This window comes from Magnolia sinica, chromosome 7 (genome assembly GCF_029962835.1).
Source record: "Magnolia sinica isolate HGM2019 chromosome 7, MsV1, whole genome shotgun sequence".
NCBI lineage: Eukaryota > Viridiplantae > Streptophyta > Magnoliopsida > Magnoliales > Magnoliaceae > Magnolia > Magnolia sinica.
The window spans coordinates 4,052,197-4,118,586 of NC_080579.1; the positions used below are offsets into that span (position 1 = coordinate 4,052,197).

At 40.6% G+C, this 66,390-nt stretch overlaps 2 protein-coding genes and 2 long non-coding RNA genes across 4 annotated transcripts; all 4 read right to left on the reverse strand.

Moving 5' to 3' along the window:
* Positions 1 to 868: 868 nt before the first annotated feature.
* LOC131251909 (uncharacterized) lies at positions 869 to 2,070 on the reverse strand. Its single transcript, XR_009174046.1, has 2 exons — positions 1,720 to 2,070; positions 869 to 1,652 (listed from the first exon to the last, which is right to left on the reverse strand). It is a non-coding gene; the product is annotated as an uncharacterized LOC131251909 (long non-coding RNA).
* A 1,282-nt stretch (positions 2,071 to 3,352) lies between these two features.
* Positions 3,353 to 7,368, reverse strand: LOC131251897 (putative disease resistance protein RGA3). Its single transcript, XM_058252892.1, has 3 exons — positions 7,218 to 7,368; positions 4,211 to 6,813; positions 3,353 to 3,394 (listed from the first exon to the last, which is right to left on the reverse strand). The coding sequence occupies exons 1-3, from the start codon at positions 7,366 to 7,368 to the stop codon at positions 3,353 to 3,355; spliced, it is 2,796 nt and encodes a 931-aa protein (XP_058108875.1).
* Positions 7,369 to 13,011: 5,643 nt separating this feature from the next.
* Positions 13,012 to 54,547, reverse strand: LOC131251898 (uncharacterized). Its single transcript, XM_058252893.1, has 13 exons — positions 51,304 to 54,547; positions 43,983 to 44,215; positions 41,053 to 41,115; positions 40,562 to 40,695; positions 36,477 to 36,525; positions 36,068 to 36,145; positions 34,265 to 34,350; positions 34,074 to 34,147; positions 33,614 to 33,985; positions 33,352 to 33,468; positions 23,863 to 23,951; positions 21,849 to 21,904; positions 13,012 to 16,745 (listed from the first exon to the last, which is right to left on the reverse strand). Exons 1-13 carry the CDS (start codon positions 54,386 to 54,388, stop codon positions 13,307 to 13,309), a joined length of 7,875 nt encoding a protein of 2,624 aa, XP_058108876.1. The 5' UTR covers positions 54,389 to 54,547; the 3' UTR covers positions 13,012 to 13,306.
* On the reverse strand, positions 37,765 to 39,232 carry LOC131250882 (uncharacterized). The gene is made up of 3 exons (XR_009173480.1): positions 38,921 to 39,232; positions 38,722 to 38,794; positions 37,765 to 38,494 (listed from the first exon to the last, which is right to left on the reverse strand). It is a non-coding gene; the product is annotated as an uncharacterized LOC131250882 (long non-coding RNA).
* Positions 54,548 to 66,390: the final 11,843 nt, after the last annotated feature.

Below are 66,390 nucleotides of genomic sequence, written 5' to 3' on the forward strand. Positions count from 1 at the left end.
ATTCAGTACCATGATATGGAGGAAGTTTGTTTATCCGCCTTCTTTTGCACTCTAATCATCTAAATCTCTCTTCCATTATTATCCAATACTCATTACCAGCCCAAGAAATGGATAATAGGGACTTGAAATTTGTTTAGTATAATTTAAAACAAATCAACCACAAAAACTAAAAATAAAAGGTTGAAAACTCAGGATAAAAGAAACGAGGCACTCCACCCCACAATTGGTATCAAGAAGAACTAAAAGAAAGATAAAGAACTAGGCTGAAATAGTTTCTAGCATGATAAGATCTGAAAATTCGACAACTCACAGAGCATACATCTATAGAAAGCGTAAAACAACAAATAGGGGATATATATGAAATCCCCTCAAATCCTCCCAAATCCATGGTACCAAACAACCCCTAAGGCTCTAAATCATGTCCATGGTTTATCTGTTGAGTGAATAAGCCTGATTTTATTTTCAATTATTATAAACGAATAGAAGCAAAAGATCAAAATATTGAAAGGTTCTAATCTAAGATATTTTATAAATGGGAGCCACATCAAACAAATGGCTCAGATTATTGAAAGATAACTCTAAATCCATTAAAAGAAAAGTTTGGATGTATACTATTACAAAAAAGAACAATCAAGTGGGACCTATATGCAATTTAAATGCCTCGGAAAATCAACCTTGAAGAATATAAGAAAATCAACAGATATACATCGAAGTAAATGAACGGATAAGATAAACTGACCATCCAATATACGTGTGGCCCATCTCATGCTCTTATATAACTGATTTTTTAGAAAAGGCAACTATACAGTCTTCGTCACATTATCTTTGTTCTTGTTTGTGTTTTTCTTTTGTTTTGTGTGTGTGTGTGAAGGTGGACAGTACCAATGCAAGCTTTATTAATAAAAGGAAAAGTTACATAAGTTGGAGGGGGGCAAAATACCTGACCTCCAAAACAACAAACAACAATATGTGGAATAAGTAAACAGGCAGTCATATGGATTAATTTACATGTATTAAAAGTAAATCCATTAAAAAAAGGAAAATAAAAATAAATAAATATAAAGTACACAATTCCTTGAAACAAACACAAATGAAAAGCTGTTGTTGATTTCCTCTCCTCGTATTGGAGTGGATCATTCAATGCTGATATGCTTGATGTGGGCAATCTTGTGATGATCTTCTCCTCCATCTTGGTAGCGCTCTTTTAAGAGTGGACAAATATGGATGATCAATTGTTGAAGCATGGTGAGGTGTTGCAACTCTTCCGGCAGAGACTTCAACTGTGGACAAATGGAGATTTCCAGAGTTTGGAGGGCTTTGAGTTGTCCCAACTCCTTTGGTAGAGACTCCCAACTGTGGACATCCATAGATCTCCAGAGTTTGGAGGGCTTTGAGTTGTCCCAACTCCTCTGGTAGAGACTTCAACTGTGGACAATTCCATTATCTGCAGAGTTTGGAGAGCTTTGAGTTGTCCCAACTCCTCTGGTAGAGACTTCAACTGTGGACATTCAACGATCCGCAGAGTTTAGAGGACTTCGAGTTGTCCCAACTCCTCTGGTAGAGACTTCAACTGTGGACATTCAACGATCCCCAGAGTTTGGAGGGCTTTGAGTTGTCCCAACTCCCCTGGTAGAGACTCCAACTGTGGACAACTCTGGATATGAGTTTGGAGAGCTTTGAGTTGTCCCAACTCCTCTGGTAGAGGCTCCAACCGTGGACAATGAGATCTCTAGAGTTTGGAGGGCTCTTAGTTGTCCCAACCAATCACCAGGTAGTGACGTCAGCTCATGAATTCCATCAATCGTCAAATTATTAAGGGTGGGGAGCACAGGTAAGTGCAACGCCTTCAGCTTTGGGCAGTCATCTATTGTTAATTCAAGGAGTGATGGCATAACCTCTCCATCTCCACCTCTCAATTCCCACTCCTCCCAATTTGGCATTTCCTGAACAAGAGGGCCTCCAGCTTGGGGAATGAGACACCACCACCACCACTTCCATCATTTTGATCATCCCCACTAAACTCACCACCCACTTTTTTCACCTCTACCATTCCCTTAATAAAAAGGAATTTAAGGGCCTATTTGGATGCCTGTAAGTTGGGTAAGTGGGAAGTGACTTACAGGGAAGTCACTTACAGGTGGTGTTTGGGGGAGAAAAATCACCTGTAAGTAACTTACAACCTGTAAGTCACTTACAGGTAAATCTACCAAAAAATTGCAGGGGGATGGGGGTGGGAAGTCACTTCCCTGTAAGTCACTTACAGGCTCAACGGTCAGATTTTTAAAAAGAGGGGAAGAGGGAGAAACACACCAACCCACCAACCACCATTATAGCCATGAAGCTCCAGCCATTGAAAATGGCAATCTCTCTCCGTCTTTGCAATCTCTCCCCCTCCCTCTCTGCAATCTCTCTCCGTCTCTGCAATCTCTCGCTACAGTTACCGACTTCCGTCTCTTCTCCTCCTAAAACGGTAGGTTTCATCGACCCTTTTTTTCTCCTTTGAAAACGGAAGGGATCGCATGCTGAGTAATCCGTAAAATTTGTGGGGTCCATCATGATATATGTATTTGATCCACACTGTCCATCCAATTTAATACTTAATTTTAAGTCATGATCCTAAAAATTAGCTATATCCAAAGATCAAGTGGACCACAACATAAGAAATAGTGTGAATTGAGTGTGTACCGTTGAAAATTTTTGAGGGGCCACAGAAGTTATGCATCAAGATGATTTTTATTTTTATTTTTCCCTTCATCTAGGCGTTTGTGACTTATGAACATGCTGGATGACAAATAAAGATCTCTATGGGAACTAGAAAGGTTTCAACGATCCAATCAGTATTTCCACTTCCTGTAGTATGGCCCACTTGAGCTTTGGATATTCTTAAATTTATGGCTCAATGTCTACATCTAGATGAAAAAATGGATGGACGGATTGGATAAACCGTATACATTTACAATGGGCCCAACTGAATTTACTTAGTATACTTAGTATAAACAAAAGTATAGCAGCAACTAAGTACGCAGTCTGATTGCGTTACTGGTAACACGGTAGTGGGTGTTACCCCTGTCGTGGGCCCACCTTGATGATGTGTTATATATCCACTCCGCCAAACTGTTTCTCCATCCGGGATTTTAGGCCCACCTTGCTTGTGTTGCCAGGTTTTTCACGGAGGAAGAAATGACATGTTAAAATATGCTGCAGTTTCTCCATCAGGGATATTAGGCCCACCTTGCTTGACATTTTTAGATGGTTTAGATTTTCTAGTTTGCATGGACTGCGGGGCATTTCCATTCATAGTAGAAGCCCATTGAGATTTGATTGGTGGGACGTATGCTTACAGTGTAAGTTTTCATTGGCCAACAACCACAGTTCCCTTATATGGACCAGTGGCCTGGATCAGAAAACCATGAATCCATCATGTATCTGGTACATAAATCCTATTTATTCTTATGGCCCTTGCAACCAAGGCCATTGTTCAAATGGACCCACTATGGATGGACCATGTCCCAATTCTTCACTTGATCATTAATAACTGTTCAACTGCAAATATCCACGGTACATTTGATTCTTGATTTCTATAACTGGAGTCATGGTTCAACAATCTAGATGAATAGGCTGCAGTAGGGCTGACCATGGATAGCATTTCTTCAGTTTAACGCGGGCCATTGATGTACACTTTGGAATAAGTCCTATTCAAAGGAATGAATGGTTGGAGAGAATGATTCCCAAGTGAAAAGTTTTAAATGTAATTTCTATAGTTGAAGAAGACATTGATAATGTAATTTAATTAGTAGATTTTCTATTAATGTTTTTAAGTTTATTCTCAATGCTTAAATTGAGTTATTACTCCACATTATAGATATTTTGAATTCGTGGGCCCACTTTTATAGCACACTTAATGATTAGTTTAGCTTAATAATTATCTCAAATATTCATCTTGATGGGCTTAACAAAATAACATATTTGATCCCACGTTTTTTTTATATGATTATAACATTTTAGAATGATTCCCCAATCTAAGGTTTGTTCGATTTGAATATTCAACTTTCTACCTAACTTACAGGTCATCCAAACAGAAAAACTAACTGACCTGTAAGTGACTTACAACTTACATCCAAACAGGTTACCTGGAAGTAACTTTCACCTGTAAGTGACTTACAGGTAAGTCACTTACAACTTAAAAGGACTTACAGGCATCCAAACAGGCCCTAAGGGACGGTAGTTTCCTAAGACCTGGAAGTTGTTTACACTTGAGACAATGCAAGAGTTTCACCTCAACTAGATTGGAGAACATTGGATTCCCTATCCACTTGGGAAGCTTGGAACCTTGGTAACACAGTATGTTAGACTCTTTCAAGTTTGTGTGAGGCTGGAGGCTTTCGAGCACATCCTCCATCCTCTTCACCTTATCATCCAACGGTTCAATGTAGGAGTACAAAAAGAGAAGAGCAAGAAGGTACTGCTTCTTATGCAGTTCTGCATCGCTAGCTTCGTCGCAGCTCCTGACATTTTCCAATCCGGTAATTGGCAGAAAACCTTGAAGATGATTGAGGTGTTTCAGTTCTCCACATTTACATCCTTGGTCGTCACCCCCCACAATGAACTCTGTTAGCGTCCGAAGCTCTGTTAGTCTCCCTATACCCTCTGGTAAGTACCTCAGATCATTTGAACCTTCAAATTCAAGATGTCTCAGGCTAATCATTTTCCTCATCCCTTTAGGCAGTTTTCTTAGCTCCCCACAGCCATTGAGTCTCAGGGTCTGTAAATTGATGCAATTACTCAATTCCTCTGGCAACTGCTCTATGTCTGTGCCAGATAAATCAAGATATCTCAAGTGTTTCAACTGTCCCACCGTCTGAGGCAATTTCTTGATATCAGTCCTACTGAAGTCCAATGCTCTTAGGCATCTCAAATGATGAAATAACTTGTCTGGCACCTTGGAGATTCTTGAGGCATGTCGTAGAAACGTCATTTCTGAGTATTGTAGTAGCAACGTCCGCAACTTGTGGGCCTTACGCAAGGTGGCCGAAATGGAAGCCAATTTGTGAGCTTCATCACCAGCTTCGTCATTGTCAACTATAAAAGAATGCCGGACATTATTTAGGTTTAACGAGGCTTCCTTGCTAATCTCCACCGCTGAACAATCACTTCCTGCAACGTATTGCGCTAGATCATGAACTAAATCATGCATCTTGCAATATTCTATGCTGCCATCACTATTGTTTTCTGCATCTTGGAGCAGTGGGCGCCTTAGCAAATCATCAAAATACAGTTCGCCAATTTCCTCCATGTCTCCACTTCCATTAATGGAGCAGATGAAACCTTGTGCCACCCATAACTTGACTATCTTATCCTTCCTTATCTGCCAATCTTTCGGAAAGACGGAGCAATATGCGAAGCACTGCTTCAGAGCTGGAGGCAAATCATAGCAGCTTAGTAACAAAGCTGGTAAAATGCCTTCAAAGACATCACCTGAGTTCCACATCTCGCTTCGCAAGACAAGCTCCCACTGGCTTCTAGTCCTTCTCGACTGCATGACACTCCCTATTGTCTTTGCAGCGAGAGGCACCCCTCCACATTTCTTTACGATTTGCCTTCCAATCTCTTCCAGCTCAGAACTCTCTTCTTCACTCCGATGCTCCAGCGCTTTACTTCTGAACAATAACCAGCAATCCTCATCGGATAAGACCGCCAGTTTGTGCATGTGATCAGTGCTTCCCATCATGCGTGCAACATCTTCAATACGAGTGGTTACAATGATTTGACTCCCGGGTGCACCAGCTTGGAAGGGAAGTCTCAGCTTCTCCCATTTCTCGCTGTCTTTGCTCCAAACGTCATCAAGCACCAGCAAGAATCGCTTTGCTTGCAACATACCACGGAGGAGATGTTGCAAAGGGTCCAGGTCTAGATGATCACAATTAGACCCATCTGCAGATTTTATGATTGATTTCGTAATCTGTCGCACATCAAAATCTTCAGAAACACACACCCACATTCTCATGTCAAAATGCCCCTTCACTTTCTCATCGTTGTAGATGAGCTGAGCAAGAGTGGTCTTGCCCAAACCCCCCATTCCAACGATAGAAATGACAAAGGGCACCTCAGTTACCTCCTGCAGCAGCAAGCCTATGACTTTAGTTTTATCACCTTCTCTGCCTATTACTGACGGTGGGTTGATTAAGGAGCTTGTCTCTCGCTTTCTGTTCTCACCCCGCCTGATCAATTCACTAACCACTCTCTCACCCTCCCCACTATCTGCTCTAAGACCCAATTGATTCTTCTCTTCGGCGATATCATGTAATCTACCCCTCACCTCCTTTATCCTACTCCCAATTTTGTGGCGTAACACGGCATGTTTGAAGCAAGTAATAGGCGAGAGGAAGCTTCTTACCTTCAGCTTGCTGAAACAGGACCCATCACCTCCATTGGGCGCTTGTGATCGGAGAGCTTCTGTCATCCATTCATCTAATATGTCATCCACATCATAGGCCACATCTTTGAGATTCTGCAACCAGATCTTCACTGCTTCATCCTTCCCTCGCCGAGTTTCAGCATCTTTAAGCACAGCTTTGATCAAGGTGAACGTACGGGAAAGCTTTTTGATCTCTTCGGTGACACCCACCAACAAGACCGCCTCATCTTCCAGAACTTTGTGCAATTTCTCTATTGCGAGCGAGACCAACGGATCAACAAGTAAATCAGCCAGGTTTTCTGTTTTGGTATTGATAGGAAGAAGGCAGGAATTTGATTCAAAGAAGTGTAGAAATAGGAAATGGGAAGGAGTATGTAGAGAGAGATGTTGTTTTGTAGCTGTTTGGTATAACTGATTGCAGAATTTATAGAAAGTGTTTGATCAAATGCTTGTTGTTTCGTCTACTCTTTATTCAAAGATTGATGCAAAACCTTCCCTCCACTTCAAGTTTAATTAGTGATTTCAAATAGAGGAATGGAATAATATGATCTCGACAGACTGTTGATTAGACGGGTTCCATGCCCCCTCAAAAAAATCCACGATCAGATTTTCCACAGTTGAAGCTAATTAACGGATGGATGGTTAAGAAAAGAACAATGGAAATGGTCTCCATCCAACTCAAGTATTTCTAATAATTAGATGGTTTGGATTTTCTAATTTGGGTAAGTGCATGGCCAATCTGCAATAAGACCTGTTTGATCAATGGCTGGGATAATGATCCATGGGCCCCACTTGAACTAACTGCTGCTTTGCAATGTGGTTTTCCTGGTTTCCGTTGGTTGAGGTTCCTCTTCCAGGTGGAGCACGTCACCAGGAATAACATATGTAATGTAGGTACGAGAGAAGATGCCGTAAGGAAGGAATTCCTCCAAACAATATCTCCAAAGATCCATTCCTCCAACAACAAGAAAATGTTCATGCTTGAGTGAGAATCCCAACACATTTCAAAATGGATATTTGAAATTTTAAATCTTAGAATGTTACTGGACTCCCACCAACCATCCATTTTGCCTCTACAAAGCTTAAATGCTTACCCAAGTAGTCCTTATAAGTAAAAGAAGATGCCCAAGCATGAATTTCCATTAATAATTAAGGCTCAGTGGATCAAATATCCAAGCTATATGTAAAATCCATTCCGTTCATCAGGTTCTATCCTTAATTCTTTGCTAGAAATTTCATCCGGATCCATAAGTGGGCCATGACACAGGGAACAATTGAAATAGGATGCTAACCATAGGATAGTGACTGGGGCTGGCATGGTTTGTTATCTTTCATCAAACCAGGTCATCACGTGTAAATCACTGGGATGAAGTGACTAGACATAATCAGCCGGACCCAAAACTTTGGCGGGCCACAATGTATGATTTATGAGGTTTTAGGTGTAATTTTACAATTTTCCAATTGGTGTGACTCATATGAGTTATTTTATCATGCTGATCTTTTTTATGTACGATGAAAATAAGAGTTATCACTTGATGAACGAAGTGGATTTCTCTTATACTGTATGGTGTGCCCACAGATATGGTTGGGAATCCTAACACATATTTCAAAAATAGATTTTTAAAACTTGTTAAATTTCAAAGTAGAGCTGGACGATGGATTGCAGGGGTTAAAGTATCGGCCTAAACGAGTATGTGAGTTTCGGCCCTAAATAACACAGCACAGCACACCTATATCCAACGGTAGGGATCTGCCCCCTGTACGTTTTTCACTGGGCCAATACATGGGCCCTGCTCCAGCCCGTTTATCAAGGGACCCACAAAAGCCAGGCAAGGGTCGGCCTAAATACCTTCGTGGTGTCATAAAAGCTTAATGGAATTATCTTTTAAAGGCATGTGCACTGATAAGGGCTATTGTTTCGGTGGACCACCACCTGGATCGGTGGAAGGGTAATATTCCATTCAAAAAACAAGTGCAGGGTTACCGGGTATTGTATCAACGGTCTACATTCAATCAGCAAAAGTTACAACTGGATGATCAGATTTCTTCAATCAGTAAGATTTTTTCACATAAAATTCGAATTGTTCTTATTTGAACTTCGTTGCGAAATTAGGAGTACTTTACTTGATTCATCTCTATGTATTTTTGAGGTTCCCAACCAGTGGTATTGAACTATGTTGAAAATTTATTGATTTCTTTCTAAACTTTTTTTGGTCCATTTATGATAAGCATGTGCTTGCTCCACATCTTACATTGGACACTCCGCCTCACAATTAGTATTAAAAAAAATAATAATAAGTTGTCTCGACTTTCTAATATGATAAGATCCAAAATTTGGATAGCTCATATAACATATATACATCTAGAAAAAGCCTTCAAAAAAAAAAAAAAAAAAGGAAATTGGAGAGGATGTAATGATACATTTGGTGAAATTCAAATGCAAAGAATGACTAACCTAGATCTTAGGCTCACAACTTTACCTAGAATGGATGGGAGTGCACTTAGGGGTTAATGACCATAAGCTTGATAATCCTATGCTCGAAGGAAAGATGGAGTGGGCTAAGTGGCCTACCTGATGGTTGTCGTATTAGTATGAATTTTTTCAGGAACCGAACTTGGGGAAACCATGATGGATAGGCTGGATGCCATAAATACACTAAAGAGAACCCCACACAACATAAGTTTATAGGATGTAAAATAATAGAAAAGAATCCTCTTCCAAGTGTAGAGTCCTTTATAATTCAACCATTCTACTTTCATAGACGTTCATGATATAGGTTTGATAGGCTTTGTATATAAAAGTCAGTGTAAAAGCCGGTCCTTTTATTATGTAGGCCACAGTTTATAAAGCAAATCAAAGCTTGGGGTGTCAATGGGTTGGGTTAGGACTAAGTCAACCTCTGTTAAGCCAGCCTGATTTTTTAATCTAATTCCAAATCCAGCTCGGGCCCATGATGGACCAAGATGTTTAGCTTGAGCCCAGCCCGGAGTTTTTATACAGGGCCCAACCCTTAGGATGCCAAGAAATTTTGAAATTTTTAAAAATAAGAGGCACGTCAACCTTAATCTTTTAAGGGGCACCCCATGATGTGTATGTAAGACTTACTCGGACCATTAGATGTGTAATCCCATATTAGCCGAAGGCGAAAAAATTAGGCGTAGTTCTCATTCAGGTGGTCCACACCAGAAGAAACGGTTGTGAGAGACGCAGCCCTTAATTATTATAGGCAGGGTATACTGTGATGATTATATAAAATCAACTCCAACCATTAGATGGAACACTGATATGGGTATTGGGCCCAAAAATGATGCATATATTTGATTGATCATGTGGGCCACACCAAAGAAATAATTTGGAGGGTGAGCCTTGTCCTATATATTATTTCCAATCGTGTGGTCCACTTGAACTATGAATGGGGCTGATATTTAGGGCATGGACCTAACTTAGTGTAACACACTTAATGGATGATGTGATTTTATGGCAACACCAACATGGAGCCCACCCAAGCATCTACCCCTTTTTCAAAAAAGTATGAAATAACTCCTCCCACAAGATGAACGGCTATAAAATAACTCTCCTTGGATGCCCATCCTTTATTTTTAAAAGGCCTACCTTAATGTTCATATAAGATCCACTCTGACCAAACCATTAGATATGTAATTATACATTTGGCCCATGGCCAGAAAACTGGGCTGACTGGATGGGCACACCTCGGGAAATAGTTGAGAGAGAGACCTCCACCCTTGATATTTTTGGGCCCAACTATGATAATTATGTAAAATCCATTCTAATCATTAGATACTACACCAAGACTTAGGCCTGAGATCCAAACATCAGCACCATCCATTATTCATATGAAGGGAAACAGTTTGGAGGGTAAACATCGCCCTAGAGACTTTTTTCAATAATGGAGTGACAAACTTGGTGGTTGGGTGGATTTTATATAAACACCATGGTAAGACCCACCCTACCCTGCAACCTATCCTCTCTTTCCCATTTACTAACATAAATTAGCCGCGGAAGTTCAATTAATTGGAACCAAGGGGATGCTTGGATGATAATGGTTCCTAAGCATGGCTCCAAGGCACGCACTGTGATGTATAGGTTTTATCCGCTTCGTCCATTTTCCAAATCATTTTAGGGTAGAAATGGGGGCAGATTTGATACAACTCCCAAGAAGACCTAGCGTAGGTCCTCTTGGGAGTAGGGGTGTACACCAACCGAGCTAGCTCGGTTAGCTCGCTCGTCTCGACTTGAAAAGGTTCAATTTGACTCGTTCGAAGCTGAGTTCGAGCCCCTTTTTGAGTTCGAGCTGGCCCAGCTCGACTCGACTCGGATCAAACCAGTTTGGTGACTTAGTTACTTTGATATTGATGCTACTCACCAAGTGTTTCGATGAAATGACTCAACGAAGTCTGGCCGGTGGCAAGGAAGGTATGTACATGAAATAAATACCCTTTTTTATTGGTTTTTATGTTGCTTAGAAGGTATTTGATAAAATATATTGAAAAACCATGCTGCTATTTCCCATACAGTGGGATTTTGAAGGTGCAGTCCAGGTGTTTATGGAAATGCTACATAGGCAAACTCAGCTCGATCTTGGCTCGAACTGGTCCGAACTGCTGACCAAACCGAGCTGAGCTGGCCAGTCAGTCTCAAGGACCGAGCTAAGGCTAGCTCGACTCGGTTCGACTCAATGTACACCCCTAGACCTAACTAGATATGGATGGTCCTATCAGGGGATCTAGGGTGTCCACTGTGATGTATATATTTTATCCAAGCTATCTATCTATTTTGAAAGATCATTTTAGGATATGAGCTAAAAAAGGTGGCAGATTAAAAGCTTGAGTGGATCACACCACAGGAAGGAATGGTGACAATGGCCCCCATCGTTGAAACCTTCGTAGGGCCCACCCACTATGATGTTTATTTGCATCCAACCTGATCATAAGGTCATATGTAGATGAAGGGAAAAATTAAATATCAGCTTAATCCAAAATTTATGTGGCCCTTAAGAGGTTTTCAGTGTGTGGTTGGCTTGAGCATTCAATGTGCCTCATTTTTGGACTCATTATCTAAAAAGTTTTTTCAAAATGGTTGGAGGGTGTGGATAAAAGACATACATTATGGTGGGCAGGACCATCCGTCCCTAGCTAGGTCCTGGTGAGGGTAGTACCCAATCCCGACTTATTGGATTCACGAACACATGTCTATTCATTTATAAATGCACACATTACAAGTGCATCTACGCATATTGAACAGGGGATGTTTGGAAGTTAAAACAAACAAAACGAAACTACCATATAAATCATGGGCCCATGGTAAAATCTTAATATTCAAAAAATAATACTTTCATGCACACAGGCATGTTATAGTGAACACATAAGACTCTAAATCCTGCTATAGTGAACACCTAAAGCCTTGTATGGCACCGTGGATTTGAAATCTTCTTGTTGCATTTCGCACCCTGGATTCAAAATCCCTCATAATCCAAAAGTAGTTATGCATAGTATATTTATATATAGGGGTTTGAATTTAATTACTGATATTTTTATATCCCTAATTAGTGTTTGTATGTAATGTTTGACACGGTGCTTGTAATAAGCCTGTTGAAATAGATAATTTGGCCGAAAATGATGAAATTCCAAGTCTCGGATGGGTCACAAGCATAACTTGACATCCGAGCGACTAACCAACGAATTTTAACCATTAATTTACATGGACAATGTTTGGACTGCGCAGATCATTCTATTAAAGTAATTTTAGTGATGTACTTGATAATATGACTTTTTAAGTTATCATAAGTGGTGCGCGTGCCAAAAAGATTAGTAGTCTAGTGACACACATGTTACACATGTGACTCATGGGAGGATTTCAGATGTAATCCTAGCTTCAACCTTGGATTTCAAACCCTCTCTTTGAGGGGATTTAAAATCCCCAATTACTTTATGGTGTCAAACAAATAGGGGATATGAAATCCCCTCAAATCCTCCCAAATCCATGGTGCCAAACGACCCCTAAGGCTCTAAATCATGTGCATGGTTTATCTGTTGAGTGAATAAGCCTGATTTTATTTTCGATTATTATAAACGAATAGAAGCAAAAGATCAAAAGATTGAAAGGTTCTAATGTAAGATAGTTTTTGCCCTTTTAAGGGAGGCACATCATGCAAATGGCTCAGATTATTAAAAGATAACTCTTAAATCCATTAAAATAAAAGTTTGGATGTATACTAGTATAAAAAGAACAATCAAGTGGGACCTATATACAATTTAAATGCCTCAGAAAATCAACATTGAAGAATATAAGAAAATCAACAGCTATATATGATCTTTAAATTCAAAAATCTTTTACTAAATTTAAGTATTCAATGTGATGGTGAATGCTGAGTGCGTTCAAGCTTAGGCACATTTTTTGGCACCAGCTTTGACACATCGAAGTAAATGAACGGGTAAGATAAACTAACCATCCAATATACATGTGGTCCATCTCATGCTCTTATATAACTGATTTTTTTAGAAAAGGCAACTATACAGTCTTCGTCACATTATCTTTATTATTATTATTATTATTTTTTGTTTTGTTTTTAGTGTGCGTGTGAAGGTGGACAGTACCACTGCAAGCTTTATTAATAAAAGGAAAAGTTACATAAGTTGGAGGGGGGCAAAGAACCTGACCTCCAAAACAACAAACAACAACACCTGGCATAAGTTAAAAGGCTGCCATATAGATTAATTGACATGTATTAAAAGTAAATCCATTAAAAAAAAAAAAGGAAAATGAAAATAAATAAATAAAAAGTACACAATTCCTTGAAACAAACTCAAATGAAAAGCTGTTGTTGATTTCCTCTCCACCTCCTCTCCTCGTATTGGAGTGGATCATTCTAATCAAATAATTCTGATATGGTTGATGTGGGCAATCTTGTGATGATCTTCTCCTCCATCTTGGTAGCGCTCTTTTAAGAGTGGACAATAATAGATCAGAAGAATTTGGAGGGCTTTGAGTTGTCCCAATTCCTTGGGTAGATACTCCAACTGTGGACAATTACTGATCTGCAGATTTTTGAGGGCTTTGAGTTGTCCCAACTCCTCTGGTAGAGACTCCAACTGTGAACAATAGGAGATCTGCAGAGTTTGGAGGGCTTTGAGTTGTCCCAACTCCTCTGGTAGAGACTTCAACTGTGGACAATCATAGATCTTCAGAGTTTGGAGGGCTTTGAGTTGTCCCAACTCCTCTGGTAGAGACTCCAACCGTGGCCAATTGGAGATCTCCAGAGTTTGGAGGGCTCTTAGTTGTCCCAACCAATCACCAGGTAGTGACGTCAGCTCATGAATTCCATCAATCCTCAAATCGTTAAGGTTGGGGAGCACAGGTAAGGGCCCTCCTGATAACATCTTAATACTTTTAAAAATCAACCTCCGGAGGAGAGGTAGAAGGTTGCAGTGCAACGCCTTCAGCTTTCGGCAGTCATATATCCTTAATTCAAGGAGTGATGGCATAACCTCTCCATTTCCACCTCTCAATTCCCACTCCTCCCAATTTGGCATTTTATTGAAACAGAGGGTCTCCAGCTTGGGGAATGAGACACCACCACCACTTCCATCATTTTGATCATCCCCACTAAACTCACCACCCACTTTTTTCACCTCTACCATTCCCTTAATAAAAAGGAATTTAAGGGACGGTAGTTTCCCAAGACCTGGAAGTTGTTTACACTTGAGACAATCCCGGAGTTCAATCTTGACTAGATTGGAGAAAATCGGATCCCCCATCCACTTGGGAAGCTTGGAACCTTTGTAATACTGTATGTTCAACTCTTTCAAGTTTGTGTGAGGCTGGAGGCTTTCGAGAACATCCTCCATCCTCTTTACCTTATCATCCAACGGCTCATCATCTATGTAGGAGTACAAAAAGATAAGAGCATGAAGGTACTGCTTCTTATGCAGTTCTGCCTTGATCGCTTCGTCCCTGCTCCTGACATTTTGCAAGCCGGCAATTGGAAGACTTCCTTGAAGATGATTGAGGTGTTTCAGTTCTTCACATTTACATCCTTGGTTGTCAACCCCCACAATGAATTTTGTTAATGTGCGAAGGTCAGTTAGTCTCCCTATACCCTCTGGTAAGTACCTCGGATAATCTGAACCTTTAAATTCTAGATGTCTCAGGCTAATCATTTTCCTCATCCCTCTAGGCAGTTTGCTTAGCTTATGACAATAATTGAGTATCAAGGTCTGTAAATTGATGCAATTACTCAATTCCTCTGGCAACTCCTCTATGCCTGTGTGAGATAAATCAAGATATCTCAAGTGTTTCAACTGTCCTACTGTCTCAGGCAATTTCTTGATGTCAGTGCGACTCAAGTCCAATGCTCTAAGGCGTCTCAAATGATGAAATAACTTACCTGGCACCTTGGAGATTCTTGAGTGTTGTAGTAGCAACGTCCGCAACTTTTGGGCCTCATGCAAGGTGGCTGAAATGGAAGCCAATTTATGAGCTTCATCACCAGCTTCGTCATTGCCAACTATAAAAGAATGCCGGACATTATTTAGGTTTAACAAGGCTTCCTTGCTAATCTCCACCACTGAACAATCACTTCCTGCAACATATTGTGCTAGATCATGAACTAAATCATGCATCTTGCAATATTCTATGCTGCCATCACTATTGATTTTTGCATCTTGGAGCAGCGAGCGCCTTAGCAAATCATCAAAATACAATTCGCCAATTTCCTCCATGTCTCCACTTCCATTAATAATGGAGCAGACGAAACCTTGTGCCACCCATAACTTGACTATCATATCCTTCCATATCCTCCAATCTTTAGGAAAGATAGAGAAATATGCAAAGCACTGCTTCAAAGCTGGAGGCAAATCATAGTAGCTTAGTAACAAAGCTGGTAAAATGCCTTCGAAGACATCACCTGAGTTCCACATCTCGCTTCGCAAGACAAGCTCCCACTGGCTTCTAGTCCTTCTCGAGTGCATGACACTCCCTATTGTCTTTGCAGCAAGGGGCACCCCTCCGCATTTCTTTATGATTTGCCTTCCAATCTCTTCAAGCTTAGAACACTCTTTTGCACTCCGATGCTCCAGCGCTTTACTTCTGAACAATAACCAGCAATCGTTGTCGGATAAAAGTGCCAGTTTGTGCATGTGATCAGTGCTTCCCATGATGCCTGCAACATCTTCAATACGAGTGGTTACAATGATTCGACTCCCGGGTGCACCAGCTTGGAAGGGAAGTCTCAGCTTCTCCCATTTCTCGCTGTCTTTGTTCCAAACGTCATCAAGCACCAGCAAGAATCGCTTTGCTTGCAACATACCACTGAGGAGATGTTGCAAAGGGTCCAGGTCTAGATGATCACAATTAGACCCATCTGCAGATTTTATGATTGATTTCGTAATTTGTTTCACATTAAAATCTTCAGAAACACAAACCCACATTTTCATGTCAAAATGCCCCTTCACTTTCTCATCGTTGTAGATGAGCTGAGCAAGAGTGGTCTTGCCCAAACCCCCCATTCCAACGATAGAAATAACAAAGGGCACCTCAGTTACCTCCTGCAGCAGCAAGCTTAGGACTTTATTTTTTTCATCTTCTCTGCCTATCACTGACGGTGGGTTGACTAGGGAGCTTGTCTCTCGCTCTCTGTTCTCACCCCGCCTCAATTCACAATCCACTCTCTCACCCTTCCCACTATCTGCTCTAAGACCCAATTGATTCTTCTCTTCAGCGATATCATGTAATCTACCCCTCACTTCCTTTATCCTACTCCCAATTTTGTGCCGTAACTTGAGATGATTGAAGTTAGTAACAGAAGAGAGGAAGCTTCTTACCTTCTTCTTGCTGAAAGATGACCCAATACCTTCAAAGGGTGCTTGTGATTTGAGAGCTTCTATCATCCATTCATCTAGTATGTCATCTACATCATAGGCCACATCTTTGACATTCTGCAACCAGATCTTCACAGCTTCGTCCTTCGATTGCCGAGTTTCAGCATCTTTAAGCACAGCTTGGATTAAGGTGAACGTACGGGAAAGCTTTTTGATCTCGTCGGGGACATCCACCAACAAAGTTACCTCATCTTGGATGAGGTTATTCAACTTCTCTGCTACGTTCGAGACCAGCGGATAAGCCATGCTTTTTTTTTTTTTCCTTTCTTTATGCTTTAGGTATGTATGGATGTTAAGAAGGGAGGAGTTTGATGTGTGAGAGAGCTCTGTAAGGCTTAGAAATATGCAAGGGTAAGGACTTTCATGAATCGGGGAAGAGAGAGGAGAGAGTAAGCAAAGAATACAGAGAGAGAGCGTGTAAAAGCAATGAAAGCTGCAAATGTAGACAAGAATAATAGCATAGAAATGGTTAAAAGTGCATGTTAACAGCTAAACGGAAGCTGATTAGCTGATTACCCAGTTAACAGCTTAGTCGTCATTACCCTTACCGTGTGGGGCCCACCTTGATGAATATATTTCATATCCACACCGCCCAGCTCATTTAATCAAGCTAATATTTGCATTTTCCCTCTATCCAATTCCGGTTGATTTTATCAACGGGATGGATGGCAAATAAACATGTTGGATCTGCTTACAGTATGCCTTGGGAAATTTTTAATGGTGAGCGTTCAATCATCATTGTTACTTGTGGTGTGGTCCATTTATTATGTGGATGTGCTTAACTTTTGTCACATGGTTATATAATGGGCTGGAAAAACGAATAAAAAGAGTAGATATATAACATATCATCAAGGTAGGCCTTCAGGCAAAGGCAACATCCACTAAGCTTTGTAACACCTAATCAGCACCCTGACTAAACAGACCAACCATCATAGTAGCAAACCATGGCCCCCCATGTTAGAACCAAGCTGTTAGAAATTCAAGGCATCCAACCAATCCCTTAAAAAATGGGCGGTTGAGATTGTTTGCAAAGAAATAAGTTCAATCAACAGCAATCTGAGCTATCCTTTTGATAGATACCATCATGGATAGCTTATTGTTTTAAAGAACTTCTTTTATCAGGCAATCCTGACCGCTCTATCCACTGCTTAGGAAACAAACAGCCATATAAGAGAAAGAAAACTTATGAAATGCTTAAATCATACTCTCACTGTTAATTTTAACTGTAACCATTAAAAACTATGTTTCAGATGTAGTGATCGGTTCAGATTGAACGATTGGAATATCTAAATATCACAGTACTGACTATCATGAACATGCCGCGGTGTAATCCCATGCGAGAACAACCGGTAAAAGTGATAAAGTCACGCGTCAGACGGGGCGCTGGGTGCTACCACGCGTGAAAGGGACGCGGATTAGATACTGACAAGTTGATTTACGAATCAGCTACTGAAGTGACGTAATCAAGTTTTAAAGACCCACCGCGACGTATATGTTGTATCCACACCGTCTATCCATTGTGAGATATCATTTTAGGCATAATTCAAAAAATGAGGCAGGTAAAAATCTATAGTGGACCCACCATAGGAAACAGTTGAGAGAGTGATTTCCACAGTTGAAATTATCCCAAGGCCCACCATAATATTTATTTGAAATCCAGCCTGCTGCTGAAAAGTTAAAAAATACATGAAACAAGGGAAAAGACAAACATCAGCTTAATGTAAAACTATCGTGGCCTTCAGAAGTTTTTAACGGTGGGAGTCACTGTCCCACTATTTTCTGTGCTGGGTCCAATGGAGCTTTGTATTTAACTCATTATTTGTATATTGCCCAAAAATAATCTCTCCAAATGGATGGAAGGTGTGGATACAGAACACGCATCATAGCGGGGCCCATGAAACTTGGTGACGTCACTTTAGTAGCCAGTCTGGCTACTTAACCTGTCAGTAGCTAATCCGCGCCCGCGTCAAAGATGCGAACTTCCAATGGCAAGTGAACCGGCACGGGAAAGCATCAGGTGGGAAGCAGATTGGCTGGTGTACCACACATCACAGGTATAGCTGTATTGACGTTAGCAAGTTCCGTGGGTCTCATCATGAGCTATAATGTTATATCCAAACCGTTCATCCATTTGAGGAGCTAGTCTTAATGCTTCAGCCAAAAAATAAGATATATATAAAGATTAATTGGACCACACTGCACAAAGCAATGGAGGATTGAATGTCTACCATTGAAACCCTTTTGGGGGTCACAAAAGCCTTTGGATCAACATGATATTTGTTTTTCTTCTTCAACCAGGTCTTTGTGACCTTACGAACAGATGGGATGAACAACATGGATATAATAAATACATCATTTTACACCCCCTGATCCATAGCTCAAGTGGTAGACCGAGTGAATGATACCTTTGGATCCCTAATGGGGTGGCTAACAGTTAAGTGTGAACTGACTGATAGTGGGGATGTACTAACAATGGAAATGGATTAGCTACTCCCTGACACCCAATGGTTGGTGGTAGGTGCTCTGTGAGGCCCATCATGATGTCTTTTTAAATATCATTTTAAGATATGAGACCAAAGATGAAGTATGTCTCCATCTCAAGTGGACCACATCACAGGAAACAGTGTTGAATGAGCATCGGCCATTAATAACATTTTGGGGGCCATAAAAGTTTTGGATCAATTTGATTTTTGTTTTTTCCCCTTCATTTGGGCCATATGACCTAATCAACAGATTGGATGTCAGATAAACAATAAAGTAGGCCTTAGGAGGATTTTAATGGTGGATATCCAATAACTATTGTTTTTCATGTGGTGTGGTCCACCCGAGATTTATATCTTTCTCATTTTTGGGATCAAGAACTAAAATGATCTTTAAAAATGGATGAACGGAATGGATGAAATGTATACATCATGTTGGGGCCCACAGAGCACCGACCACCTGCCACAGGATGGTGGTAGGGGGAGTAACCAATCCGTTTCCACTAACAAGCTAACAAAAAATAAATAAATAAATAAATACATCATTTTGAGGCCCATGTAATCTCTTTGAACCATTCATACAACTTGAGCTTGAGGACTGTCGGCGGTAGAGTTGGGCAGAAACCGAACTGTGGCTCTATCCGATTCAACCATACATCGGATCAAGTTCGGATTAGCGGTCAATTCAGATCGAAAGTAGTTTTTTTTTTAAAAAACTTTTTACCTACCCGACAGCAGCTACCCTCATCCGAACTCCAAATCCCTAATCTTTTCTTTCTCTTTCTCTACCCGAACAAGCTCCGCACCCATCTCGATCTGGCCACTTAGCAGCCCGACCCACTCATCATCACCGTTCATCTTATTCATCGATCAACTTGATCACTCCTCTCTCTCCTCTCTCACTCCCTGTATCCAATATCTCTCCCTCTTAAAATTCTACGGAACCTCTGTGCTGGAGAGATCTTGAACCAGATCTCGTTCGTTGAATCAGATGGCATTGATGTTGTTGCAGCCACTTTCAAATCTCAGCCTCTGCTCGATTTGGTCTGTAGCTCCTGGGAAATGTTTCATTTGCACGAAAAATGCACAGGTCTGCAGTTTGAGATCGGTTCTTTTTAAAAGGATTTGAGGAGATTGCGCAGGTCTGAATTTTTTTATTTTTTTAAATTTTCTATATATAAAAAAAAAAAACATCAGGATCGATCTAAACTGTACCCAATTCGATCCGACTCAATTTCCCTGACCGAGTAGGACTCGAATCGGATTAGGCCAATAATGTACCAGATCGGATCAAGTCAAATGACCCAGACTTGGTCCCGGTTCGAATCGAGCTCAAGTTAAGCCATGAAAATTTGGGATAGAGCAAAGTTGGACCCAATATACCGATGGGTTTCTGTTTTTTCCTCATCCCTCTATGTAGTTTTTTTTAGCTTCTTACAGCTATTGAGTCTCAAGTCCTGTACATTTATCTAGAGAGTGGATGGAGAAAAAAAATTGTTGAGAGAGAGTGAAAAAGCCGTAAAAGCTGCAAATGTAAAGAAGAAAAGTAGAGGAAAAAGAACGGTCAGGTCTAGATGTTTCAGATGGTTAAGAAAAGTAGCATAGAAATGATCAAAGGTGGAGGTTGCGTGTGAACAATATCGAAAAGAGTTTTGAGTCATGGTCCACCCACATCGTGACTTAACGGAAGTGGATTAGCTGTTACCAACCATCAGAGTAGCAAACCATGGGCCCATTTTAAAACCAACGGTCGAGCCACTTGCATAATTCAATCGATCAGCCTAGCTATTAGCTCTTAAAGGCATGCTTTCGGTTATCAAGCTAAAATCGGAAAATCAAGGCATTCAACCATTCCCTTAAAAAATGAGCGGTTGAGATTGTTTGTACAGAAATAAGTCCAATCAACAATCTGAGCCATCATTTTGTTAGAGATTATCACGGACCATCTACTGTTTCAAAGAACTTCTTTGGGCAGTTCTACCCATTCCATCCACTGCTTAGAAAACAAACATCTATGTAAGAGAAGGAAAACTTCTGGAATGCTTAAATCATCCTCTCATTGTTAATTTTAATCTTAACGGTTAAAAATATGTTCCTGATGTAGTGATCGGTTCAGATTGAACGATTGGATTATCTAAATATCACAGTTCTGACTATCATGAACATGCCGACGGTGTACTCCCACGTGAGAACAACCAGTAAAAAGTGATAAGGTCACGGGTCAAAGAGGACGCGGATTGCGTCCTACCCCTGCGGGCATGGATATGTGGGGCCCAACGTGATCTAAGTGTTTTATCCACACCGTTAATAGTTTTTCTCAGATCATTACAACTGTGAGCCAAAAAATATGGAGGTACAGAGCTTAAGTGGACCACAAATTGGGGATTGAACGTCCACCGTTAAAAACTTCTTGGGAGCCGGAGAAGTTTCTGATCAAGATGATATTTTATTTTTTCACTTCATCCACGTCTACATGACCTTATGAATAGGTTGGATGGTAAAAAAACATTACTTTGTCCCTTAGAAAGGTTTCAATGGTGGGTGTCATTATAACTGCAGCTTCCTTTGGTGTGGTCCACTGGAGCTATGGACCTGATTTATTTTTAGAATCACACTTAAAATGATCTGATAAAAGAGATGAACGGCATGGATAAAACACTTACATCAAGGTGGGCTCCACAGAGTCCTGCCCGGACGGTAATCCGTACGGGCAGGGGTAGGAAGCAATCCACGCCCCCTCAAAGATGCCTCTGTGATATGACTGAAGAGATATCCAATGGCAAGTGGACAGGTACGGGGGAGCGCATCAGGTGTTACCCATGGGCGTTGCCCTAACCGTGTGGCCCACGTTGATGCGTGCATTGTATCGACGCCGTCCATCACTTTCTCCACCTCATTTTAGTCCCAAAAATGAAATAGATTTAAATTTCAAGTGGACCACATCATTCAAACAGTGATTAATATTAAAAACTCCCTAAAACCTACCGTAATGTTTATCTGCTATAATGCAACGTGTACATGCGACGAAGTTAGGTTGGTACGCCATTGCGTGAGACCTAAGCCCGACGGGACCCACGCGGCATTGAGACGCGGTCTGCCCGACGAGGATCTCCTGTGAAAGCCTTTCGTAGTAAGTTCTTACGCAAGAATTCTGGGTGGGGCCTACTGCGACGTGTGTGAGAAATCAAATCAGTTCAATCCGTGTTTCGACCTCATTTTAAGACATGATACCAAAAGGATCCGTGGGCCGTAGGAGATGAAACAGCGGGGAAAGGAATTGAAACCTTCCTAAGCTCCACCTTGCTGTTTATATGCCATCTAAACCGTTGATAAGGTCATTTTCACTCAGATAAAGTGAAAAGACTATTACAAAACTTTTTTGTCATATAAATGTTTCAACGATGGTCACTAAATCTTCACTTTCCTCCCGTGTGGCTCACTTGAGTTTTGGATCCTCCTCATTTTTTGTTTTACTTCAGAAAATGAGCTTTAAAAACGGATAGAGGGGTTGTATTTCTTACAAACATTTAAGTGGGCCTACACAGAAACCTTGCGCAGAAACTTCCAGTAAAAGATCCCCGTCCCTTGACCAACAAGGTTGTTAGGTGATGTAATGCATTGAATATCCACACGGTCTATCTTCTTTGGGAGTTTATTTTAGAGTTAGGTCACAGGAATGAAGCATATCCAAGTTTAAGGTTTTGCTCACCACAGAAACAGTGGTTATTAACTATTAAAAACCTTTGTGGGCCACATTAGTTTTGGATCAAGCTAATATTTATTTTTTCTCTTTTCATCCAAAGTCTATTGGACGTGATGGACCTTAGGAAGTTTTTAATGGTCGGCATTCAACAATTACTGTTTTTTGTGGTGTGGTCCGCCTAAAAAAACAGAGCAGGAGCTTTGAGTGGCCACTGTGATGTATGGGTCTTATTCACACATGTTCATCCATTTTTTCATATCATTTTAGGACATAAGCTCAAAATTGAAGTAGATCCAGGACAGATGTGGACTATACAATGGGGATTAAACTCTTAAGGTTGGAAACTTCCCGAAGGCCACGTAACTTTTGGATGAAGCTGATATTTGTGTTTTACCTTCGTCCATGTAACTCTATTAATAGGTTGGATTAGGGCTGAAAGTTGGGCGGGTTGGGTCGGGCTGATGCTCAACCCTATCCCAACCCAAGGTTCCTATACCTCAACCCTAACCCAACCTTGGGTTAGGAATTCTCAACCCAAGCCTAGCTTAAGTGGTCTTGGTTGTGTTAGTCAGGTTGATGCATGCTAATATTTTCGTTATTACATTAGTCTATTATATTTTCAATACACGTCTTATTTTTGTATCTATACTTTTATTAATTATAAATGGAATTATTTATAGTAAAGAACTTTATTTTTCTAAAAAAACGAGTTAAAATATAGGACAACTATTTCCTTAAAAGTCGTATTATGTAGCACGCAATCTATTTGGGAGAGAAATTTGGCCTATCTTATTAGCTTGAGTCATCGGAAATGGTGTGGACCAATGAAACCCGATGGCACTAGAATTTCACATGCCTTTAAGACAGACGATCTGCACTCAGTTATAATTTATAAGTAACTTATATATTGATCGGGTTCAAGTTGGGTCCCTTAACTTGAGCCTGACCTAAGTTTTATCGGGCTGGTGTTTGTATAGCCCAAGTCCGAGACCGAACCCGATACATCCTACCCAAGCCCAACCCATACATTAGTTCAAGTCTACTTTCTTCCCAAGCTCATGAACATATAACTCGAAAGTAGGGGGCAACTTTTATGTACAAAATCAAGATGACATGATGTATGAGACACATGACGAAAAGGTAATCAAAACAGACTCTCTAAACTACCAAAAGGCTAGAGAAGATTAGCTAAGCAAGAAGACTCAATGACCAAACTGAAAAAGTTAAACCGGTTCGGAAATAAAACTTATCAACAGACTTATAGATCTTGACTACAAGTATCGACCTCGACCTTAACCTCGAACAATGACCTTAACCTCGGACAATGACCTTGACCTTGAATGATGACCTCAATGTCAGATGCTGACCTTGACCTCGACTGTCAACCTCAAGCTTGGAATATCAACATCCGGATAGAATCTTGCACCGTATAGGAGCGGGACTGCCCAGCAAGATCCTAGCCAAGATTCACACCAATGGAGACATAATTGGAGAAATACTTGAGAACATAATCTGACTCCAATACGAGCCCCTCCAGCGTATCTTATAGATTGACTCTCGGATATACGAAAGTTGCCTAAGAGCACTTATAAATACATCACTTTCTTTAAGGGGAATGCACACACAATTATCTCAATTCTACTACATCTACTGTAAATCCATACACCTAACCCATGCATCGGAGGGTCTCCGACCACAACCGCGGCCCTAGTGTCTCCTTTTTTTCTTTAGATTACAGGTACCCAGTGGCTCACAAGAGTTAAAAGGTGGAACAAGATCGATCAAATTTAAGCAACAATAGCTGTAATTTGTTCATAGCATGTAAAGCCTTTTCAACTTAAGGACTCTGTAAGTATCTAAACGACCCCTTACAGAAAACAACAAGGATTAAACGACCTCCACTGAAACCTCAAGTGGGGCCACACATGATCAAAAGCAATCGCGATTTGTTGAGTATGCAATTATAATCCAAACAAAATAGATTGGGTAACATATTTCTATGCCCGAAGAGAGGGAGAGGGTGAGAGATTAGGGTTTGGAAGGTTTGGGCACAACAAGAGAGAGATGAGGACGAGCGCATGCATAGACATATTACTGTGCCCGGGGCTGTGTGGGGTCTACATAAATGATAGTGACAAATCCACTCCGTCCATCTGTTTTTAAAGACAACAATAGGATAGGATTCTAAAAATCAGGAAGATCCAAAATTAAGGTGGGACACACTAACAAAACATTGGGAATAGAAACGTCAACAATTAGAGGCAGACTTGGTACTACTCCCATCAGGACTTACCTAGAGATGGAAGATCCTATCCGGGGATCTAGGGTGCCCAATGTGATGTATGTATTTTATCTAAGCTGTTCATCTATTTTGAAAGATCATTTTAGGACATGAGCCCAAAAATGCAGCAGATTAAAAGCTTGAGTAGACCACACTAGGAAGGAATGGTGACAATGGTCCCATCGTAAAACCTTCCTATGGCCCACCGTGATGTTTATTTGCATCCAACCTGATCATAAGGTCATGCATAGATGAAGGGAAAAAATAAATATCAGATTAATCCAAAATTTCTGTAGCCCCTAAGAGGTTTTCTGGAGTAGGCATTCAATCCCAAATGTTTCCATGGTGTGGTCTGCTTGAGCATTCGATGTCTCATTTTTGGGTTCATTATCTAAAATAATTTTTCAAAATGATTGGAGAGCGAGGATAAAACACATACATCATGGTGGGGCATGACCATCCGTCTCTAGCTAGGTCTTGGTGTAGGTAGTACTCAATCCCCACCTCTATGATCCAAGAAGTTGAGGTAGAGCAACGCCCAACGTTGAAACCTTCCCAGAGTCCATCATAATGTTTATTTGCCATCCAACCAATTCATGAGGTCATATAGATGTGGATGAAGAGAAAACACAAATACAAGCTTGACTCCAAACTTATGCAGCTCTCAAGAAGTTTTTAAATATAGCCATTCAATTCCCACCGTGGGGTCCACTCGAGTCCTGGATCTGCCACATTTTTTAATTCATAGCTTAAAATGATTTGGCAAAATAGATAGACAAGGTGGATAAAATTCATATGGTGATGCGGGAAAGACTCAATTGGCTTCCCGTTAGGTGAGGCAGGGGTATTGCCTAGTCGGTGAGGCGTGTTTCAATCCTCACATTTTGGGCCCACTTGAGCATTGAATCCGGGTCATTTTTCTCTTTATATTCCAGAATGATTTCAAAAAACGGATGGACAGAATGAATTTCTCATGAACATCAAGGTGGCCCCACCTAAATTTGGTCAGGACGTGTTATTGATTAGCTATGGTAGGCTTGCACGGACCGAGGGCGATTTTACCGAGACCGGGAACCAACGATGGGAAACGGATCCCCTGCCATGAGCAAATGGCTGGTGGTCGGTGCTACGTGGCCTCACCATGATTCATGAGTTTCATCCATTCGTTCCGTATATTTTTTCGGATCATTTTATGATATAAAACCAAAAAAAAATGAAATATATCCCAACCTCAAGTGGGCCAAATTATAGGAAATAGTGTTGAATGAGTGTCGACCATTGAAAACCTTTTGGAGGCTATAAAAGTTTTGGATTAAGATGATCTATGTTTTTTCCATTCATTTGGGCCTTTATGACCTAATAAACATATTGGATGTCAAATAAATAGTACAGTGTGCCTTAGGAGGATTTTAATGGTGGATATCCAATCACTATTGTTTTCCTGTGGTGTGGTACATTTGAAACTTATATCCCTCTCATTTTTGGAATCAAGCCCTAAAATTATATGTAAAAATGGATGAACGGATGGATGAAACACATACATCATAACAGGGCCCACAGAGCACCGACCATCAGCCAGCGGGCTGGTGGCAGGGGAGTACTAATCCGCTTCCTCAGGTGGGTGTGACGCTGACCTATGACCCACCTCGATCTATACATTGTATATCCTCACGGTCCATCTTCTCTGTAAGTTTATTTTAGACGTCGGTCCCAAAAATGAAGCATATACAAATTTAAGGTGTAGTACACCACAGGAAACATTGGTTATTAACCATTAAAAACCTTTGTGGGCTATCAAAGTTTTGGATGATATATGTTTTTTTTTTCTTTTGTGGGCCATCAAGTCTAGTGGACCTGATGGACCTTAGGAAGTTTTCAATGGTGGGCATTGAACAAGTACGTTTTTTTTTGGGTCCACCTTAAATTTGCTTCTACTTCATTTTTGGGACCAGGCCCTAAAATAAACTCACAAAGCTCATGGATAGTGCTATGTGGGTCCCACCATGATGTATGCTTTTCATCTGTGCCGTCCATCTATTTTTTCTGATCATTTTATTATATAAGACAAAAAATGAGGTATATCCCAATCTCAAGCCGACCACATGACAGGAAATAGTGTTTAATGAGTGTCAACCATTAAAAACTTTTTGGGGCCATAAAAGTTTTGAATCAAGTTGATCTTTGTTTTTTTCATTCATCTGGGCCTGTGTGACCTAATCAACATATTGGATGTCAAATAAACAGTACAATGTGCCTTAGGAGGATTTTAATGGTGGATATCCAATCACTATTGTTTTCCTGTGGTGTGGTACACCTGAAATTTATAACCCTCTCGTTTTTTGGAATCAACCTCTAAAATGATCTGTAAAAATAGATGAACGGATGGATGAAACACATACATCATGGTGGGTCCACGGAGCACCGACCATCAGCCACCGGGCTGGTGGCGGGGGAGTAGCCCATCCGTTTCCAGGAGGTGGGTGTGACGGTCAGGACCCACCTCGATGTATACATTGTATATCCACACGGCCCATCTTCTTTGGGCGTTTATTTTAGAGGTTGGTCCCAAGAACCAAGTATACACAAATTTAAAGTGTAGTACACCACAGAAAACAGTGGTTATTAACCATTAAAAACCTTTGTGGGCTACCAAAGTTTTGGATGATATATATATATATATATATATATATATATATATATATATATATATATATTCTTTTCACAAGTCTATTGGACCTGATGGACCTTAGGAAGTTTTTAATGGTGGGCATTTAACAACTACATATTTTATTTATTTATTATTATTATTTTTTTGTGGTGTGGTCCACCTGAAATTTGCATCTACTTCATTTTTGGGACCAAGCACTGAAATAAACTCACCAAACACATAGACAGCGTGGATATACAATGCATGCATCCAAGTAGGCCCTACGATTGAGTCGCAGCCGCATAACTGGCTCCAGTAGTCAGCAAGTGGCACTTCAAGGTAGGGCAAGAACACCGATTGCCCCTTACCCGGCCCGTCTCCCTCTAGGAACAGACAGGAGCTTTGAGTGGCCACTATCATGTATGGGGCTTATCCACACCGGTTGTCCATTTTTCCTATCATTTAAGGATTTAAGCCCAGACTCTCATGAGTTTCAACGCCCAACCAAGGGTTCAAGTGCCCATAGGTGGTGAAATTCCACTAAGGCGTGAGTGTGTGGGGGGTGTGTGCGCGTGCAAAAAAATAAATAAATAAAATCCAAGACCTGTATATTTTCATTATTAAGTTAGTTTATTATATTTTCAATATGCGACTTATTTTTTATTTTTCGTACCTATAATTTTTTTTTTATTTTTTTTTGTACCTATAATTTTATTAATTATATAGTAGTTATTTATAGTAAAGAATTTCATTTTTTTTCTTAACAAACAAGTTAAAATATAGGACACACCCAGATCCATAGCTCAACTAGTAGACTGAGTGGCGAGACCGCGTTTCAACACTTGAAGTCTTGGTATCGATCCCTAGGGGGGGTGGCTAACGTGGAGTGTGTGTATTGACATGGGTGTGTACTAACAAGCTAACAAAAAAAAAAAAAAAAAAAGAAGCTAAAATATAGGACAACTATTCCTTAAAAGTTGTATTGTGTAGCACCCAATCTATTTGGGAGAGAGAAATCCGGCGTATCTTGTTAGCTTGAGTCATCAAAAATGGCATGGACCAATGAAACCTGATTGCATTGGAATGTCTTGTGCCTTCAATGCAGACGATCCGCACTCAATTATAGTTTATAAGTAACTTATATATCGATCGGGTCCGAGTTGGGTACCTTAACCTGAGCTCGACCCAAGTTTTATTAGGTTGGTGTTTGTATAGTCTAAGCCCAAGACCGAACCCGATACATCCTGCCTGAACCCAACCCATACACCAGTTCAAATCTGCTTACTTACCAAGCTTATGAACATAGAGCTTGAAAGTAGGGAGCAACTATTATGAGTAAAATCGAGATGAAATGATGTCTGGGACACATGGTGAAAAGGCAATTGGAACAGACTCTCTGAACTAGCAAAATGCTAGAGAAGATGAGCTGAGCAAGAAGACTCAATGACTGAACTGAAAAAGTTAAATCAATTCGGAAATAAAACTCATCAACAAACCTACAGATCTCGACTACAAGTACCGACCTCAACCTTAACCTCGACCTTGAATGACGACCTCAAGGTCGGATACTAACCTCGACCACAGATATCAACCTCAAGCTCGAAATAACAACATTCGGAGAGAATCTCACACCGTATAAGAGTGAGACTGCCCAACGAGACCCTAGCTGAGGATCACACCAATAGAAACATAATTAGAGAAATACTTGAGAACATAATCTAACTCTAGTGTATCTTATAGATCTACTTTCGGATACTAAAGTCGCCCAAAAGCACCTATAAATACATCATATTCTTCAAAGGAAAGATACACACAACTATCTCGATTCTACTACACCTACTGTAAGTCCATATGCCTGACCCAAGCATCGGAGGGTCCCCGGCCACAACCGGCGCCCCGGTATCTCCTTGTTATCCTTTAAATTATAGGTAGCCAGCGGCTCACAAGAGGTGGAATAGGATTGATTAAATTTGTGCAACAACAGCTGTAATTTGTTCATAGCATGTAAAGCCTTTATAGGCAATTACATGCATCCAAGCAGCTCCTATAATATATTACTGGTAATCCCTTTACGACTTAAGGACTTTGTAAGCATCTAAATGACCCCTTAGAGAAAACAACAAGGATTAAACGACCGCCATTGAAACCTCAAGTGGGCCACACACGTTCAAAAGCAATCGTAATCTGTTAAGTATGCAATTATAATCCAAATAAAATAGATTGGGTAACATCACCTCCTAAGATTGCCAACAGGTGCGAGCTCAGTGATGTTCTATTGTTGTTGATAACCAAAGATGCAATGTATTGGCGACGGTAATGTGCTTGAATGATAGCAATGGTGGACACACAAGGGTCGGATTTAGTGTTTTTCACAGAGGAATGCAGGAATCAGGAACGAAAAAGGGTCGGTTTGTCAAAGACGGGTTTAGATGGAGATGTTGCCAAAGGTAGTGTTCTGACGATTGTAGGATATGCAGATCGAGAGCCAGAGAGGGAGATGGAGATCGAGAGAGAGAGAGAGAGAGAGAGAGAGAGATAATGAAAAGAGAGAAGGACGGGTGCAAGCATAGACATTCCTATGCACGGGATTGTGTGGGGTCCACAAATGACCGTGACAAATCGACTTTGCCCATCTGTTCTTAAAGATAGCAATAGGGTAGGATTTTAAAAATCAGGAATATCTGAAATTAAGGTGGGATACACCAACAAAACAGTGGGAACAACAATGCTAATAGTTAAAACCTTTTGTGCAGCCCATAGTTTAGAATGGTTTAAAACCGTTTCAAATAGGAACGGTCTCAAGCCATTTCTAAACCAAATTCAAACCGTCTCAAATTAACAATTTTGGTGGTGTCAGAAGTTCAATTAATTGGACCAAGGGGATGCCTGGACTATAATCATTCCAAGCAGGGCTCTATGGCACCCACCGTGATGTATGGGTTTTATCCACATGGTCCATCAATTTTCCAAATCATTTTAGGGTATGATTGGGGGCAGACTTGGTACTACTCCATCGGGACAGCTAGAGATGGACGGTCCTATCAAGGGATCTAGGGTACCCACTATGATGCATGTATTTTATCTAAGTTGTTCATATATTTTGAAAGATCACTTTAGGACATGAGCCTAAAAGGGCAGTAGATTAAAAGCTTGAGTGGAGCACACTAGGAAGGAATGGTGACAATGGCCCCATCGTTGAAACCTTCCTACGGCCCACTGTGATGTTTATTTGCATCCAACCTGATCATAAGGTCAAGCTTAGATGAAGGGAAAAAATAAATCTCAGCTTAATCCAAAATTTATGTGGCCCCTAGGGGGTTTGTAGTTGTAGGCATTCAGTCCCCACTATCTCTGTGGTGTGGTCCGCTGGAGCATTCAATCTGTCTCATTTTTGGGCTCATTATCTAAAACGATTTTTCAAAATGGATGAAGGTACCGATAAAACACATACATCATCTTGGGCAGGACCATCCGTCCCTAGCTAGGTACTGGTGAGGGTAGTACTCAATCCCCACCTATATGGTCCAAAATTTGAGGCAGATCCAAAGTTCAAGTGGACTGCACCACAAGCAGCAGTGATAATGACACCCAATGTTGAAACCTTCCTAGGGGCCACCATGATGTTTATTTGCCATCCAACCAATTCATGAGGTCATATAGATGTGGATGAAGAGAAAACACAAATATCAACTTCATCCAAAACTTCCGTAGCTCCCAAGAAGTTTTTAAATGTGGTCATTCAATTCCCACTGGGCGGTCCCCTTGAGTTTTGGATCTGCCTCATTTTTTAATTCATAGCTTAAAATGATCTGGAAAAATAGATAGATGGGGTGGATAAAATACATACATCATGGTGGGCTCCACATAGCCCAACCTGCTTGGACGGATTATGGTGAGGCAGGAGTAAGACCCAATCGACTTCTGGTTAGGTGAGGTAAGGGTATCTACTACGAGAAAATGGGCCTTTAGCCACGGTTTTTTAGCCTCAGTTCAAAAAACTGAAGCTAAAGGTGCCTTCTAACCTCAGCTGCTGAGTCTAATATTTTGATTTTTTTGCATCGGTTGCGAGGGAACTGAGGGTAAAAGTAGGCTCTCTCACCTCAGATGCTATAGAACCAATGCTAAATGCTCGCTATTTCACCGCTATTTTGCCTCGGTTGCTTAGTAACTAAGGCTAAAAGTCCTCTTTTTTGCCTCAGTTGCTAAGGAATCAAAATTAAAAGTCCTATGCCTATAAATGAAGCAGATCTAAACCTTGAGTGGACCACACCGTAGGAAATGGTGGGGATGGAGCTACTATAGTTGAAAACCTCTTATGGGCCACAAAATTGTTGAATCAAGCTGATATTTATTTTTTCCCTTCATCTAAGTCTGTCTAACCTTATGAACAAGTTGGATGGCAAATCAACATCACGATGGGCCATATGAAGGTTTCAACGGTGGGCATCATTGTCACCACTACTTCCTATGGTGTGGTCTAGTCAAGCCTTCGATCTGCCTCCGTTGTGAGCTTGTGCTCTAAAATAGATTATTAGAATGGATGGACGGTGTGGATAAAACACATGCGTCATGGTGGGCCCCAAAGGCCCTAACTGTGGGGCCCACCTCGATATATGTGCCATCCATCCAATTTGCCTATTCATTCTAGGACATGGTCCTAAAACTGAGGTATTTCCAAGATCTTAGGTGGACCAGGTAGTAGGGATTGAACTCCTACCACTAAAAACTTCTTTGGGAGCCACAAAAGTTTGGATCAAGCTGCCTCACCTAACATGGTATCTTGACTATGTTGAATTTTTGTTGATTTCTTTTTGGACTTCCTTCCAGTTCATTTATGATAGGCATGAGTTTATATCCTACCTCAAACACTCTACCCCACAACCTGTATTCAAGAAAAACTAAAGAAAAGAAAAATAACTAGGTTGTCTCAAGTTTATGGAATGATAAGAACTCACACAACATACATATAGAGAGAGCCTAAAAAGTAAGGGAATTGAAGAGAATGTAATGATGCAAATGATGAAATTCAAATCCAAATAATATTCAAATCCAAATAATGAAGTTCAAATCCAAACAATGACTAGCCTAGATCTTAGGCTCGCAACTTGACCAACTCCAATTGCTTGAGAAACTTGGATGGAATTCATGACTTCGAGCAATCACACACAACATAAGGTTATTCCACAAGGACTCTCTAGAGTCTACTCACCAAACCAACCACTTTCTGGTTGACATACATGTTTGACATAACATGCATGTAATTAACTTGCTGCTCTTTTAAAAATTTATTTCCTTAATATAAGTTCATGCCATGTGCCCCACACGTGTGCACATAGACACTATACCAAAATCGTCATTTAGGAAAAGTTTAGCACCGTTCCTAACTGCTTCAGGAACGGTTTAAAACCGTTCCTAAATGAGGCGTCGCAAAAAATTAAGAACGGTTTGGAACCGTTTTGGGAACCGTTTCTAATTTAGGGACAGAATGTTAGGAACGGTTTTAAACCGTTCTAGTGTTAACGGTCAGATTTTAGGAACGGTTCTTAACCCTTTTTAATGTTGCCAACCGTCAAATGTTCGAAACGAAATTTTAGGAACAATTTTAAACCCTTATTGCTTTTTTAAAATAAAAACCTAGAAAAACTTCATTAATGGAGATCTGATGATAACATCTATTACATTCTTTTGCTAGTAAAATTACACTATTTACAAAATATCAAAAAAGAAACGAAAGCAGCAAAGACCATTCAACACCAAAACCAACAAACAACATCTGACATCAGCAAAATGCATAAGAAAGCATTAATCCCAACCCAATCAATCCTTTTTTGGAGATTTTGAAGCTTCCTCAGACTTCTCTTTCTTAGACTTCTTAGGCAAGAGAATAGAGTTTTATGTTTGGCAAAACACCACTTGAAATTGTCACACCAGCTAGCAATTTCCCAAGCTCCTCATCATTTCTCACAACCAAAAGAACATGCCTTGGAATGATGCAGGATTTCTTATTGTCTCTAGCAGCATTCCCAGCCAGCTCCAAAACCTCTGCTGCCAAGTACTCAAGAATTGCAGAGGCCCAAGTCATGTTAGACGACATTATGCTATGTTCCAAGCTTGGGCTCTCCAACATTCTTGTGGAAACCGACTCGATGTCCATTGCTAAAGCGGTTGAGGACCTGCACGCACTCAGCACCTGGAACATCTGGTACAAGCTGGGAGTGATCCAACATCTTCGTTGGACCATCAACCTCTCCTTCTGCCACGTTCTGAGTGAAGGCAACTCGGTAGCAGACGCCTTGGCAATGAATTGCCAGCGATGGATGCCCTAATAGAATGTTTGGCTCTCGCCCCGATCTTCCGAAGAAAGTGCGGGGTACTCTTGCTTTGGATAATGCCGGCATTGGGGCCATTAGAAGCGAGTAAGAGGAGCTTTTTGCTGCTCCTGCTTGTGGGAGATGGGAGCGTGTTCGTTCTCTTTTCTTTTCTTTTTTTTTGTTGGTTCTTGTGCAGATAGAGCTATATGATGGGAGTGGTCCGCCCTTTTTGTTGGGACCCTCCTGTATGTCTGTAAATTTCTGAGAGGAATGAAATTTTCGTGCCTTAAAAAAAAAAAAAAAAATAATAATAATAATAATAAAGAACAGCAGCCAAACAGGCAGGAGCACCAGTTCCAACCCCAAAAGTGTTTTCATGTAGATTGAATCCTTTGAAGCTCCCCAAATGTATCCTTCATCAAACAAATGAATTGAGAAACATGTGGATTGAGATTGTGTTTGAATCACAAGCAGTAATTGTAGTTGTTACACATTCATTTGAATGAAGGAATAAAAAAATGTAAAAATACTCATCTTCATAAAAGTTGCTGTCAAACTCATCAACAACCTCCACTTCTTCGTAGTTAGTATCAAACTCATCAAAGTGCTGTTGTGCCTGTTTTACACAAAAGAAATTGAAATTGAAGATAAATAACATCGGTCAAAGGTAATCCCAGCCATAGGATTTATCTGTTCATTGTATATCTCATAATGCATTACATTTTATGGATTTTATAAATGGTCTGAATTAACAAAAGTAGTTGAATCCCCAAGCCTATCATCATGGAAATGCATGAATTTTTATTGAGTTAATTAGTATGATTAAGACAGCCTTGTGGAGCGTCTGTCAGCATGGCATATGGGTGCAAGATCCAAGACGTTCATCAATTGTCTGATCTTCTAAGTTCCCTGACTCAAAATAAGGATGGTCCACATGATAATTGTACATAAGCCTGATTTTTATGCCAGATATCTCTACACTGTATGCCACCTGATCAACATCTTGGATCTCACGCCCACTAGCTAGGAAGGTGGTGTAGATGGGCTAACTTATACCCACATTCATGCTTATCTAACCTCCATGAAACAATGTGGATCTGACCTGATCGGCATCTATAGAAAAGTCAATGGAAATTTTCCTTACAATTTGTGGATGTTTTATCATTGCATAGAAGAAAAAAATATATGTACACACGAGGTTGAGATTTAAAAATTATAAATTTAATTTAGATAACTAACTTATATATGAACGCACTTACCCGTTGGCATGAGGTACCTTATCCTTTTCCCGACAGATGTAGAATACCAAAACCAAAATATCTGATGCAACCCTATCACCAACCTATTAGCGTCTTCTTGTAAAAATGATTATACACAGACTGCCAATTCTTTGACATTGCATAAGATTCAGCAATTCACAAGACAGTTAATATATTTTTGTTGTCTGAATATGCTAGCAGACCTGGATAGTGTAGAAGACGGACAAATCCCATGGGTGCACCCACTTGCTCAAAGAAGCTTTCATCCAAGCTCAAAGCCAAAGCAATCAAAGAGATTAACCTTTTTCCCCCCCGTCCTGTGGAAGAGAGAAATCCACTATTGCCATAATCTGCAATCCCCTTGAATTGTTATTAGTATTACACAGAAACAAACAAACAAAGAAAAACCATTTTTTTCTCAAAAATCTAAAAAGTTAGATCTAGAAAAGTAGCATAAATCATTGATCCCACTCTTTACAAGTTAAGCACATCAATAGTCCAATACACATCAAGAAATGTTGAAACTTACAGGATCTTCTCATAATATGATTCTATTGTAGCTCTCCAATGTGGCAAAACTCTTAAGAGTTTCCTAGACAGTAGCGTGAAGAAGGGAAAGAAACTTGCTTAAGCATCTCATCCTGCTTGGTCACCAAGTCCTAAAACCTCATCTAAAAACCACAAAAATATATTTTTTAACCACAAAGGTAAGAAAACAGAAGACTGTTGAGGGTGAAGAATTGACGAATTGAACATGAAATACATGCATGGCAGTAATTCTTACCCACAATCCAATACATGAAATACTCGCTATGACCTTGTGGGAAATAAACCACACAGCTTCCAACAGCTGGCAAAGACACAACAGGGCCAGCGCATGCATGCCAAAGTTCAGAATTCAGGCATCATATTTTTCTCCTGTAATATATCCCACATTTCAGACAACATCAAAATTTGAAAATTCAACTTTTCCTCAGCTAATACAAAAAATGTTGTTCAAGTGATCCTAAGCTTCCTATCAATAGCATGAAAATAGACAGTCAAAATTGATTTAGAGGAAGGCATAATACTTGCCTTACGAAGCTCAAGTTTTCCACCATCTTCTGTTGCAGAACATTTGCATGAAAGAGTCACTCCATGTTTGTCAAGCACCTACATTAAACAACCAAAAAAAAAAAAACTTTGAGCATTACAACTTCATCTATTCAATGGAAACTGGTAACAAGTTGTGGATGCATCCAAAAGTGTATCTTGAACTTCTCTGCCTTTAAAGCAAATTAACAACATATTGACAACTAACAGAATGTGCATAAATGCAATAGCGAGTAAAAGACCTCTCTGTTCTAGCTTGATACAAGACCACAACAATTTGCAGATGATTTCAGCAAAGATTGAAATTCCTCTAGAATAAACAGATATCATGGAACCATGATAAGATCTCAACATCCTCTCAAAATTTCATGCAATTTCTACAGAAAATTACCTGATCAATGTCCTCACAAACAGCAAGTTCCTCATGACCATATGGATACCTGTGGAGCATAAACACACCATCTATCAGCTAATGCGGGACACGTAGTGTAAGCTCAGTCCCAATACTGCATGAAATAAACAAGATAAAAGCTAACTTGATAATGTATCTAAAAGGAATCTTATGCCACACAAGTTTGGTAGCAGAGCTAAGCAGCGCTGCAAATTCACTGAGCAGTGCTAGAATGCCAGAACAATATTAAAAACCAACTGAAGGAGCCATAGTTCCCACAGAAACTCACCTGCCTAGATCTTCCAAGTTTGCTCTCCTATTTCTCCAAAACCTGCATTACATCTATCATGTCCAGTCTGTAGAAACAACTAATCAAACTATACAAGACGTACTTGGGACATGGTCCACAAATACAATCAAAACATACAGTCCAAAAAGGTAAATTGTCCAAAAAAGTGTTAGACTATTGTCCCTAATCAGTGAACTCAATAAAGCAATAATGCCATGCAACAAATGAGCCAATTCCAACTTTGCCTAAAGTCGAATGATATCCTTCTGGCTTGGGCAATTTGGCGTCTCCTTTGATAATGATATCAATGGCAATCTTGTAAAACTCTTCCCGAAGAGGTTTGCCATGAATCATTTGGGGCCCATCTGCCAAAATAACTCGCCCTTGAGCAACGCGCTCTTTACGCCAAGAGTACAACTTGCATGGCCACATTCTCTCTACATATTGACGATTCCCAACTGAAGGTCCACCAGTCGATTATAGATTCTCTAGTTGAACCGAATCCATGTATTGCTTACCACATCCTCCACCACCAGTTGTTGCCTTCAATTCTAATAATCAAAAGGCTCAAAAAATATTGGGATACACCCCGTAGGCACCTCTAAAACTATGGGTATTTAATACAAGACATGTATACTTGTTTTTTCTTGAAAAAAAAAAAAAAAAGAGGAAAAGAAAGAGAAACATAACCAATAAAGCAGTAATTGTAAAGCTGTAATACCAGGAATGAATGGTTTATACTGTGGACGATTAAGAAAGCATATCCGTTTTATCCATCTGCTTGAAAGGCGGAATGGTCCTCTAAACAAAGGGTTCTAATGAACAATGGTGGCACCATGTAACATGGAGCCATGGGTAACATCCAACCTGAGTTGAAGCTGTCAAACACAACAAGTACTCGTTTAACACAATTCAACTATAAAACTCACCCTTGTACGCAATTTTATATCAGTAAGCAGAAAGAATCAACATTGTGCAGAGCACACAAAATCATCCTGCAATCTGCAACTCAATTCAAAACCAAATGACATGCAAAACACGCTTAAAGCTAGCAATGGAGCTTCGAGCTGGAATTTTCAAGGCTAAAAGTTCTCTAAAACCCCTTAAAACATGTACTTGCAAAATAGCAAATTCAAAGGTACTAACATGTTAGTTATGAGGAGGATGGACCTTCAAAATGAAGAAGTCACAAAAATTCCACACTGGCATGAAGTGTTGTTCACTTAGCTTGCGAATCTCGTCCTCGTACAATTGCAACTGCTAGTTCACCATCAGTAGGCTCCCTACCCAAATCTTTCTGCAGTCCCTCCTTCATTTTCTGTGAGGACTACCCACAGAAAATTTTCATCAAATGAGATGAGATAGCAAAATAGGACAGCCTACAGGATCGAACCCTTCTTCAAGAAGCAACTTATCACAGGTTAAATGGTTGAGGTCACAAGTTATACATGCAGCCGAGCCCAGGTCATTCATGCTCATTTACTAAATTGACATCTATTTTAATTGTTCATATTGGAGTTATTATCCAAGCAAAATGCACTGATACATGCTTCAAAAAGATAACAGAAAGTAGAAATATGGGAACTTTAGACACTATATCTTGTGAAACTAGAGCAATGTGTCACCTTAGACTTTCCAATCTTATGTCACCTTAACTTTCCAATTTAAATTGAAGCTGATTGTATTCTTGGTCTGGGTGTTGAAGAGTGTGAAGATTGGTCCAATATACCTACAAAATTCATAGGACAAGCAAATTAGGACTACATGAAAAATTGATGCAAGACATTATGGAGAACGGTGAGTATATTTCCACTACAAAAAAAGGAGCAAAATCCGTAGCTATAGATCTTCCATCCACCATGGGCCCACCACAAAATCATCTGGATCACCAAAAGTAATCCCCATACATACAGTCAAGGAGAAAAAAGACTAGAACACATGCATACACTAGCCCACCTGATGACTAACCAGCCTGATTTCCAGGCCTAGGTAATGTGATCAGCTGACCATCTGATGTGGTATGATCCTTCTAGCGAAGGACAGAAAATGACAATCCACAAAAGCAAAACACAAGGATTTAGGGAAGTAAAACAAATAGAAGAAATAACCCAACTAAGTTGGAATCATGTGGAAAATAGACAGAATGGTATCATACTTCATAGTTGATGTTATGTTACTTGGTCTTGGGGCAGCTTCCTTTTGCTTGGAAGAGCAGACAAATTGCCACTAAATATTATTAAAGAACACAAAAACTATAGATCAAAATTAAACCATGCCAGTCTATTGAAAAAATTAAAGATGAAGGTGCTTTAATGTGCACAACATATCAAAATTTGAGAAAGGTGTCATGCTACCATGAAAACAATATACATTGTGCATTGACTACCATACAGAAGCAAGTGTTGTTTGTATATCATGATACACCATCTAGCAGATGAAAACACATTATAGAAGCCAACCCATGCCATGAGGCCTTTTATCCATTTTATCCATGTCGTCTATCCGTTTTTCCAACTCATTTTAAGGCATGAGCTCAAAAATGATGCAAATCAAGCTCATAAGCTTTCTTTTTCTTTTCTAGATGAAACTACATGGTTAAGAAGTACCAAATATAGATTTTTTGAGTTTGCATAAAATAATATGAGCAAAATGTTCTCTTCATGAACCAAGGGGAAAAAAATAATATATGTAATGCATATTATGCACTTGTTGGTTAACTGGGGGAGATGTTTTTGGGCAAGGAACTCAGCCCATTTTTTGGAGCTTTAAGCAGGTATTGTAATTAGAATGGAATCCACAAGCTGAACAGCAAACCAAAATTGATTGTAGTGAAATCACAGGTAGGAAATTACCGGTAAAGGGGTTAGTTCAAATGATGAATGAGCACCATTCTCTCTTCTCTGAGCACAAACACAAGAAAGGCCTCTTCCAAGCCATGCTGCTGATCTTGCCACAACCTCAATTGTAGTAATACAAGGTTGGCATGAAAGAAATTTTGTTGAACGGTGGGTATTTTTAGAGATTTCCTCTACCATCCAAAAAAATAAGAAAGGCATGAAATTTAAAAAATAAAAATAAAAATCAGTCAAATGAAAATCAGACATACAGTTGTTAATTCAATGGATGAGGCGGAAGTTTCAACTCACGTTGTCATCGTCATTTGGGTTGCTAACAAAAGGTTGCAAATCCAACTCCAAAGGGCAACCCACAAACTCCCAAATCTTCTGAATGTAAAAACGTGAGATAAGAATGGCTCTTATTCACTTGCATTTTGAGGTGAAAAAGTGAGAAAATGGGAACTTGCCTAATATAATTGCTATTTCCCAAGCCACTTGGATGCTTAGAGAACGGGTTCTACCAAGAAAGAAAAATCAAATTCGTTGCAAGGATCTAAGAAACATCATTTCTTTTTTTAGTATGATTGATTGCAATTCTATATGAAGAAATCATTGCTTGAGAAAACTGATGTGGCACATCTGTGGAACATGATTCATTCATCATGTGGGTCCTGCCATCAATGGGCTCTTGCTTGGAAATAGGATTCTCTGCTCAACATTTGGGTATGCATGTTTAAGCAACAATCCACACTTGATTTGCATGTGTCCCACCTGATGAGCTGACGGGCCTCATTTTTGGGCCAGGCCATGTTAATGATGGGACCCACCTGATGGAAGTGCAGATAACATCTGATGTTAGAATTCATCATTGAATTATAATGTTTTGATCCTTTCTTTTTTCTATAACAAACAACTGTTGTTTTTTAGGACTATTGGAATTCTTGTTCCAGTTTATATACTGGCAAGAGCACCCACTGCAATTCAACGTAGGCTTCAGCAACAGGTAGCTCCCCTTTTCCAACCTACAAGCGGGATCTAGGCTGTTCACCAGGTGGACCCCATCTTTGGCCTTCTGAATAAGGCCAGGCCACATCTAAAAAAACCCACAAAATCAGACAGAAATTATGGAAATGCAGAGAAGTGAAGAATCTAAGGACACCCACCAAGCACACCTTGGAATAAAAAACTTGGGAGTTCTTGCGTCAGAAACACTTCTCGGGTAATGGATGGAACTGGAAAACAGAGCCATGTGTATTTAGAGTCATTTTAATCTATAAAAAAACAAGGTTTTTCCATATATTTGATATCTTAAGCATTGTTCAAAACCCAATTAACACACATATACATAACATCATCAACTTTGACTCATTTTGATGTGTACTATAGATAGCAGCAAAGAAAGCAGAAAATACGCTATATTTTTGGTAGTGCATGAAATAGCAAATCCAACCATCTGCACAATCGTGGGACTATAGTACATGACAGTGTTGATTTTTGTGAGTTGCTGAAATGCCTGCACATGAAAATAGCAACAATCCATTACAGAGTGCTTAGAAATATAGATGCATGTGACAAATTAACACACAAAACAGACCCACCATCGAAACTTCCAACAACATTTTTTAAAAATGGCAAAGCAAAAATGCCTAAATTTTTTTTTTTAAAATGCAAAAAAAGGAAAATACCTTGCCAAGAGAAAAACGAGAGATAACCAAAGCATCAATGCACCCGGGGCGCATGTTAGTAGGAGGGGAAGGGAAGAGTGTGTTGAAGCTCACCATTGCGCTGTTGCTGTTTATGCATTTCGTTTGGGTTTTGTTGAGAGAGAGAGAGAGAGAGAGAGAGAGAGAGAGAGAGGTTTGGGAAGTAGATGATGTCAGTTTTGGATCGGCCAATCACATCAGATTCTTCCTTCCAAGATAGAAAATGTTAACCCTCTCTCTACACACGCATTTGAGGAGTTATTTGATACTCCCGGCAGAGTATAACACTAGATATGCAGACATTAATACGAAAATCACCAAACCAATCCAGAAAACAAATCTTAGCAAAACTAACCTCCAAAATGGGATCCAAGATCGAGAATCGAAACCCTATTTCATGAAAATGGAATCCGAGATCGAAGATTCATCGCCTCAAAAGCGGTCGAACAACAGAAAATCTGCTCGGAAACAAGTGGATGGAGTGAAGGTCGATCGACCTACGATCTTCTGCAGCTACAGAGATCGGGAGTGAGGGAGCGGGAGAGAGAGAGAGGGAGAGAGATCGAGAGAGAGAGAGAGAGAGAGAGAGAGAGAGGGACTTGGAGAGAGAGGGGGTGCGGCTGCGGCGGAAATAGGGTTTTTTTGGGTTTGGGAACGGCTTAAAAATTTAGAACCGTTCCAGGACCAAATACGTTGGCGTACCGTTCCGGGACCAAATACGTTGTCGTTCCTAAATGGTATTTTTCGTGTGTGTGTGTGTGTGTGTGTGTGTGTATAACTTGTACAAAAGACATTTTAGGCTAATATTTTTAACTGTTGATATGCAGAATAGCATGATTTTTGCTCAATGGTGTTATACGGAGTACAGCTTGGATTTAAAGCACATATGCCATGTTCGCACATGAGTTGATCTTATTCATAATGTGTAGTTTACAGGATGTAAAATAACAAAAAAGAATCCTCTTCTGAGAGTAGAGTCCTTTATGGTTCTACCATTCTACTTTCATTGACCTTCTTAATATAGAAGTCTGATGGGCATTGTCTATAAAAGTCAGTGCAAAAGCTCATTCATTTATTATGCAGACCACAATTTATAAAGCAAATAAAAGCTAGGGGTGTCAACGGCCGGGTTAGGGCTAAGCCAACCTCTAATCAAGCCAGCACAATTTTTTAATCTAAGACCAAATCCAGCCTGGGCCTATGATGGGCCAAAATGTTTAGCTTGAGCCCAGCCCGGAGTTTTTACCCAGGCCCAACCTGCAATTTTAAAATTTTAAAAAATAAAGGAAGCAGAACCTTGATGGAAGGAATGGTGACAATGACTCCCATGGTTGAAACCTTCCTAGGGCCCACCATGATGTTTATTTGCATCCAACCTGATAATAAGGTCGTACCATAGATGAAAGGAAAAAATAAATATCAGCTTAATCCAAAATTCCTGTGGCTCCTAAGAGGTTTTCAGCGGTAGGCATTCAATCCCAACTATTTATGTGGTGTGGTCGGCTTGAGCATTTGATCTGTTTCATTTTTGGGTTCATTATCTAAAATGATTTTTCAAAATGGATAGAGGGTGTGGATAGAACACATACATCATGGTGGACAGGACCATCCGACCCTAGCTAGGTACTGGTGAGGGTAATACCCAATCCCCAACTGTATGATCCAGAAGCTGAGGCAGATTCAAAATCTTAGATGGAACACCACAAGAAACAGTAGTGATTGATCATTAAATACTTCTTGCAGACTATAAAAGTTTTTGTGTGACCTTATCAACAGGTTGGATGGTAAATAAATATTATGGTGGGCCTTACGAAGTTTTTAATGGTAGGCGGTCAATCACCATTATTTCCTATGGTATGGTCCACTTGATATTTGAATTTGGTTTTGTTTTAGGCTAATTTCCTAAAATGATATATACAAATGGATGGATAATATGGATATACAATACATACATCAGGGTCAGCCCCACTGTCAAAGCTGCACTCTGTTGGGTGGGGCAGGGCTGCACCTAATCTGCTTCCCATATTCAATGGCAAGTGTACCAGGATGGGGATTGAGACGTAAATTCGTGCCTTGCATCTGATCCTTCCATCAGTTTTGACAGGTCATTATAGGGCATGATATAAAAAACGAAGCAGTTCCAAATCTCAGGTCAACCACACCATAGGAAACAATGGCAGTTGACCATTAAAAATGGGCTACAAAAGTTTTAGATTAAGTGTATATTTGTGTGATCCTTTCTTTCAGGTCCTTGTAATGTATCAACAGGTTGGATGGAACTTTTTCTTTTTTTTTTCTTTTCAAAACTTCATATCATGTATCAAAAGGATTTACAAAAGGGCAGGGCAACTCCTTGAATTCGGGCTTCCTCTAACAAAAGGGAGGGGAACCTATTGTAAAAGACTCACGCCAAAAGAAAACAACCTGGGGCCGAGAGAGCCGGCAAAAGAAAAGGCGAGTGCCACTAGAGCACCCTCCTAACTGAACCTAAACCCAACCTGTCCAGAAAAAGGAGACCCCTGACGTCCTGAGGTAGGTCAGGGCGGGCTGAAAACATAACCGACCGTTGCTTTTCACTACCTAGATTGGCCAAAAAATCCACTAGCCCATTACCCTCTCTACATATATGGACAAACTTTACATTTAAAAAAGACGTTAGGCTGTTAATTCTAGAGACCCAATAATTCCATTTCCATCCTGGGCAAGACAGCTCCGAGAGGAAACACACCACCAAATCAGAGTCAGATTCAACAATAATGTTGGAGACGCCATATTGAATGCAATGCAGCAAGCCATCAAGGACTACATGGAGCTCCGCTCTCGTGTTCGAAGCACAACCATAACCTGTATAAAACCCGAAGCAAAATTCCCCTTTGTCTCCTGTACAGACACCCCCACCACCAGTTGCCCCTGGGTTAACAGGTTAGATGGAATATAAACATTCCAGTAGCCCCCAAAAAACTAACCTAACCAATAATTATGTGGGCCACACTATAGAAAATGAATCCAAAAACTCCAAAATTCATGTAGTGTCTTACATGATGGTTGTTAGATTAGCCCGATTTTTAGGGCATCCAACTTTTTTTTCTATGGGAATCTGAATCATCTACTTGCCACAAGTAGAAAAATCCTGTTTTCCTGCATTGTGATTGGTCCATGTCATCATCACTGACAACTTCAGTGATGATGTTGTTAGTATTGCTACATTAAATGTAGTGTGATGATAATGTGGCCCAATTAGATTGCAACAAACAAGATTTTCCTGTTTAAGGCAAGCATAGGATCTGGATCTTTTTATGGAAACATGCTGGATAGGTTGGATGCCATTAACATACTAATCACATCTTATTTCACTGGGACTTTACAGGAGCATTTCTCTGATCGACACTGGATCCTACTTTTGGCCAGATTGGGTGCCCTATAACACTTTTCACCTACCAGTATACCTCGTTGATGTAGAGCAGGTCGCAAACAGTTTCATGGCCAAGATAGATCAGAAAAGGCCCGGTCGACGACAGAAGTGATCCGGAACGTCGGATCTTAGATCGGGCGTATCTCGCAATCCGGAATGAATTACCTGACGTAAAATATATGATTTTGGGGTAGAACAAGCTACTTTAGCCAACCAACCCAGCTATGTAGGGTTGCGCAACCCGGAATTGCAAAAAACCCCTAGATCGACGGTCGTTTCCCTGTTTTAATTTCGTTTTTACTATAAATAGTAAGTTTTTTCATTATAACTCTTCATCCGTCTGGCTTTAGGAGTTGTGCCCAACGTGAAAAGAGCTTAGAATAATTAGGAGAACGGTTTGGTGAAGCCAAATAGGACACTTACTATTTTTGGCCAAAAACCTTGCGCACTAGTAGACATCACGACCATCTATAAATAGTAAGTTAACTATTTATAGTAAGTCGCGGATTCTAGGAGATTTAGTTGTAGTTTGATTTTGATTTCTTTCTCATTGCTTGGTACCCCTATTTAGAGGGTTGTGAACTCATTTTTATGCATCAATTAATTAATTTCGAATTTCTTAGAATTTATTTCTATTTTCTGCTTTCTTTCCTTGTGGATTCGAGAAGTCTCTGTGAGGAGTCCAGAGAAGCTCCGTGGATTCCAAGTAGTTATCCTCATCACGTTTATCCCTGTGTCAATTGGTATCAAAACGATGATTCCCCTCGGGCTGATGGCAAACAATGAAGGTATGAATCAAAATCTTGTGGACGGTGATTAAGGGATTCGTTATCTTTCGGAAAGAATGAAAGCTTTCCACCAGGAGAGTCAGTTGACCATACAAGGGCTGCAGGCAACTCTTGACCGTCTTGCGGATATGCTACTTCTGCCCCGAGCCCTAGGCAATGCTCCACCACCTTTGGTTGCTCCACCACCCATGGTTGCTGTACGACGCAACCACGATTTTCATAGAGCACTACCAGTGGCAAACTGTAGGGCTACACCAGATGATTCAAGTTCTAGTAACGATGACCTTAATGAGGGTTTTGCCTGACGACCAATCCATGAAGGTGATCATCTAGATCGTGCTTAAAGAGACTATCGAGGTAAGGCTGAACTTCCTAGTTTTACCGGTTTATTACGTATAGAAGATTTTCTCGATTGGCTAGCTGAAGTAGAGAGATATTTTAATTATATGGACGTGCCAGACCATCAAAGGGTAAAATTGGTAGGGTTTAAATTAAAATCTGGTGCTTTTGCATGATGGAAACAATTACAACTCTCACGATCCCGCCAGAACAAGGCGTCATCTCATCATGGCCACGAATGAGACGTCTTCTTTAATCACGATTTCTCCCCAGTGATTATGAGCAGATATTATTCCAGTAATATCAAAATTGCCGACAAGGAAATCGAACCGTCACAGATTACATTGAAGAATTCCAACGGTTGGCTACACGAAACGATCTGTCAGAATCTGAGTTACAGAAGGTGGCATGATTTATAGGTGGGTTGCGACCGACAATTCAAGACCGAGTTCAGATGTACCTAGTCGGGACCGTGAATGAAATAGTTCAATTGGCGGGTAGGGCAGAAACACAACTTGCAAGAGCTCCTGCTCATCCATATCCTTCAACTCGACCCCCCATGACGGGTCTCACGCAGGATCCAGTGCTAGCACGAGGAAAAGATCCAGTAGGAGAACGTCCTCAACCTCCTACAACTGCAAATCGTGATACAGGGAGCGGCTCATCCAGACCTTAACATGCAACAACATAACAGCGGGTTCGAGTAGGGTTCTAAATCTTTATGCTTAGCCAAGGTCGAACAACTGTTACCGCTGTGGCCAACCAGGCTACTTATCAAACACTCGTCCTCAACGTCCCGCAGCACACTTAACTATAAACGAAGGGGGTACTGAAGATGAGGCCGCAAAAGAAGACCATGGCTTTGATGAATATGAACAAATCACTGAAGAAATAACAGGTGGCGATGAAGTAACGGGCGATAATCGTGGTGAATTTTTAGTTGCGAGGCGATTACTATATGCCCACGAAAGGAATTACATTCACAGCAACACAATACATTTCATACTCGGTGCACTATCAATGGAAAGGTCTGTGATGTGATCATAGACAGTGGTAGTAGCAAGAACATCATCTCAAGAGTGATGGTGGACAAATTGCAGCTACCAACGATAAAACATCCTTCCCTGTACTCAATTGGCTAGATAAAAAAGGTGAATGAGAGTAGGGTAACTAAACAATGCACTATCTCGTTTTCAATTGGCAAAAATTATAAGGATCAAATACTTTGTGACGTGGTCGACATGGAAGCTTATTATATGCTACTCGGTCGACCCTGGTAGTTGGACCGTGATGCGACCCATCGGGGACGAGATAATGTCTACATATTCGTCAAAAATAGTTGAAAAATAATCATTGCCCCTATGGTATCAGAGAACCACCTTGAAGCTTCTAAAGTGGAGGGGAGTTCCCTCTTGACCATTCAGGATTTCATGAAGGAATCCAAGAAAATTGGCGAGGTATACGCCGTAGTGGTGAATGGTGGGAAGAGGAATCCTCAAACATCCCTCCAAGTTTAAGACTATTGCTAAACGAATTCAAAGAAGTTTGGCCCGAGGATCTACCTGATGGATTACCCCCCATGAGGGATATCCAACATCACATAGACCTCGTCTCTGAGGCTAGCCTGCCCAACCGCTCCCATTATCGAATGAGTCCGAATGAGTATGAGATACTTCAGGGGCAAGTGGAGGAATTGATCCGTAAGGGTCTCTTGAGAGAGAGCATGAGCCCATGTGTCGTATCATCATTATTAACAAAAAAAAAAGATGGAAGCTGCCGCATGGTGTCGACAGCCGGACAATCAACAAAATTACCATCAAGTATCGGTTCTCAATACCACGGTTGGACGACATGCTCGATATGCTAGAAGGGGTCAAGGTGTTCTCTAAACTAGATCTATGGAATGGGTACCATCAGATTCGTATTCGACCTGGTAATGAGTGAAAAACGACATTCAAGACCAAGGAAGGGTTGTATAAGTAGCTGGTCATGCTCTTCAGCTTATCGAACGTACTAAGTACTTTTATGCATTTGATGAATCAAGTTTTAAAACCGTTCACTGGTCGATTTGTGGTAGTATATTTTGATGACATATTGATAGATAGCCAAGATGAGGCGGAGCACAGAAAACATCTCAGGCAGGTGCCGCAGGTCCTACAAATTAACAAGTTGTACCTCAACTTGAAGAAGTGTAGTTTTTTAACTGACAGCCTATTGTTTCTAGGATTTATTATAACGTCCACAGGCATTCGTGTGGATGATGAAATGGTGCAAGCTATTAGGGAATGGCCGATCCCGACAAACATTCGTGAGGTGAGGAGTTTTCACGGGTTGGCGACTTTCTATCATTGATTTGTGCGAGAATTTAGCACCATAGTCACGCCTATAATAGATTGCATGAAAAAATGATCGTTCTATTGGACCAATAAAGCTGACAAGAGCTTTCATAAGATCAAGCATTGGTTGTCCATAACACCGGTCTTGGTGCTTACTAATTTCGACAAATTGTTTGAGGTTGAATGTGACGCTTCATACATCGAAATTGGGGGAGTATTATCACAGGAAGGCAGGCTGGTAGCTTTCTACATCGAGAAGCTCAGCGAATCCCAAAAGAAGTGGTCGACTTATGAGCTTGAGTTGTACGCAGTTGTTCAAGCGTTGCGACATTGGGGGCATTATCTGATTCAAAGAGAGTTTGTTCTGTACACTGACTATCAAGCATTAAAATTTATTAATAGTCAGACTAACGTGAATCGTGTGTATGTTAGATGGGTTGTATTTTTACAGGAATTCACATTCGTTCTAAAGCACAAGTCAGGGCAGCAGAACAAGGTGGCTGATGCACTTAGCCATCGTGCATCACTACTTGTTACGATGAGCAACAAGATGGTCAGCTTCGACTGTCTCAAGGAGCTGTATGCCGAGGATGAAGACTTCAAAGATTCTTAGGTGAAGTGCCAAGAAGGTTAGGGTGACCTTCATATACAGGACGATTTTCTCTTCAAAGGGAATCGATTGCACATCCCCCAAAGTTCTCTGAGGGAGCAGATTATTTATGAACTACATGGAGGTGGCCTCGGTGGACACCTTGGGCGAGACAAAACTCGAGCTCTTGTGGAAGAGCGGTATTACTGGCCGCAATTAGTACGTGATGTGGGAAAAGCCGTACAATGTTGTCATGTTTGTCAGACCTCCGAGGGGCAATCTCTGAATACAGCCTCTATACCCCGTTACCTGTGCTTGACGGTCCTTGGGAGAATTTATCAATGGACTTCGTGCTTGGTCTCTCACGAACACAACGCGTTATAGATTCAGTGTTCGTGGTGGTAGATCGTTTCTCCAAGATGACACACTTTATCCCATGCAAGAAGACCCTCGATGTAACACACGTGACGAATCTATTCTTCAGGGAGGTCGTACGGCTACACGGGGTCCCCAAGACCATTACTTCTGATTGTGACACGAAGTTCACTAGCCAATTTTGGTGGACTTTATGGACTTGATTCAATACACGACTTTAATTCAGCAGTGCTTACCACCCACAGACTGATGGGCAGATCGAAGTTGTGAATCGCACGTTGGGAAACCTCCTTCGTTGTATTTTAGGAGAAAAATCGAAGCAGTGAGATTTGGCCTTATCTCAAGCAGAGTTTGCATTCAACAACATGGTGAACCGCTCAACAGTGAAATCACCGTTCCAAATTATTTATGGACGAGTGCCTCACCACACGCTTGACTTGGTCCCTCTGCCCAAGTACCCAGGCACGAGCATTGTAGCAAAACATATGGTAGACAAGATCATGGGCATCCATGCGGAAGTGCAGAACAAGATACATGCCTCGAACGAGATGTACAAGGAACAAGCGAATAAGCACCGGCGGCAAAAGGTGTTCGAGGTGGGCAACCGTGTTATGGTCCATCTGCGTAAAGAGAGATTTTCAATCGGGACATACAACAAATTGAAAAATAAGAAGATTGGACCCATCTCAATCATTTAAAAGATCAATTACAATGCTTATGTTGTTGATCTTCCAGATGACATGACGATCTCACTGACTTTCAACTTCACGGACCTGACCGAGTATCATGAACCAGCACAGGATGAGAACTCGAGGACGAGTTCTTTTGAAGTGGAGGGGACTGATGTAGAGCGGGTCGCGGACAGTTTCATGGCCAAGATGGATCAGAAAAGGCCCGGTCGACGACAGAAGTGATCCGGATCGTCGGACCTTAAATCGGGCGTATCTCGCAAGCCGGAATGAGTTACCTGACGTAAAATATATGATTTTGGGGTAGAACGAGCTACTTTAGCCAACCAACCCTAATACGCCAGGTTGCGCAGTCTGGATTTGTGAAAAACCACTGCATGAACGGTCGTTTCCCTGTTTTAATTTCATTTTTACTATAAATAGTAAGTTTTAGTTTGATTATAACTCTTCATCCGTTGGGCTTTAGGAGTTGCGCCCAATGTGAAAAGAGCTTAGAATAATTAGGAGAATGGTTTGGTGAAGCCAAATAGGACACTTACTATTTTTAGCCGAAAACCTTACGCACTAGTAGACATCATGACCATTTATAAATACTAAGTTTACTATTTATAGTAAGTCGCGGATTCTAGGTGTTTTTGTTGTAGTTTGATTCTGATTTCTTTCCCATTGCTTGGTACCCCTATTTAAAGGGTTGTGAACTCGTTTTTATTCATCAATTAATCAATTTTGAATTTCTTAGAATTTATTTCTATTTTCTATTTTCTTTCCTCGTAGATTCGAGAAGTCTCTGTAAGGAGTCCAGAGAAGCTCCGTGGAGTCGCAGTAGTTATCCTTATCACGTTCATCCCTGCGTCACTCATCAGGACTGTTAATGCTTCAAGAAAGGCCTGAGAGCTCACTATGATACTGTCTAGGATCTTTGATGATTGTCGTTCTGGGCTGATCCTGGGCTCATTTCTACTTAATGGTCCAAGCTCAGTCACAAATATCAGGCCAGATCATCAAATGGGCTAGGACACTGTTACTAAATTTAAGCATTTAACATGATGGTGTATGGCCAGTGTATTCAAGTTTGGACACATTTTTTGGACCAGCTTTGTCAGAATAAATGAACGTTTAAGAGAAAATAAGCATCCAATAGACATGTGGCCCAACTCATGCTCTTATAAAACTGACCTTTAAGAAAAGGCACAATATAGTCTTGGTCACATGATCTTTATTTATGTCTTTGTTTTTGTTGTGTGTGTGTGTGTGTGAAGTTGGACAGTACCAATACAAGCTTTATTAAAAAGGAAAAATTACATTTGGGGGGGGGGGGGTTGGCGCGGAAAGAACCTGACCTCCAAAACAAACAAAGAAAAAAGAAAATAAATAAATAAAAAGTACACAAAGAAAAGCTGCTGTTGATTTCCTCTCCACCTCTCCTCGTATTGGAGTGGATCATTCAGATGGATAAATGAAGAAGTGGGCAATCTTGTGACGATCTTCTCCTCCATATCGCCGACGCTCTGCTAAGAGCGGACAGATAAGGCATTGTGAGGAGTTGCAACTGATCCGGTAGAGACCTCAACTCTGGACAATTATGGATAAACAGAGTTTGGAGGGCTTTGAGTTGTCCCAACTCCTCTGGTAGAGACTTCAACTGTGGACAATTGGAGATCTGCAGAGTTTGGAGGGCATTGAGTTGTCCCAACTCCTCTGGTAGAGACTTCAACTGTAGACAATTGGCGATCCACAGAGTTTGGAGGGCTTTAAGTTGTCCCAACTCCTCTGGCAGAGACTGAAGTCGACAATCATTGATTGACAGAGATTGGAGGGCTTTGAGTTGTCCCAACTCCTCTGGCAGAGACTTCAACTGTGGACAATCATAGATTGACAGAGTTTGGAGGGCTTTGAGTTGTCCCAACTCCTCTGGTAGAGACTCCAACTGTGAACAATGGGAGATGTGCAGAGTTTGGAGGGCTTTGAGTTGTCCCAACTCCTTTGGTAGAGACTTCAACCGTGGACAGCTCCCTATCTTCAGAGTTTGAAGAGCTTTGAGTTGTCCCAACTCCTTTGGTAGAGACTTCAACCGTGGACATTTCTCGATATTCAGAGTTTGGAGAGCTTTGAGTAGTCCCAACTCTGGCAGAGACTTCAAATGTGTACAATGCCAGAGTTTCACCTTAACTAACATTGGATTCCCTATCCACTTAGGAAGCATGGAACCTTTGTAATACCATATTTCCAACTCTTTCAAGTTTGTGTGAGGCAGAAGGCTTTTGAGCACATCGTCCATCCTCTTCACTTCATCATCCAATGGTTCACCATCTTCGTCATCGTATTCCAAGAATAGAGCATGAAGGTGCTGCTTCTCATGCAGTTCTGCATCGCTAGCTTCGTCCCTGCTTTTGACATTTTGCAAGCCAGTAATTCGAAGACTTCCTTGAAGATGATTGAGGTGTTTCAGTTCACCACATTTACATCCTTGGTTGTCACCCCCCACAATAAACTTTGTTAGCGTCCGAAGCTCTGTTAGTCTCCCTATACCCTCTGGTAAGTAGCTCAAACCATTAGAGTCTTCAAATTCTAGATGCCTCAGGCTAATCATTTTCCTCATCCCACTAGGCAGTTTTCTTAGCTTCTGACAGCCATTGAGTCTCAAGGTCTGTAAATTTCTGCAATTACTTAATTCCTCTGGCAACTCCTCTATGTCTGTGTGAGATAAATCAAGATATCTCAAGTGTTTCAACTGTCCTACTGTCTTAGGCAATTTCTTGATGTCAGTCCTACTGAAGTCCAATGCTCTTAGGCGTCTCAAATGATGAAATAACTTGTCTGGCACCACGGAGATTCTTGAGTCATGTAGTAGCAACGTCCGCAACTTGTGGACTTTATGCAGGGTCACCAAAATGGAAGCCAACGTATCAGTTTCATTATTGCTAACTAAAAAAGAATGCCGGTCATTATTTATGTTTAACGAGGCTTTCTTTCTAATCTCCACCATAGAACAGTCACTTCCTGCAACATATTGCGCAAGATCATGAACTAAATCATGCATCTTGCAATATTCTATACTGCCATCACTATTGATTTTTGCATCTTGGAGCAGTGACCGCCTTAGCAAATCATCAAAATACAGTTCGCCAATTTCCTCCATGTCTTCACTTCCATTAATGGAGCCGATGAAACCTTGTGCCACCCATAACTTGACTATCATATCCTTCCCTATCACCCGATCTTTCAGAAAGACGGAGCAATATGCAAAACACTGCTTCAGAGCAGGAGGCAAATCATAGTAGCTTAGTAACAAAGCTGGTAAAATGCCTTCAAAGACATCACCTGCGTTCCACGTCTCACTTCGCAAGACAAGCTCCCACTGGCTTCTAGTCCTTCTCGACTGCATGACACTCCCTATTGTCTTTGCAGCGAGAGGCACCCCACCACATTTCTTTACGATTTGCCTTCCAATCTCTTCGAGCTCAGAACACTCTTCTGCACTCCGATGCTCCAGCGCTTTACTTCTGAACAATAACCAGCAATCCTCATCGGATAAGACTGCCAGTTTGTGCATGTGATCAATGCTTCCCATGATGCCTGCAACATCTTCCAAACGAGTGGTTACAATGATTCGACTCCCGGGTGCACCAGCTTGGAAGGGAAGTCTCAGCTTCTCCCATTTCTCGCTGTCTTTGCTCCAAACGTCATCAAGCACCAGCAAGAATCGCTTTGCTTGCAACATACCACGGAGGAGATGTTGCAAAGGGTCCAGGTCTAGATGATCACAATTAGACCCATTTGCAGATTTTATGATTGATTTCGTAATCTGTTTCACATTAAAATCTTCAGAAACACACACCCACATTTTCATATCAAAATGCCCCTCCACTTTCTCATCATTGTAGATGAGCTGAGCAAGGGTGGTCTTGCCCAAACCCCCCATTCCAACGATAGAAATGACAAAGGGCACCTCAGTTACCTCCTGGAGCAGTAAGCCTATGACTTCATTTTTTTCACCTTCTCTGCCTATCACTGACGGTGGGTTGACTAAGGAGCTTGTCTCTCGCTCTCTGTTCTCACCCCGCCTCATCAATTCACTAACCACTCTCTCACCCTCCCCACTATCTGCTCTAAGACCCAATTGATTCTTCTCTTCAGCGATATCATGTAATCTACCCCTCACTTCCTTTATCCTACTCCCAATTTTGTGGCGTAACGTGACATGTTTGAAGCAAGTACTAGGCGAGAGGAAGTTTCTTACTTTCATCTTGCTGAAACAGGACTCATCACCTTCATCGGTTGCTTGTGATATGAGAGCTTCTGTCATCCATTCATCTAATATGTCATCCACATCATAGGCCACATCTTTGAGATTCTGCAACCAGATCTTCACTGCTTCGTCCTTCACTCGCCGAGTTTCAGCATCTTTAAGAACAGCTTGGATCAAGCTGAAGGTACGGTAAAGCTTTTTGATATCGTCGGTGACACCCACCAATAAAACCGCCTCATCTTGCAGAATTTTGCCCAATTTCTCTATTACAAGCCAGACCAACGGATCAACAAATAAATCAACCATGTTTTCTGTTTTGGTATTGATAGGAAGAAGGCAGTAGTTTGATTCAAAGAAGTTTAGAAATAGGAAATGGAGAGAGAGAGACAGAAAGGAAAGCAGTGCAAAGCTGCTAATGTAGAAAAGAATAATAATAGAGCTGAGGGAAAGGTCAGGTCCCGATGAAAGTTGCATAGGAATGGTTAATAGCTGTTACCAGTTAATAGCTTAGTGGGTGTTACCCTTAGCATTTGGGGCTCACCTTGATGAATATATTTCATTTCCACACCGCCTATCCGTTTTTTCCAGCTCATTTAAGGATGTTATCCCAAAATTTAAGAAAATACAATTCTCAGGTGGACCACACCACTGGAAAAAGTGATAAACAACAATTAAAAGCTTTTTGTAGGCCACAAAAGTTTTGGATCAATCTAATATTTGTATTTTCTCTTCATCCAGTTCTGATTAACCATATCAATGGGTTAGATAACAAATAAACATATTGAATCTTCTAGCTTGGAATTTTTTAATGGTGACCATTCAATCATCACTGTTACTTGTGGTGTGGTCCATCTGAGATTTGGATGTGCTTAAACAGAGTAAAAAAATGGGCTGGAAAAACAGACCAACCATCAGAGTAGATATATAACATATCATCAAGACGGGTAACACCTAATCCGCGCTCCAAACAGACCAACCATCAGAGTAGCAAACCATGGCCCCGTGTTAGAACCAACGGTCAGGCCACTTGCATAATTCAATCGATCAGCCTGAGCTGTTATCTCTTAAAGGCATGCTTTCAGTTACCAAACTAAAATCGAAAAAGTCAAGGCATCCAACCATTCCCTTAAAAAATGGGTGGTTGAGATTGTTTGCACAGAACTAAGTCTAATCAACAATCTGAGCCATTCTTTTGTTAGAGATCATCGTGAATCGTTTATTGTTTCAAAAAACTTTTATTAGGCAATCCTACCTGTTCTGTCCACTGCTTAGGAAACAAACAGCTATGTAAGAGAAAGAAAACTTACGAAATGCTTAAATCATACTCTTACTGTTAATTTTAACTGTAACCCTTAAAAACTATGTTCTGGACGTAATGATCGGTTCAGATTGAACGATTGGAATATCCAAATATCATAGTTCTGACTATCATGAACATGCGGCTGTGTACTCCCACGCGAGAACAACCAGTAAATGTGATAAGAGAAATTTGGGACTGTGGACCCCACCTTTTATCCAGCTGTTTTTATGTGACAATACAAGCTTTGTTTTGCAACTTAGACCTGTATTTTATCCATTCTTTCCATCTATTTTATTAGATAATTTTATGGCATGAGACAAAAAATGAAGAATATCCAAAGCTCAAATGCACTACACCACATGAAACAGTGTGAATTGAACTTATACCGTTGAAAAATTCTTGGATGTCACAGAATTTTTGGATTAAGCTTATATTTGTTTTTTCTCTTCATCCATGTCTGTGTGATCTTATTAACAGGTTGGATGACAAATAGACATCATTGTGGGGCCTAGATAGGTTTCAATGGTGAAAATCATTATTCCCATTGTTTCTTGGGGTATGATCTATTTTGAGATTTGGATAACTTTGGGCTCAACCTCTTAAATGAGCTGAAAAAACGTATAGACGGTGTGGATAAACCACTTATTTTCATGGTGGGCCCAAATGACTTTCCTCAGTAAGATAAGAGTATACTGAGTAACTAAGTCCACAATCCAATTTACCATTTAAATTAGTCCAACTAGGCGTGCATTAAACATCAAGGATTCCTCTTGTAATCTACATATAATACGCGGATTAGATACTGACAAGGTCTATGTGGATCCCACCGTGATGCATGATGCGTGTGTTGTATACATACCTCCAGCTATTTGGAGAGAGAGTTTTATAGCCTAAGAAATAGAATGAGATAGATCTAAAGTTCAAGGAGACCTCCACTGAAAACTGTGGGAGCAGTCACACCCACCGTTGAAATATTTATGAGGCCCACGATGATGTATTTTCGAGATGGAACCTATTTATAAGTTAAAATAGAGATAAATGAAGTGAAAACAAAAATATCAGCTTGATTGAAAACTTCTGTGGTCCTTGAGAAGTTTTGAACGGTGGATGTCACTGTCTCCACTGTTTTCTATGTGGGGTCCACTTTAACTTTATATCTAATTCATTCTTCTTTTCCTGCCATAAAACGATCTCTCCAAGTAGATGGATGGTATGGATACAACACATGCATCGTAGTGGGGTCCTCCGAGCTTGGAGACGTCACTTCGGTAACGATTTGGCTACTGGCCTTGTCATATATACCGCTAACCTCAAGTGAACCGCACCAAAGATACTTTTGCATTTGATGTAACTTACATTTAATGTCATGTACATTTAATATAATCTAAGTTTATTATTCGGTGTGATCCACTTGAGCATTGGATCTAACTCATTTTTGTGGACGTTATTTAAAATGACATGATCAAAGAGACCGCGGGATAGATATACAGATACATCACGGTGGGTCCGCCCACAGAACCGCCCATTCGTAGCTAGAGATGGGGGTAGGACAATCCGGTCCGTTAATGGGAGCGTATCAGGTGTTACCAGCTGGTGTTGCCTTAACCGTGTGGCCCACTTTGATGCATGCGTTGTATCAAAGCCGTCCATCACTTTCTCCACCTCATTTAAGTCCTAAAAATGAAATGGATCTAAATCTCAAGTGGACCACAGCATTTGGAAACAGTGGTCATTATTAAAAACTTCTAATACCTACCGTAATGTTTATTTGCTCTAATGCCATGTGTACATGCGATGAAGTTAGGTTGGTACGCGGATTGCCCGAGACCCGAAGCCGGACGGAACCCAAAGAACTTCCTAACACTATCGACACGGGGAAGTTTCAATGGTAAAGGCCTATTTGGGAGCGTAGATTTGGAACCCTCTGCATTTGGAACCCCCAGGATTTGAAATTGATTTGTAATCCTCAGTGTGTTTGGTATCCTGGAATGCAAATTAACTTTAATTCAAAAGTACCTATGCATGGTATATTTACAGGGAGTTTAAATTTAATTACTAAATCAACTTTTATATCTCTGGTTAGTGAGATATGTAATTTTTGACATAATGGTTGTGATAAGCCCATTGAAATATATGTTTTGCCTGAAAATAATGAAATTCCAAGTCTTGGATGGGCCACAACCACAAGATTATGTCTAAGTGGTTAATTGGCGATTTTTAATCATTAATTCATAGGGACAATGTTTGGACGGTGCTGATCATAATTAGTGGGCCATGTGCCCAATAGAATGATAGTGTATAGTGACACACATGTTACACCTACAACTATTGAAATGATTTTAGGTGTAATCCAAGCTATCACCCGATTACAAATCCCTCCAAGAGGGGATTTGAAACTGTATGGATTTGAAACCCCAATTACTTTATGCTGCCAAACAACCAGGGATTTGAAACCCCTCAAATCCATGGTACCAAATGACCCCTAAAAATTTCTCTGACTGACTTTTCCTTTAGTGCAGCCCACTTGAGTTTTGGATCCAGTTCATATTTTGCCCCATCTCTTAAAATGAGGTCAAAAAATGAATGGACGGATAGATTTATCACAAACATTACGGTAGGCTGCCGCACTTTAGTCTTTGGCAGGAAATCCGTGTCTGGAGTGCTTAGAAATGAACGAGGACTCGACTGCGACACCAGAACGTGTTCGGCTGGTGTACCACACACTGCCGAAGTGGTTGGTGTATTTGCGTGACCATGTTCTGTGGGTCTCACCAAGAGGTATAAGTTATATCCAAACCGTCCGTTCTTTGTTGAGCTTGTTTTAAGCCTCAGGAAGAAAATTAAGACAGATTTAAGTTTCAAGTAGACCACACTGCAAAAGGCAGCGAGGGATTGAATGTCTACCATTGAAAGCCTTCCGACAGCTATAGAAGTTTTGTATCAATATGATAATTGTTTATCCCCTTCATTCAGGCCAGCATGACCTCAGATTGGATGGAAAATAAACTACATAATGAGCCTTACTGTTTTAAGGGTGAGAATCATTCTCCCCATTGCTATATGTGGCCTAGTTGAGCGCTAGATATAATTCATATTTTGAATCATGATCTCTGAAATGATCTCCAAATAGTTGAACTAGCTAACTAATTCATATATGAAAAAGGTTCTATGCGGTCGAGCTCATGGGAACTTCCCATAAGGTCAAGTTGTGTAGGCCCCACCACAATATATGTCAAACATCAACACCGTGCATTTGATGGGTCCCCTTTAAATTAAGGGATATCCCAAAAATCAGCCATATACGGAACTCAGGTGGGCCATACCATCTAAAATCATGTGAAGACATGACTAAAACATATAAAAGCACTTGGTGGGGCCCACCCAAAATTTGGATGCATCTGAAACTTAGTTTGACCCCTCATCCAAGTGGGACACACATAATGGATGGGCTGGATTTGTGAACCAGTTCTCAATGGGCCCAACAAATGATTACAAATGTTTTAATGGAGAGTAACCTCTCTCAAAATTTGTATGTGGTGTGGCCATACAAGTCATGGATTGACTTGATTTTTAAGCCCTAAGCCCACCATGGAATGGTGCATCTTACCGATGGAGTAGATATTTGACACATTGGGGCCAACATACATGCCGCACACGCGCGCACACACACACACACACACACACACACACACACATATAGAGTGCCGGTCTCCTACGAACTATACCGCACGGAATTTATGTGCAAGCCTTCATGTACGCCATAGTATGAGGAGAGCGGCTGGGATTCCACTACGCTGCGAAAGAGAGAGTCTTCGGAAAAAAGACTCTCCTACACTCACGCCGAGGGAGGCAGATTAGCTACTGCCAAGTTGAGCAGCGAGACTTAAGTGACGTCACCAAGTTTTGTGGGCCCACCTTGATGTATTTGTTGTATCCACACCGTCCATCCAATTTTAGAAATCATTTTAGGACATGAGAAAAAGAATGAGCATATCGAAAGCTGGAGTGGACCCCACCACAGAAAACAATAGGGAGAGAGACACCCACAGTTGAAACCTTCCTAAGGTCCACTCTAATGTTTATTTAAGATCTAACCTGTTCATAAGTTAACTTAGACATTAAAGAAGGGAAAACACTAATATCATCTTGATCGAAAAACTTTTGTGGCCCTTAAAAGTTTTTAATGGTGAGCGTCACTATCTCCACTGTTTTCTGTGGTGGGGTCCACTCAAGCTTTTGATCTGATTCATTCTTTGGCTCATGCCATAAAATGATCTCTACAAATGGATGGACGGTGTGGATACAACACATATATCATAGTGAGGCCCACATAATTAGGTGACATCACTTCAATAGCAAGTCTTCTCAACCAGTCAGTTTTGGACGGGGATTGCGTTCTACCCCCGCCCGGATGGGTAGGACTCTGTGAGGTTGACAGTAATGTTTACATGCCAAAAGCCTGTGAGGTCGACAGTAATGTTTACATGACATCCGCACCGTTCATAACATCATTTCTATTGAGATAACTAAAAACAAAAATATTATCTTGATTCAAAACTTATGTGGCCCCATGAATATTTAAACCGTGGACATTCAATCCTCATGTTTTTAGTACACTTGAGTATTGGATCCAGCTCATTTTTTACCCCATGTCCTAACATGATCTCAAAAAATGGGTGAATGGGATGGATTTCTCAAAAACATCACGGTGCACCCCATTTAGGTTCTAGCGTAGGAACTTGATGCGAAAGGCTTTGGCAGGAAATTGGGAAACGGATTGGCCCGTAACCGGCTAGCCAATGGCTAGTGGTTGATACTCCGTGAGCCCCACCATGATATGTGTGTTTCATCCATGCAGTCTACCCATTCTTTTATATCATTTTATGGGATGAGCCTAAAAATGAGTTTGATCCAAATCTCGATTGGACCGCAAAGTGTTGATTGAACGCCCACCATTAAAAACTTCTTGGGGCCACAAAAGTTTTGGATCAAGCTGATATATATTTTTTCACTTCTTTCAAAATTGTATGACCTAATCAATAGGTTAGATGTCAAATAACCATTACAGAGGCCTAGGAGGTTTTTAATGGTGGACTTTCAATCAAATTTCTTTTCCATGGTGTGGTCCACCTGAGATTTAGATCCACCTCATTTTTGGTATCAAGATATAAAATTATCTTTAAAAATGGATGGACGGCGTGGATAAAACTTATACATCATTGTGGGGTCCACATAGAACCGACCACTAGCCACCTGGCTAGTGGCAGCGTACTAGCCAAACCACGTCCAGAAGTCTGGATTGGAAGCGGATTGCGTGCTGAGTAACTCAGTACCCTAAGTGTACTAAGTAAAATCTGTGGGGCCCACCGTGATTTATTTATTTTATCCACTCCATCCATCCATTTTATCATATAATTTTATTGCATGAGTTCAAAACTTAAGCCTATAAAAATCTTAAGTGGACCACATCATAGGAAACAGTATGAATTGAACATCTACCATTGAAAAATTCTGGGAGGCCACAGAAGTTTTGGATCAAGTTGATATTTTAGTTTTCCCTTCATCCATGTATTTGTGATCTTATGAACGGGTTGAATGACAAATAAACATCACTGTGGGCCATAAGAAAATTTCAACGGTGGAAATCATTATTCCCACTGTTTCCTGTGGTATGGTCCACTTGAGCTTTGGATATGCTTCAATTTTGGGCTCAACCACTGTAATGATCTGGAAAAACGGATCGACGGTGTGGATAAACCAAATACATTCACTGTGGGCCCAACGATAAGAGCGTACTGAGTAACTCAGTACGCAATCCGATTTCGTCTGGATCGGACGTTGTACCACACACGAGTGGAAACGGATTGGCTACCCCCTGCCACTAGCCATGTGGGCCCCACTATGAAGTATGTCTTTTATCCATGCCCTTCATCCATTTTTAAAGATCATTTTAGAGCTTAATACAAAAAATGAGACGGATATAAATCTAAGGTGGACCACACCACAAGAAAACAATAGTGATTGGATATCCACCATTAAAATCCTACTAAGGCCCATTGTACTATTTATTTGACATCCAATCTGTTGATTAGGTCATACAAACCTGGATGAAGGGAAAAAAACAAAGATCAACTTGATCCAAAACTTTTATGGCCCCCAAAAAGTTTTTAATAATCGATGTTCAATCAACACTATTTCAATCTCTCCTTATTGTTTTCTGTGGTGGGGTCCACTCTAGCTTTCGATATGCTTATTCTTTTTCTCATGTCCTAAAATGATCTCTAAAACTAGATGGACAGTGTGGATACAACAAATACATCAAGGCGGGCCCACAAAACTTGATGACGTCACTTCAAGTCTCGCTACTCAACTTGGCAGTAACTAATCTACCCCCCTCGGCGTGAATGTAGAATGAATGTAGGAGAGAGTCGAAGACTCTCTCTTTCTCAACGCAGTGGAATCCTAGCTGCTTTTCCCATCCTATGGCGTACATGAAGGTTCGGACATAGATTTCATGCAGTACAGGTACAATGCGCTCGACCTCACGAGTTCGTCCCATGAGGTTGAGCTGTGTGGGCTCCACCGTGATGTGTTTCGAACATCTACCCCATCATCAGATGCACCATTCTATCGTGGGCTTATGTGTCAAAAATCAAGTCAATCCGTGACTTGTGTGGGCCACACCACATACAAAAGTGGGGAGGGGCCATGCACCATTAAAACATTCATAATCAGTTTTTTGGGCCCACTGAGATGTGGTTTGCAAATCCAGCCCATCCATTATGTGTGTCCCACTTGGATGACGGTTAAGACCAAGTTTTAGCAACATTAAAAACTCAGTGGGCCCCACCAAGTGCTTTTATATGTTTTAACGATGTCTTCACATGATTTTAGATGGTATGGCCCACCTGAGTTTTGTATACGGCTGATTTTTGGATATCCCATAATTTGGAGGGGACCCATCAAATGCACGGTGTTGATGGTCGACACGCATCACAGTGGGGCCCACACAACTCAACCTCACGGGAGCTTATCGTGAGGTCATTTTCAGGCCTATATAATTTTGATCTCCTCTGAACCGTGAGTTTTGCTCGGATCTTAAGGAGGGCAATCGAGCACGACATGTAAGCACACACACCAGCCAAGTCGGCTGGTGTACCATCATATGTGTTACATCCAAACAGTCTATCTACACACCACCAGACCTGGAGCTATGCTGGCATCACCAAGTTCTGTGGGTCCCATCATGTTGTATGTGTTACATCCAAACTGTCTATCCATTTGACTAACTAGTTTTAATGCTTGATCAGAAAAATAAAATAAATCCAAAGATCAAGTGGACCACACTCTAAAAAGAAGTGAGGGATTGAACCTATACCATTGAAACCCTTTTAGGATCAATATGATATTTGTTTGCCTCTTCATCCAGGTCTAATATAAACAAATTGGATGGAAAATAAATATTATGTTGGCCATATAAATGTTAACGGTAAGAATCAGTACTTACTATTATTCGTGGTGCGGTTCACTTGGGCTTTAGCTAGGACTCATTATTTGCCTCATGCTTTAAAATGATCAGTGTGGATATAATAAATACGTCATTGTGCCGCCTATTTTAATATCCTTTGTCGTAGTGCAACTCGGAGCCCGAGGAGCGACGGCGCTTGCGTTAGAGAGACAGTACTGAGTAACTCAGTACGCAATCCGATTTCTCCCTGCAGGGCTCCCATGGCACCTCCCATGATATATGGGTTTTATCCACACCACGCGTCCAATTATTTTTTAGGGTATAAATGGGGGCAGATTTGGTTCTACTCTCAATAGGACTTTGCTAGAGATAGATGGACCTGTCAGGGGTCCTAGGGTGTCCACTGTGAGTCTGTATTTTATCCAAGGTGTCTATCTATTTTGAAAGATTATTTTAAGACATGAGTCGAAAAAGGCGGCAGAACAAAAGCTTGAGTGGACCACACCACAGGAAGGAATGATGACAATGGCGCCATTGTTGAAACCTTCCTATGGCCCACCCACCATGATGTTTATTTGCATCCAACGTGATCATAAGGTCATATTTAGATAAAGTGAAAAAAATAAATATAAGTTCAATCCAAATTTTCCATGGCCCTTAAGAGGTTTTCAGTGTGTAGCCCGTTTGAGCCATCAATCTGCCTCTTTTTAGGGTTATTATCTAAAATGACTTTTTTAAAGGATGAAGGGTGTGGATAAAACACATACTTCATGGTGGACAGGACCATCTGTCCCTAGCTATCTCCTTGTGGAGGTAGTACCCAATGCCCACCTGTATGATCTATAATCTGAGGCTGATCCAAAGTTCAGGTGGACAACACCATAAGAAGCAGCAATGACCAATGTTAAACCTTCCTAGTGGCTAGCATGATGTTTATTTGCCATCCAACCAATTTATGAGGTCATATAGATGCAGATGAATATCAGCTTGATCCAAAACTTATGCAACTCTCGATAACTTTTTACATGTGGCCATTCAATTCTCACTATGCCGTCCTCTTGAGTTCTGGATCTGCCTCATTTTCCGCCCCCTTACATAAGGCCCATTAGAGTCCGTCCACTTGAGTCTTGGATATGCCTCATTTTTTAATTTATAGCTTAAAATGATATGAAAAAATAGATAGACAGGGTGGAAAAAATCCATACATCATGGTGAGCTCCACATATCCCTACCTACTTGGAAAGATTATGGTGAGGCGGGGGCAAGACCCAATGGGCTTCCGATTATGTTAGGCAGATAGGCAGGGGTATCTGCTTAGTGGGTGAGGCCCTGACCGTAGGGCCCACCTCGATATATGTGTCATCCGTAATATTTGCAGATTCATTCTAGGGCATGGGCCTAAAACTGAGGTAGTTCCAAATCTCAGGTGGACCACATAGTAGGGATTGAACTCCTACCACTAAAAACCCTCACCCAACATGGTGCAGCCCTGATCATGGAGCCATCAAGATGTATTATATATTCACCTGGTCCATCCATTTTGCCAAATCAATTTAGGTCATGACCCCAAAAGTGAAGCACATCCAAATCTTAGATGGACCACGCCACAAGAAACAGTAAAGATTGATCATTAAATACTTCTTGCAGACCATAAAAGTTTTTATCAAGATGATATTTGTTTTTTGTTTTTTTTTCCATTCGTCCTGATCTGTGTGACCTTATCAACAGGTTGGATGGTAATAAACATTATGGTGGGCCCTAGGAAGTTTTTAATGGTGGGCGTTCAATCACCATTATTTCCTATAGTGTGGTCCACTTGATATTTGGATTTGCTTTTGTTCTATGTTCATTTCCTAAAATGATATGGACAAACCGATGGAAGGTGTGGATATACAATACATACATCAGGGTCAGCCCCACTGTCAGAGCTACACAGTGTTGGGTGAGGCAGGGCTGCACCTAATCCGCTTCCTGTATGCAATGGCAAGTGTACCGGGACAGGATTGCAAACTCAAATTCGAAGGCGTACATCCAATCCTTCCGTAATTTTTGACAGGTCATTTTAGGGAATGATTAAAAAAATGAAGAAGTTTCAAATCTCAGGTCGACCACACCATAGGAAACAATGGCGATTGACCATTAAAAACAGGGTCCCTTCATCAAGGTCTTTGTAACCACATCAACAAGTTGGATGGAACATAAACATTCTGGTGGCCCCCAAAAAACTAGCCAATCTAATAATTATGTGAGCCACACTATAGAAAATGATAAACAACAACCAGAAACTCCAAAATTCTAGTATCTTACATGATGGTTATTAGATTAGCCTAATTTTTAGGGCATCCAACGTTTTTTTTTAATGAGAATCCAAGTTATCTGCTTGCCACTAGCAGAAAAATCATGTTTTCCTAAAAGTGATTGGTCCACAGCATCACTGACAATGTCAGTGCATTGTTGCATCAAATGCCGTGTAATGATAATGTGACGCAATTAGACTGCAACAAACAGGATTTTTCTGCTTGTGTCAACTAGAGGATCAGATTCTTTTTTATGGAATGTTGGAATATTTAGTTGAATTAAATAGACTATTTAAAATAAGGAATCAAAAAGAAAATAAAATTTGAGATAGAAGACTTACAGAGTCGAGTCAAGGCGTAACGTGAATTACTCGGTTTGAAATCGAATTTGCTCCCGTTAGATAACATCCCACGTGCAACAGGTTTCCATAGCAATCAACCTCCAAGATACAACAACTATTAATCATGTTTTTTTATGGAAACCATGTTGGATATGTTGGATGCCACCAAACTAACTACTGGTAGTTGCAATACATGTTTGACATGGGCACATAACTTGAAGGTTTTTTCAAAAATTATTTCTTTTATATAAGCTCATGCAACATGTGGCACACATTTGTGAGATCCAAGCCATCCATCAGATTGGGTCCACTGTTTTAGATGCTTTGGGAATTTTTCTGGCTTTTCCATTGATAAGATGAGCTATAGTGTATAAAAAGAAATACATATACAAAAGACATTTTATAATAATATTGTAGGCTATTGACATGCAAAATGATTCATTTTTTGCACATCAGTTAATCCTCCACAAAAGACATTTTCCAGGTGTAGAATCCTTTCTAACTCTGCCATTCCACTTTCATTGATTTTCTCAATATAAAAGTCATATTGGCTTTGCATATAAAAGTAAGAGGAAAAATCGGTCCATTAATTACATGGACCACAACATATAAAACAAATCAAATCTGTGCAAGAGGTTTTGGAATATTCATTTCATTCAAACACTGTGGCCCATGTAAAAGGTGTGAGGTTTTGGAATAGTCATTTCATTCAAACACTGTGGCCCATGTAAAAGGTGTAGTCCATTGCAAAGATTGCCCGGTGCATAGCCAGGCCTATCAATTCATCGAGTTCACCACACCATCAAAATCAAGCACATAGAATTAAAACATAAATATTATTGGATTCATGAACACGTGCCTATGCATTTATATATGCACACCGTACATGTGCATCCATGCAT

Coding starts and splice junctions, on each gene's coding strand:
- LOC131251897 (XM_058252892.1), bottom strand. CDS start 7,368: ATGGATCTTTGGAGATATTGTTTGGAGGAATTCCTTCCTTACGGCATC. Junction 6,814..7,217: donor AACCACATTGCAAAGCAGCA/GTTAGTTCAAGT, acceptor TATACCAAACAG/CTACAAAACAACATCTCTCT. Junction 3,395..4,210: donor GGAAACTACCGTCCCTTAGG/GCCTGTTTGGAT, acceptor TTTCTGATCCAG/GCCACTGGTCCATATAAGGG.
- LOC131251898 (XM_058252893.1), bottom strand. CDS start 54,388: ATGGTTGATTTATTTGTTGATCCGTTGGTCTGGCTTGTAATAGAGAAA. Junction 34,351..36,067: donor GAAAACTTGAGCTTCGTAAG/GCAAGTATTATG, acceptor TGTGTAAAACAG/GCACAACAGCACTTTGATGA. Junction 16,746..21,848: donor GTGGGTCCCGTCGGGCTTAG/GTCTCACGCAAT, acceptor CTACATTTGCAG/CTTTCATTGCTTTTACACGC.